The 72,089-nt window shown below is 40.6% G+C and overlaps 1 protein-coding gene and 1 pseudogene across 2 annotated transcripts; both read left to right on the forward strand.

The window, feature by feature from the left end:
* The first annotated feature begins 32,673 nt into the window (after positions 1 to 32,673).
* On the forward strand, positions 32,674 to 33,179 carry LOC128572574 (60S ribosomal protein L23a-like; annotated as a pseudogene).
* Positions 33,180 to 34,328: 1,149 nt separating this feature from the next.
* On the forward strand, positions 34,329 to 59,614 carry LOC128572347 (zinc finger protein 107-like). Of its 2 annotated transcripts, none has more exons than XM_053572200.1 (4): positions 34,329 to 34,475; positions 42,945 to 43,071; positions 43,564 to 43,659; positions 54,685 to 59,614. In XM_053572200.1, the coding sequence occupies exons 1-4, from the start codon at positions 34,473 to 34,475 to the stop codon at positions 58,371 to 58,373; spliced, it is 3,915 nt and encodes a 1,304-aa protein (XP_053428175.1). In that variant the 5' UTR covers positions 34,329 to 34,472; the 3' UTR covers positions 58,374 to 59,614. The 2 variants fall into 2 exon arrangements, with proteins under 2 accessions (XP_053428175.1, XP_053428174.1); XM_053572199.1 differs by lacking the exon at positions 34,329 to 34,475 and adding an exon at positions 40,693 to 40,754.
* Positions 59,615 to 72,089: the final 12,475 nt, after the last annotated feature.

Raw genomic sequence — 72,089 nt, forward strand, 5'->3', positions numbered from 1 at the left:
ATCTTACAACTACAATGACAACTGTGGGTTTGGGTAGTTCAAGGTTGGAATGAAAAATTAAAGTGGAAAATAACCAAAAGGAAATCCAAAACCAGAAACAAATAAAAGATGAACAATATGAAAAATATAGAAGGAATATAGCAGTGCTGAAGGAACTGAAGCAGTCAATTAGGGAACTTAAAGATGCAATAGAAAATATCACCAACAGATTAGACCATGCAAAAGAAAGAATTTCAGAGGTAGAGAACAAAGCTTTTGAGATAACTCAGATAGTTAAAAAGGCAGAAAAGAAGAGAGAAAATGCTGAATGTTCACTGACAGAATTATGGGACTTTATGAAGCGTTCAAACTTATGAGTTATAGGTATCCCAGAAGGGGAAGAAGAATGCCCCAGGGGAATGGAAGCCATACTAGAGAATATTATAAATGAAAATTTCCCAAATATCCCCAAAGATTCTGACACACTCCTTTCAGAAGGATATTGGACCCCAGGTTGCCTCAACTCTAACTGAGCTTCTCTGAGACACATTGTGATGAACCTGTCCAAAGTCAAGACAAAAGAAATGATTCTTTAAGCTGCTAGCAGTAAGTGCCAGTTGACCTACTGGGGCAAATCCATCAGGGTGACTACAGACTTCTCTAATGAAACATTCCAGGCAAGAAGACTATTTGCAGGAGCTAGGCACAAATATTTTATTCCCAAAGACAATCCTGAGATGATGTCAAAGGTTTGGCCCAGAAAATTTTAACTTAAAAAAAGACTGGAAAGTGTGGATGAGTGTAAGCAGCAGAAAGGATGTTCCGGTAGATGTGACCAGTGTTTAACAGATACCCATAGCAAAATTTTCCAATGTAGAAAATGTTTGAAAGTCTTCAGACAATTTTCAAATCTTAATAGACTGATAAGACGATATATACTGTAAGAAAAACTTTTTTTTTATTTAAATTTTTATTTTATTTTATTTTTTTTTTGTGATTTTTTGGCCGGGGCTGGGTTTGAACCTGCCACCTCCGGCATATGGGACCGGCGCCCTACTCCTTGAGCCACAGGCACCGCCCAAGAAAAACTTTTAAATGTGAAAAGTATGGGAAAGCCTGTTACCTATGTTCACACATTCCTGAACATAAGATAATCCATATTGTAGAAAAACAGTACACATGTAAAGAAGGTAGCAAAGTCTTCAAATGTTGCTCAAGACTGTCTCAACATAAGAGACTTCATACTGTAGAGAAACTCTGTAAGTGTGAATATTATGGCAAATGTCTTAGCAACGGATCAAAATATTTCAAGCATAAGAGTATTGACACTGAAGGAAAACCCTACAACTGTAAAGAATGTGATGAACTTATGAACCAGTACTCACATTTTTCTGTACATCAAATAATTCATTCAGGAGAGAAACTTTACAAAAGTCAAGAATGTAGAAAAGCTTTTAAATGTTATTCACACCTTTCTAGCCATAAAAAAAAAAAAATCATTCTGAACAGAAACCCTACAAATGTCAAGGATGTGGCAAAGCATTTAAGCATTACTCAAGGCTTTGTGTGCATCAAATAATTCATTTTGGAGAGAAACCCTACAAATGTCAAGTTCCTTTTACTGGAACTCACATCCTTCTAGCCATAAAAGAATTCATTCTGGAGAGAAACCCAACAAATTTCAAGAATATGGAAAAGCCTTTAATTGTAGTTCAAGCCTTACTGAACATCAAGGAATTCATTCTGGAGAGAAACATCACTAATGTCAAGAATGTGGGAAAGCCTATAACTAGAACCCAACCCTTTCTGTACATAAAAGATTTAATTCTGTCTAGAAAACCTACAAATGTCAAAAATGTGGCCAAGCCATTAACCAGTACTCACACTTTTCTGTACATCAAAGAATTCATTCTGAAGCAAAAGCTGACAAATGTCAACAATGTGCCAAAGCCTTTAATCAGTACATGAACCTCTGGACTTAAAATAATCCATTCTGGAGCAGTGCCTGTGGCTCAGTGAGTAGGGCGCCCACTCCATCCACCAAGGATCGTGGGTTTGAACCCAGCCCCAGTCAGACTGCAACAAAAATACAGCCAGCCTTCCAGTGGACGCCTGTAGCCCCAGCTACTTGGGAGGCTGAGGCAAGAGAATCGCCTAAGCCCAAGAGCTGGGGTTGCTGTGAGCTGTGACATGGCACTCTACCCAGAACAACAAAGTGAGACTGTCTCAAAAAAAAAAAAAAAATTCATTCTGGAGAGAAACCTTATAAATATGAACACTGTGACAGAACATTCAACTCACATCCAAACCTCACAGTACATAAAAGAAATCATACAGAAGAGAAACCCTCCAAATACGAAGAATGTGGAAGAACCTTTACGTGATGTTGATAACTGCTAAGCAAAAAGGAATTCACACTGGAGAGAAATCCTTCAAATGTGAACAGTGTGGCAGTGCCTTTAACTGGAGCTCAAACCATACTACACATAAGAAAATTATATTGAAGGGAAATCTTACAGAAGTGAATAATTTGGCAAAGGTTTTTTTTTTTTTTTTGTAGAGACAGAGTCTCACCCTATGGCCCTCGGTAGAGTGCCATGGCCTCACACAGCTCACAGCAACCTCCAACTCCTGGGCTTAAGCGATTCTCTTGCCTCAGCCTCCCAAGTAGCTGGGACTACAGGCGCCCGCCAGTTCAACGCCCAGCTATTTTTTGGTTGCAGTTTGGCCGGGGCCGGGTTTGAACCTGCCACCCTCGGTATATGGGGCCGGCGCCTCACTGACTGAGCCACAGGCGCCGCCCAATTTGGCAAAGGTTTTAACAGGTCTTGAGCCCTTGAAAAATTATACAATAGAAATATTGGAACAATATGGAGATGTGGGAAAGTCTTATGGAAGACTTTCTGTACACAGTAGAATTTATGTTGAAGGGAAACTCTACAAATATGAAGAGTTTGACAAGTGTTTAACTTGTCCTCAAACCTTTTTATATATGAAAAGTTCATAACAGAGAACACCTACACATGTGAAGAAAGTATCAAATCCTATAACCACTACTCACACATTTCAGTACATAAGAGAATTCATGGAGAAATATTTGTCACACTTTTCTAATCAGAATTTATGTGGATGAAATACTCTATAAATGTCAATCATATCTCAAAGCCTTAAAGTTGTGTTTATCCTGTTAGTTAGGGTAAGGAGAGATGGGGAAGCTGATACTAGGAGTTCCTTTGTCCATAGTATGAGAACCAAATTGACCAGAGGGAGCTTTCTAGAAAGAAAAACTGGCATTTGAAGAAGGCTTCCAAAAACTGAACTAATGGTTGCTCTACAAAAATGAGGCTCAGAAGTAGAAAGGCCACAATGTGGAGACATGGCCAAGACCACAAAATGACATCTTTGGAGAGTGCATACAAGTTAAGTGACAGTAGGTGGAAGTGACCTATTTTAATTGACATAGTACAATTTACACCAGTTCTATCACACTTTACAAAAACAACGATAACTTCTGGAAATTGCCTGACAGGGATAGAAAATCAGAGTACTCTCCATTTTGGAAGTTTGCCCACTCTCCATTAAAAATCATAAATATTTTTATGTCCACACCAGTTAACATAGAATTGGAAAATCAGCATAAAGGGGAAACATCTTACTAAACCCATGGTCTTCTCCACTTGAAAATGTAGATGTGTTCCTTCTCTGGAGCATGTAGTCATTTAATGTTGAAATTTCCATACACATATCTACTTGTTCTGCTCATTTGTTCCACTGTCTTAGTACCAGTAACCATTCTTTTGCACCTGGAACAGAAAAAAACAGGAAACTCATACCTGACATCTGGCCCCATATGTGACCCTATGGTACCAAAATCTGGAAGGTAAATGTACATGTTCAGCAAGATAAACTAATGGTACAGTAGACATTCTGAAGTTCCTCTGCCTGCTGAAGATTATTTATTACACCTACATCTCTCTCAATGCCATCATTTCCAGGTAATGTAGCTCCTTACCTATCCCTGCTTCATCTCCATTTTTCTTCTTCATCTCTACAATCCATTTCTTCATCCAGTTAGCCCTGATATTTAAAAGCTTAAAAAATGTTGCACAAGCAGAATGTTAAATCAAATTTTTAAGGTCTAGCTAACCAGACTGGGGATGAAGAGACAGTGAGAGAAAGCCAGGACAGCCACAGGGCCCAAGAGCAGAAGGAAGCTTTGAAATGGTTACTACTGTTACAGGAAGACCAGGCCCAATGGAAATAAAAAGCACCCAAACACCATTTTCATAAGAGGAAGCACTTTATTTCAGCTGGAGGAGCAAAAGGCATTGAAGAATTCAAAATGGCCTCATTTTCTGATGGGCTTAGTCTTCTCCCTTTTACCCCCAGTCAAAAAGTTCCAGTCCACAGGTACCTTTCTCATTGGTCAGTTTGAATCAAGTGGGAGAAGCTGTTCCAGTCCTCACAGAACTACAGAATTTTACAGAAGGGGAAATTTTCAGGTGCCAGGAACTTAGCTTCTAAGAGCTAAGTCACCATGGGTAGGACCCTGCAGGTGTATACTTGGGGTCTCCTTGAGAAGACCTCTGTTCTCCTAGACCTCACCCTTCCTGGGTATCCTCTCTCATTCCTCCCCTTTGAGACTCCGTATATGTTGTTGTCCTCAGAACTAGAGACTCAGAGATAAGCACTGCACACAGAATGATTATTATGAGTGGGAGACCAAGGTTCACTCAGGCCATTGGCAACTACCCCCATTTATTGGGTGTTTTTATACACAGCACTAGTCAAAAGGAAAAAGAAAGGTATAGAAATAGAAAAAGGAGCATATAATGACGAATTCATAAAGACTGCTAAGAAATCTTTGTTGAGCACATATGCTGCTAGACACATACATAGTTAGTTCTAAATCGAGAACCCTTAGCTGAACACTTTGCTAAAGTCTTAACCACAATAGCTTCCAGCTGTCTTATTCTTGATTGATTAGTTCCCTAAAACTTAAGAAATAATAATTTGCTAAAAGGAGAATAGAGTAGAGCACTTCTTTCCGCAACTCCTGTAGGTGCCCAGCCCCCAGCTGCAACCATGCGAAGCCCTCCAGTAACTTTCCTTTCTGTGAACATTTAACTGATTGTTCTTACTAGCCTGGGCATGTCCACAAAGAAAGAAGTTTTTACATCTTAGGGCAACGTTCCTCGGGGAGCACATGAGGCCATGTCACTTGCTTTGGTTGGGGGGCCAGTACCTCTCTATTTCCCCCTTTTTATTTATTACCTTGTATTGCTGTCATAGCCAAAAAGACAACAGCATTCTTATCACTAGTTCTTTTAACTTGCATCAAATTTTTAATTATCATATAAAGAATAAACATAATCAAACCAAACAAGAACAGAGAGCTGGCAGAAGTTATAAACAAAGTATGAATCTTATCAATAGGATTCAACTGAGCTATTCCTTCTGAGATTCCTTTCAGAATTTCATCTCCATTAAGTTGTTCTAATTTTTACTGAAAAATTGAGTATACTTGGTGTCGTAACTCAATTATATCAGTAGTCAAATTTTCATGATTTAACAAATGTTTTCTAACCTTACTCCATGGAAACAAAGTTTCATTATAAAACAGAGGGGTAACACAATAAGAAGATACATTCCAATCACATTTTAACTTCAATTCTTTCTCTAAACTATATAATTGATCACCTAATAAAATCACTGTTTTTTCTAAATCTGCTAATTCATTATATATCTCAGTATCGATTTGCTTCTGAAAAATCCAAAGTTTCTCAGAATTTTCATGCCAATTAGAAACAAATTTTTCAGTTTTAATAGGGTCAGTCAAAGCTATTCCAGCGGTGGCTGCTGAGGCCATGACAGCTATAAGCCCAAGAATGGCTGCTATCAGAAGGCCAATAAATCTCTTTGTCCTCTTCATTAGTTTCTGGGCAAGGTGGGATAGGATGGAAATGGCAGAGGACTTCTCCCACGGGCGCATCATCTTCACTGGAACCCAAATTCCCATCCTGGCCCGGAGTAAAAAGATTCTATCTTGGGAAAAATCAATTCTCATAGATATATTAAAACAAGTAAATAACCAACACATTCCTGGACAGCTAATTTCACCGGTTTTCTCATTCCAGCTGATCTCTCCAACCAGCCATACAAATGGTAGCTTAACACATGCTTATGTAAAACGTGCTTCCCTCCATTTAAAATGGAACACATGGGGGGGGAGACAAGATGGCGGACTGAAGCCAGCTTTCAACAAAGGCTCCCGTCCAGAAGGAGAGTTAAGGGACAGGAATTTAGTAAGTATCCTGGTGGACTTGAGCCTCACCAAGAGAGAAGGCTGAAGAACGCACATCAACGCCGCTGAGGCAAGTTGTGATCACAAGGACGCAAACAAAAGGTACAAAATCCACCACCAAGCGGACGGGAGTCCCCCTTCCCCATGAGACCGGCTCTAGAGCCCCACAATTGAACAAGCGGGCAGAAATTAAAGGCCCTCCCACTACACTCCATGGGAGAGACCTTGTAAAAACTGGACCTACCTCCCCTACTGGGGTGCCGTGGCGTTCTCCTGCCGGACATAGGGCTGAATAAAACTTTGGGAATCCTTTGCCGGCAACCCTGAATCCCCAGCACTCCCCTCCCACCCACTGAGGTCTGGAGGCCTGTCCCCCAGGACTTCGGATCCTTGGGTGATTTCTCAAGGGGAGTGGACAGTCCCCGAGTTGCGACTGGTCAGCATTGACTCTGAGGCACGCAAGTGAGGAGAGGGCACCGGGCTGAGGGGGAGTCACGCCTCGCGGCACTTCCCTGCGGTGCAGTGCACCAACCCTCCCCGGGCATACGGGGCCCAAGACTGAATAAGACTCTGGCCTCCCCGCTGAGAGCTGAGAACCCCTACTCTCACTCGGGGTCTGAGGGCCTATCCCCCAGGAGTTCGGCTCCTTGGGTGATTTCTCAAGGGGAGTGCACAGTGCCTGAGCTGCGTCAGGTCAGCGCTGACTCTGGGACACGTGAGCGAGGAGAGGGCACTCTGCTGTGGGGAAATCAAGCCTTGGCGGCACTTCCCTGCGGTGCAGTGCAGCAACCCTCCCTGGGCACAAGACTGAATAAGGCTCTGGCCTCCCCGCTGAGAGCTGAGAGCCCCTACTCTCACTCGGGGTCTGAGGGCCTATCCCCCAGGAGTTTGGCTCCTTGGGTGATTTCTCGAGGGGAGTGCACAGTGCCTGAACTGCGTCAGGTCAGCGCTGACTCTGGGACACGTGAGCGAGGAGAGGGCACTCTGCTGTGGGGAAATCAAGCCTTGGCAGCACTTCCCTGCGGTGCAGTGCAGCAACCCTCCCTGGGCACAAGACTAAATAAGACTCTGGCCTCCCCGCTGAGAGTTGAGAGCCCCTACTCTCACTCGGGGTCTGAGGGCCTATCCCCCAGGAGTTCGGCTCCTTGGGTGATTTCTCGAGGGGAGTGCACAGTGCCTGAGCTGCGTCAGGTCAGCGCTGACTCTGGGATACGTGAGCGAGGAGAGGGCACTCTGCTGAGGGGAAATCAAGCCTTGGCGGCACTTCCCTGCGGTGCATTGCAGGAGCCCTCCCCGGACCGTAGTATTGCGTAAAACTGAATGAAACTCTAGCTTCCCCCCCCACTCCCAATCGGGGTCTGGGGGCCCATCCCCCAAGAGTTCTGATTCTTGGGGGATCTCTTAAGGGGTGTGGACCCAGCACAAACTGCGGCCGCTCAGTGCTGACTCTGGGGCGCGGGACAGCGGAGAAAAGGGTCGCCTGAGTGCCCACACCAGAGCAGCAGTTCCCTGGAGGTAGATCAACAGCCGTTTTTTCTTTAACGGCAGAACGCTCACTTCTGGATATTCTGAGGCCACACCCCCTGTCTCCCTGGGCAACCAGAGGAGGTCACCGGTGACACGGCTCACAAACCTGGCAAGCTTCCGGGGCGGGGCCGACCCAGAGCGGTGTTCAGACGCAATTCTCCAGCAGCAAAGACGTTTGAACTCAAAACAGCCCGTCTTCTGTAGGCAACGACAGGAACAGAGACAGAACCTCACAAAGTTCTCTGTTCTGTTCTGTTCTGTTCTGTTAGCAGCATCCATCAGGGACGGGGCTAAGCCTGAGTGAACACCTCCTTCCCATCACCTGCATCAAACACTCAAAGATGTCAGGCCCCATCTCCTCCTGCTAGATAGCGGCAGTCTGTGGGGGCCTGGCAGACTTCCTTGCGATTCAGGCAGGTGCAAACCCCTGGAGTGTCTGTTCACTGCAGGCAACTGGGTTAGCCATCTGCAGAGATACCAGTGACTGGGTCCGACGGAGGGGCAAAGTGGGGAAGGAGACGTCAAACTTCCCAGACTGCTCTGTTTGCTGGGTGGCTCCTCCTGACTCCACGCTGCACTGGGGTGAGCTGTGTCAGAGGAGTCACCAGGCCCCTGTGATCCAGTTCCCAGAGACCTCTTGAACCCTTCCACCCGAGACAAGTGCCGATTGAGACAGTTGATTCGGACCTTTTGAACTGGGCTAATAGACTGAGGACTTTTCAGGCGGGGCCCTGGGTGTGCGATTGTAGGAAGGTTTGATTCTCCTTTTCCAACTGGGGCCAGAGGTGGGCAGGTGGGGTGACTTAATTGCTGATTTTTCCATACAGCTGAGACTTCAAGCCAGAGTAGAAGTTGCAATAGGATTGAACAGAAACCAGCTGAAAACAAGACAGAACCACTTTGCTCCACCACACCAGACAGGGCCCCAGTTTCTCAGGCCACAACACTGTACGGGCCCTCGATAAAACCCCAGGGGAAAAAACAAAGAGAGTAAACCATGGGGCGGAATCAGTGGAAAAACTCTGGTAACATGAATAACCAGAATAGATCAACCCACCCAAAGAAAAGATACGGCAGATGTGATTGAAGATCCCATTCATAAACAACCGGCTGAGATGTCAGAAGTCGAATTCAGAATTTGGTTTGCAGACAAGATTAATAAAATGGAATTAGGAATTCGAGGAGAAATTCAAAAATTGTCTCAAGAATTTAACGAATTTAAAGACAAAACCACCAAAGACTTAGACACACTGAAACAAGAACTTACAGCCCTCAAAGATATGAAAAATACAGTAGAATCCCTCAGTAACAGAATGGAGCAAGCAGAAGAAAGGATTTCTGACATTGAAGATAAAGTCTTCAAACGCTCCCAATCTCTCAAAGAGGAAGAGAAATGGAGAGCAAAAACAGATCACTCACTCAGAGAACTCTCAGATAATACGAAAAAAAACAACATAAGGGTTATAGGAATTTCAGAGAACGATGAAGTGGCTGCCAAGGGCACAGAGGCCCTTCTACATGAAATTATGAAAGAAAATTTTCCAGACATGCCTAGAGAATCTGAAATTCAGATAGCAGACAGCTTCAGAACCCCAGCACGATTCAACCCCAATAAGCCATCTCCCAGACATATCGTAATTAGCTTCACTAAAGTTAACATGAAAGAGAAGATTCTCAAAGCAGCCCGGCGAAAGAAAACTATAACGTACAAAGGTAAGAATATTAGAATAACTGCAGATCTCTCTGCTGAAACTTTTCAAGCAAGAAGAGGCTGGTCATCAACTTTTAATCTCCTAAAGCAAAAAAACTTTCAACCCAGGATCTTGTATCCAGCTAAACTGAGTTTCATCTATGATGGAGAAATTAAGTACTTCAATGACATTCATATGTTGAAAAAATTTGCCATAAGTAAACCAGCTCTTCAGGATGTTCTCAGACCTATCCTCCACAATGACCAACCCAATCCTATACCACAAAAGTAAACTCACTCAGAAACTTCGGATCAAACTCCAACTTCCACACTGGTGAAAGGATTAAAAATGTCCACTGGACCTTTGAAAAACTCGATACCCAAAATTCCACCAGACTTATCAATACTCTCCATCAATGTGAATGGCTTAAACTGTCCTCTAAAGAGGCATAGGTTAGCTGACTGGATACAAAAACTCAAGCCAGATATTTGTTGCATACAAGAGTCACATCTCAACTTAAAAGACAAATACAGACTCAGGGTGAAAGGATGGTCATCCATATTTCAGGCAAATGGTAATCAGAAAAAAGCAGGTGTTGCAATTTTATTTGCAGATACAGTAGGCTTTAAACCATCAAAAGTAAGGAAGGACAAGAATGGTCACTTCATATTTGTAAGGGTAATACTCAATATGACGAGATCTCAATTATTAATATCTATGCACCCAACCAGAATGCACCTCAATTTATAAGAGAAACTCTAACAGACATGAGTAACTTGATTTCCTCCAGCTCCATAATCGTTGGAGATTTCAACACTCCCTTGGCAGTGTTGGATCGATCCTCCAGAAAGAAGCTGAGCAAAGAAATCTTAGATTTAAACCTAACCATCCAATATTTAGATTTAGCAGACATCTACAGAACATTTCATTCCAACAAAACTGAATGCACATACTTCTCATCAGCCCACGGAACTTACTCCAAAATTGATCACATTTTAGGTCACAAGTCTAACCTCAGTAAATTTAAAGGAATAGAAATTATTCCATGCATCTTCTCGGACCATCATGGAATAAAACTTGAATTGAGTAACAACAGGAATCTGCATACCCATACAAAAACATGGAAGTTAAATAACCTTATGCTGAATGATAGCTGGGTCAGAGACGAGATTAAGAAAGAAATCACCAACTTTTTGGAACAAAATGACAATGAAGACACAAACTATCAGAACCTCTGGGACACTGCAAAGGCAGTTCTAAGAGGGAAATTTATAGCACTGCAAGCCTTCCTCAAGAGAACGGAAAGAGAGGAAGTTAACAACTTAATGGGACATCTCACGCAACTGGAAAAGGAAGAACATTCCAACCCCAAACCCAGTAGAAGAAAAGAAATAAACAAAATTAGAGCAGAATTAAATGAAATTGAAAACAAAAGAATAATACAACAGATCAATAAATCAAGAAGCTGGTTTTTTGAAAAGGTCAATAAAATAGATAAACCTCTGGCCAACCTAATCAGGAAAAAAAGAGTAAAATCTCTAATATCATCAATCAGAAACAACAAAGACGAAATAACCACAGACTCATCAGAAATCCAAAAAATCCTTAATGAATATTACAAGGAACTTTATTCTCAGAAATATGAAAATCTGAAGGAAATAGACCGCTACTTGGAAGCACGCCACCTTCCAAGACTTAACCAGAATCAAGTGGAAATGTTGAACAGACCCATATCAAGTTCAGAAATAGCATCAACTATACAAAAGCTCCCTAAAAAGAAAAGCCCGGGACCAGATGGTTTCACGTCAGAATTCTACCAAACCTTTAAAGAGGAATTAGTACCTATATTACTCAACCTGTTCCAAAAGGTAGAAAAAGAAGGAAGACTACCCAACACGTTCTATGAAGCAAACATCACCCTGATCCCCAAACCAGGAAAAGACCCAACAAGAAAAGAAAATTATAGACCAATATCACTAATGAATATAGATGCAAAAATATTCAACAAGATCCTAACAAACAGAATCCAGCAACACATCAAACAAATTATACATCATGACCAAGTTGGTTTTATCCCAGGGTCTCAAGGCTGGTTCAATATACATAAATCTATAAATGTAATTCAGCACATAAACAAATTAAAAAACAAAGACCATATGATTCTCTCAATTGATGCAGAAAAAGCTTTTGATAATATCCAGCATCCCTTCATGATCAGAACACTCAAGAAAATTGGTCTAGAAGGGACTGTTCTTAAACTGATAGAGGCTATCTACAGCAAACCCACAGCCAATATCATATTGAATGGAGTTAAATTGGAATCATTTCCACTCAGATCAGGAACCAGACAAGGCTGCCCATTGTCTCCATTGCTTTTCAACATTGTAATGGAAGTTTTAGCCACCGCAATTAGGGAAGAAAAGGCGATCAAGGGTATCCATATAGGGTCAGAAGAGATCAAACTCTCGCTCTTCGCAGATGATATGATTGTGTATCTGGAAAACACTAGGGACTCTACTACAAAACTCCTAGAAGTGATCAAGGAATACAGTAGCGTCTCAGGTTACAAAATCAACATTCATAAATCGGTAGCCTTTATATACACCAACAACAGTCAAATTGAAAAAGCAGTTAAGGACTCTATCCCATTCACAGTAGTGCCAAAGAAGATGAAATATTTGGGAATTTACCTAACAAAAGACGTGAAAGATCTCTATAAAGAGAACTATGAAACTCTAAGAAAAGAAATAGCTGAAAATGTTAACAAATGGAAAAACATACCATGCTCATGGCTAGGAAGAATCAACATTATCAAAATGTCCATACTACCCAGAGCAATATATAATTTCAACTCACTCCCTATTAAAGCTCCACTGTCATATTTTAAAGATCTTGAAAAAACATTACTTCGTTTTATATGGAATCAGAAAAAACCTCGAATAGCCAAGACATTACTCAGAAATAAAAACAAAACAGGAGGAATCACACTACCAGACCTCAGACTTTACTACAAATCGATAGTGATCAAAACAGCATGGTATTGGCACAAAAACAGAGAAGTAGATATCTGGAATCGAATAGAGAACCAAGAGATGAACCCAGCTACTTACCGCTATTTGATTTTTGACAAGCCAATTAAAAACATTCAGTGGGGAAAATATTCCCTATTTGACAAATGGTGCTGGGTGAACTGGCTGGCAACCTGCTGAAGACTGAAATTGGACCCACACCTTTCACCATTAACTAAGATAGACGCTCATTGGATTAAAGATTTAAACTTAAGACATGAAACTATAAAAATACTAGAGGAGAATGCAGGGAAAACCCTTGAAGAAATTGGTCTGGGTGAGTATTTCATGAGGAGAACCCCCCGGGCAATTGAAGCAGCTTCAAAAATACACTACTGGGACTTGATCAAACTAAAAAGCTTCTGCACAGCTAAGAACACAGTAAGCAGAGCAAGCAGTCAGCCCTCAGAATGGGAGAAGATATTTGCAGGGTACATCTCTGACAAAGGTTTAATAACCAGAATCCACAGAGAACTCAAACGCATCAGCAAGAAAAATACAAGGGATCCTATCACAGGCTGGGCAAGGGATTTGAAGAGAAACTTCTCTGAAGAAGACAGGCGCACGGCCTTCAGACATATGAAAAAGTGCTCATCATCTTTAATCATCAGAGAAATGCAAATCAAAACTACTTTGAGATATCATCTAACTCCAATGAGACTAGCCTATATCACAAAATCTCAAGACCAGAGATGTTGGCGTGGATGAGGAGAAAAGGGAACACTCCTGCACTGCTGGTGGGAATGCAAATTAATACATTCCTTTTGGAAAGATATATGGAGAACACTCAGAGATCTAAAAATAGATCTGCCATTCAATCCTGTAATTCCTCTGCTGGGCATATACCCAGAAGACCAAAAATCACAACACAACAAAGATATTTGTACCAGAATATTTATTGCAGCCCAATTCATAATAGCTAAGTCATGGAAAAAGCCCAAGTGCCCATCGATCCACGAATGGATTAATAAATTGTGGTATATGTATACCATGGAATACTATGCAGCCTTAAAGAAAGATGCAGACTTTACCTCTTTCATGTTTACATGGATGGAGCTGGAACATATTCTTCTTAGTAAAGTATCCCAAGAATGGAAGAAAAAATACCCAATGTACACAGCCCTACTATGAAACTAATTTGGGACTCTCACATGAAAGCTATAACCCAGCTACAACTTAACAATAGGGGGAAGTGGGAAAGGGGGGGGTGGGTAGAGGGAGGGGAATCGGTGGGATCACACCTGTGGTGCATATTAAAGGGGTATTTGCGAAACTTGGTAAATGTAGAATGTAAATGTTTTGGCACAGTAACTGAGATAACGCCGGAAAGGCTATGTTAACCACTGTGATAAAAATGTGTCAAATGGTTTATGAAGTGAGTGTATGATGCCCCATAATCATATCATTGTATACAGTTATGATTTAATAAAAAAATAAAATAAAATAAAAAAAAGCTATTGTAATCAACAAACCCCCTGCCCCTGCCAAAAAAATCAATAAATAAAAAGCTTGAAAGAATAAAGTAAAAAAAAAAATAAATAAATAAAATGGAACACATATTTGGGCATCACCCATTCTACAGTATCTTTATGTGTGTAAGCTCCTTTCTATGCATGTAGCCCGAAGAGAGCCACGCCTATCTTTCATAAATCTGGCTGTGGAGGATATCCAACAATCCCAGGAGGTGGTGAAAATCCACTTTCATGCCACATTAATTCATTTGTGGTGGAATAAAGAATATCTGTAAGGTTTCTTTCATGTACCAAAAAACTCAATTCTAACCCAGATTTTTCAGACACATATTCTAGAGGTCTCCAATCTATTATAGGGCCAAACTTTGTTTGTCTTAAAAGATAAAAGTAATCACCTTGACATTTAGTCCAATATATCCACTCATTAATATCCAGAAAAGTATGGATATTACTTTGAGTTAAATGAGGCAAAAGTTTATGAGTAGTTAAAATAGATTTAGTAAATGTCATAGTAGTCAATAAGTAATAATCAGAAGTTCCATTGCTTAAATTGATCTACTGCTGAGGCCCAAGTTCCACACAATAGGGCTCAAAGCCTATGCAGATAGGAGGTCCAGTAACTTCAGTAGAATAATTGAATATTATAGTATCGTCTCCCTCAGGTTTAAATGGACCTCTATCATCATAAGGGCTGGGGGGCCAGGAACTTTCATTAACATATATGGAGACAGATGGTTCATACCAAGACACTCCCCTTAGTAAAGGAGGGTTTGGCACATAACTCCAATAAGTATAAATCTGGACACTTACCTGTGTGCTTAATAATGCAAGTATGGCAAGAAACAAGGTCCTAGTGTTCAGAGGGTGATTACTCATCCTCACTGTGAACCGTGCCTCTTGGCATAGTTGCGAGACCCCTCTCCATGTTACTTGGGCTGTTGCACTGCGGTTCCGTTGGATTCTCTGATGTTGAGGAACCAGGTGTTGAGGAGGAGCCAAATGATTGTGTTGTTCCTCCAGGGTTAATGATGACATCCTGCCTGTTAGGTTCCTGGTTTGATGCATTTGTGCTTGGGGATGTGAGCAGGGCATCGTTTCTGAGTTTGATGAGTTTGTCTGGTAGCCAGAATTTATTATTTCCTGAGGATAGATAAGCATACCCTCTTCCCCATCAAACAACTACTGCAGGAACCCATTCTCCTTTAACAACATTCTTATAATATATAGGTTGATTTAATGGAGTTGTAACTTCCTTAATCCATTACTGTGAAGCTGGTGTGTTACCTTCTGTATCTGAATTTAAAAAATTTAAAGTAAAAAGAGCTGAATGTTTTCTATTTCTGGGTGTAGTATTATACCCTTTTCCCCTTTTCTGTTTAAAAAGCATTTCTCTTAATGTTCTATTTTATCTCTCAATTATGACTTCTCCTGTACTATTATTAGGTATTCCTTTAATATGCTTAACATTGTACGTTTTAAAAAATTGTTGACACTTTGTGGAACATAAGCTGATCCATTATCAGTTTTAATAGCCTGGGGTGCCCCCATAACAGCAAAAGCTTCTAGTAAATGAGTAATTATGGCATCAGCCTTTTCAGACGTTAGCTGTGGCCCAAGAGAAATGAGAATAAATGTCAACAGAAGGACAAATACATTTATTTTTTACCAAATTCTGCATACTGAGTGATATCCATTTGCCATAATTCATTTGGTTTATTTCCTCTGTGATTTACTCCCATTGGCAAATGTGGGGCTGTTATGACTTGACATATAGCACATGCTCTAATAATATATTTTGCTTCTCTCCGTGTTATGGAATATTTATGTTTAAGTGATGAGGCATTATTATGATGAAGAGCATGCTCCTCCTGTGCTTTTTGTACTGTGCCAATCAAAGTATCAATTGCATTATTTCCCATAGTTAGAGGACCAGGGAGATTGGCATGAGCTCTAATATGGGTAATATAAATTTGGGATGTTCTATTTCTAATTAAATTCTGTAATTTATGAAATAAAGAATATTAAATCAGTTCCATCATCAAAAAGAGTAGTGGTTTCAATATGTTGTATGCTATAATCAGAATAGCAAGAGTCTGTCATTATATTTAACAATGTATTAGGAAAATCTTCTAATAATAAAATGATGGCAAACAATTCACCTTTTTGGACAGACTTATATGGTGATTATAGGACTTTATTAATAGTTCCACAGATATATCCAGCTCTGCCTTCTTTGTTAGCATCAGTAAAACAATTTTGAGCTCCAGTAATAGGAGTGGGGGAAACTACCTTGGGAAGAATCCATGATTTTTTTTTTAGAAATTGGATTCTTTTATCCTGAGGGTAATGAACATCAATTTCCTCTAAGTAATCAGCTAGAGCAATTTTCCAATCCTGAGATAGGATAAACATATTAGAGATTTGTTTATTAGTTAAAGGAACCACAATTTTTTCAGTGTCTTGACCTATAAGTTGTCTAAATCTGTGTTGACCCTTTATAATAATGCTAGCAATTTTTTGAACATAAGACTGTAGTTTTTTAGTGGCCTTATGTGGTAGGGAAACACCATTCAATAAATGCAGTCTGTTGAGCCAATAATCCAGTAGGGGAATGTTCAGATGGAAAAATATATAAAATAAAATTTCTATTTTCCATAATTCTGTCTAATTGGGCACTATATACATGTTGCTCTAACCATTGTAACTCCTTTTCAGCTTCAGGGGTAATAGTCCTAGGGCTGTTAAGGTCAGAGTCTCCCTTTAATAATGAAAATAAATGAGTTAAGGAATACATAGGAATTCCTACGTATTAATCCAATTAATGTCTCCCAGCAATTTTTGGAAATCATTAAGAGTTTTTAAAGAATCTCTTCTAATTTGTATTTTTTTGTGGAATTATCTTTTGAGCTGTCATTTTATATCCTAGATAACTCCATAGGTCTGATTTTTGAATTTTCTCATTGGAAACATGAAGACCATATTCTTCAAATAAAACGCAAGCACACTGAGTAGTAATACAAACTCATTTGGAAGAGCAAGCAAAATGTCATCCATATAATGATAATAAATGCCATCTGGAAATTGTAGTTAATTTTTGTAACGGTTGCTGTACAAACATTTGACACAAGATGGAGCTGTTTAGCATTTCTTGCAGCAAAACCTTCCATTGAAATTTTTTATTGGGGGCACTATTATTTAAACAAGGGACTGTAAAAGCGAACCAGTCAGAATATTTTTGGGTCAATAATATGTTAAAAAAGCAATTCTTTAAATCTATTATAACAATATGAAAATTTCTAGGAATTAAAGAGGGATTAGGAATTCCCAGTAGAAGGGGGCCCATCAGTTGGATAATTGCATTTATTTTTCTCAAATCCATTAACATTCTCCATTCTCTAGATTTTTTCTTTAACATAAACACTGGTGAATTCCACTCACTGACTGAAACCTGAATATGGTTTAGTGTTAATTGTTCATTGACTAATTCATGAAGCACCTCTAATTTTTCTTTTGGAAGGGACCACTGCTCCACCCAGATGGGAACATCTGATGGGAATATCAGATTTCCATATTAAAGGTAAAGCAAGGTGCTCAGCAGTGGCCCCTATGGAAAATTTTCTGGAAGAACTGAATAACCGAGTCCTGTCCTGTCTTTACCTGTCCTGGTTACTTCAGGTTTTTTAACTGAGGAAGGCTGGGATGGATCATATCCCATGTCAAGCATCATATTTTTAGTAGTTGAAGAAATAGTAGGTATAGTGAGCATAGCTCCCCATTGTTTAAGAATATCTCTTCCCCATAAAATTATAGCAATAGGGGCAACATATGGTTGTATTGTTGCTGGTTGGACATCAGGCCCTTGACAGTGTAATATATTAGAACTTTGCTCTATATTGGACATGGTACCAAGACCAACAAAAGTGGCCTGGACACACTGTTTAGGCCATCCCTCAGGCCAGGTAAATGAGGCAATTATAGAGATAGTGGCTCCGGTGTCCACTAAACCTTCAACTTTTGGCCTATCCTGAAAAGTAACCTGGCATTGTGGACGAGAATCATTAAGGAAAGCATGCCAAAAAACATGTGTCCCAGTACTGCCAAAGCCTGCTGTCTTTTGTATGGGAGCAGCTTTTCCTTTATAATACGGCAAAAGTAATAATTGAGTGACTCTTTGTCCAACAGTGAAATGAATGGACTGACTAACAGAGGCCATAATGAAAATTTCACCATTATAATCAGGATCAATAACTCCCAAATGAACAATTAGCCCTTTTATGGTAGAGCTGCTTCTGTCTATAACTAAGCCAACAGAGTCTTTTGGAATGGGACCATACATGTTGCCAAGGTATAAGGTACATCTCGTGGCATTAAAGATAAATTCTCTACTATGGGCAAATCTAAAGCACCACTGTTATGAGTGGCATGAAATAAATCAGAAACCAAAGTTTTGGTTTGAGGCTTACTGGATGGAGAAGATGGAACAAAGCTTTGATCTAATGGTGGAATATTTTGTTCAGGAGTAGTTTTCAATTGCTGGGTGTTGCTTTCTCAGCTGAGATGGGGAAGGTCCGAACCGAGGCTCCCGCATTGTTCTCCTGTGCCCGGGAGTGGCCCACTTGGGAGTTTGTCTTTGATAGACCTGCATTCATTTGTCCAATGTCTTCCTGTTCTACACCTTCTTCAAATTCCTGGTGGTAATGGGGGGTCTGGGTTTTTCTCTTCTTTCCCCTTACAGCAGTCCTTTTTAACATGCCCAATTTTCCCACAGTTATAGCATTTAGGATTATTATTTCTCAAGGCTGCTGCCATATGAGCACCAATCTGATCACCAATTAAGGCTGCTTAGAAGGAACTAGAGCCAACATTCTTACATACTCTCATGAATTTATCTATGGAAGCATTTTCCTCATTCCTAATACTGGCTAAAACTTTCCAACAATGCTCATTGGCATTTTCATAGGCAAGGGTTAAAAGTAACATGTCCTGCATTTCTGGTCCCGGAATTGCCTGCTTGATGGCAGCATGGAGCTTTGCAAGAAACTCACTATAAGGCTCATTGGGACCCTGAATGATCTTGGTAAATAATTTTCCCTCCCCAGGCTCATCTAACGGTGCCCAGGCATGGAGACAAACGTCCCTAATTACAATCAGTGTCTCATCAGTTAAATCCAGCTGTCTGTCATGCCTTCTGTACTCTCTGTTACCAGTCATCTGATCATAAGAAAGATCTGGATTACTGTGATGCCTTGATTTAGCCTCTTTATTCCACCCTGAAAAAAACTGCAAATATTGGGCTGGAGAAGAGCCATTTCAGCCAATCTTTCCCAGTCTCTTGGTGTCAGAACCGATCTCCACAATATGATCTAAGCAGCCCTTGAGCGTATGGTGCATTAGGTCCATATGCTATAACAGCATCTTTCAAGTTTTAAGAAATTTAAGATCTACCTCCACATAATGGACCTGGCTGGCCAGGGCAGGACCAGCTTGAGCAACTGCGCCCGCTTTCCAGGTGGCCGCTCAAGTCACTGGCAAAATGATTCCTACCTCTTAGTCAAAAGAGGAACTGGGACAAGATATATCTGGCTCATGGAGAATGCTTAAATGTCATGGGCTAGAGAAATTAACTCTATGCGCCATTCTGGAAGTCTCCACACTCCAATATGCATAAGGAGGAGCAGATGGAAATTGGTTACAGACAGGATAAAGATGTTTAGATATATCCAGAAATGAGGGTCAAGACTGCAAAGATTTAGGTCCTTCATGAAAAGATTTTGGCCCTTCAGGCACAGGAGTAGGTGGTGGAGAAATAGGAAGTAGCGATGTTAAACCATGTCAGTAGATGGTGCCAGAGGCACAGAAGGTTTATGTTGAGCCCCTTCAATTAACTCATTACATTCTGTAATGAAATCCCTTAAATTAGATATATTTTTAAAATTTATATATATCTAATATATTTATTTATATATAATATAAATAATATATATATATTTATATATAATATAAATAAATATAATATATTTATATATAAATATATAATATAATATATTATATATCTAATATATATTATATATATATTATTAGATATATATAAAAAATATATATGTATATTTTAAAGACTGCTGTGAGGTAGAAAGAGGCAAATCGCCCTCTCCCACTTCTCCCTCAGAAGGGGAAAAGTCATCCCCACTGTTAATTTCGATTTTTTCCTCCTCTATAGATAATTTAGACAAATCACGTCCTGTTGGCTCACCTTCAGGTTTAAGAACACCAGAAACACCAACATCAACTTGTGTTTGTGGTGTTTTGGTATTAACAAAGGTCTGCAAAGCAATTTTGATGAGATTATATGCAATCCAAACTTCTGTACTAACAATATTGCCCTGCTAGTGAAATATTTTCATTTCCTCCCCCATGTCCTCCCATGTGGTAAAATTTAACTGATGGTGAGACTCACGAGAAAACCAATAACAACATTCACGAGCAGTTAAAAAAAGACGGAGAAAAGTTTGATTTTTAACATAAACTCCCATAGAGTCTAACAAAGATTTCAACAGATGAATATACTCTTCCTCTTTAGAACTTGTATTTCTCATTTTCATTATCCCTTTCAAATGTAAATGTCGAAAGTGCTGGGTGTTTACAGCCCAGTGGTAACCTTTTGATTTTGTGCGTTCCCAGTGATTCTTATCTTAAGGTTGGTGAACAGAAGTTCTGGAACAAATCGACCAGGCTCCATCCAGCTGAAGACCCTGCTCACTGCACCAGATGTTGTTCTCCTCAGAACTAGATGCTCGGAGACACAGAGAAGAGCACTGCCCATAGAATGAATAAGAAAGGGAGACCAAGGCTCACTCAGGCTCTTGATGACTACCCACATTTATTGGGTGTTTTTATACACAGCACAGACTTTTATACACAGTCAAAAGAAAAAAAATAGGTATAGAAATAGAAAAAAGGAACATATAATGGTGAAATCATAAAGATTGCTAAAAAATTCTTTGTTCAGTACACATGCTGCTAGACACATACATAGTTAATCTAAATCAAGAACACTTTGCTCAAGGCTTAAGCCTTATGGCACTTAGCTGTCTGTTCTGTTTGATTAGTTCCCTAAAACTTCAGAAAGGATAATTTGCTAAAAGGAGAATAGAACAGAGTACCCTCCGCAGGTGCCCAGCCCCCACTGCAACCATGCGAAGCCCTCCAGTAACTTTCCTTTCTGTGAACATTTAACTAATTGTTCTTACTAGCCCAGGCATGTCCACAAAGAAAGAAGTGTTTCCATCTTAGGGCAATGTTCCTCGGGGAGCACATGAGGCCACATCACTTGCTTTGGTTGAGGGGTGGGGGCTGGTACCCCTCCACAGGTGAAGTGACTAACATCTGTAATCCTAGCTTTCTTGAAGGCCAAGGCAGGTGGACTGCCTGAGCTCAGGAGAATTAGAGACCAGAATGAGCAAGAGTGAGCCCTCTCTGTGAAAAATAGGTGGGTTGGTCATGGACAGTGCCTGTTGTTCAGACTACTTGAAGGCTGAGGGAAGTATCACTTGAGCACAATAGTTTGAAGTTGCAGCGAGTTATAATGCCATAGCACTCTATGGATTTTAACAAAGTGAGACTGTCTCATAAAAAAAAAAAAAAAAGAAAGAAAGAAAATTCCCCCAAAAAGAGGAAATTAAACATGCTCTTGAAAAAAATTCTAGGTCCTAGATCGGCTAATTTTATTTTGTTACAATGGCTATTTTACCCACATTAACGAACAAATTCATCACAACTTTTATCAAGATCAAAATGGTACATTTTCTGCCAATTATTAAAAATTTCTAAACTTTGTTTAGAAAATTTCTAAATTTTGTTATAAATTTTGCTATTTATAACGATCAAAGAAGTGATGGCAGGAGTGGTTTATGCATGTAATCCTACCACTTTGCCAGGGTGGTGTGGGAGGATCGCTTGAAGTCAGGAGTACAACATAGTCCTCAGCAAGAGCAAGACTCCATCTCTATAAAAAATAGAAAAAAATCCAGACCTGGGAGAACACACACCTCTATTCACAGACTGTGGCAGAAGGATTACTTGATCCCATAAGTTTCACAACGCAGTGAGCTATGATGATTGCACTGCACTCTAGTTGGTATGATAGGCAAAACCTCTGCCTCAAAGAAAAAAAAATAAAGACAACATATTTCTGGATTTCAAAATGTTATTACAAAGCTACAAAAATAAAAGCAATGTGGTATTGGCACAGAGACAAACAAGTAGATGATGGAAAACAAGAGGGTGACCACAAATAAATTCTTATGTATATGCTCACAGGATTTTCCATGAGGTGGTCATGAACACACAACGGAAAAAAGAGTTTCTTTAAGAAATGAGGTTGTAAACTGCCTATTTAGATAACAAAATAGATTTGGACTTTTTTCTTGCACTGTATACCTTTTTTTTTTTTTTTTAAGACAGAATATCATTATGTTGCCCTAGTAAAGTGAAGTAGTGTTGCAGCAACCTCAAACTCTTGGGCTTAAGTGATTCTCTTGCCTCAGCTTCTGAAGTAGCTGGGACTACACTTGCACTGTATACAAAATATATTTTAAAAAGATTAAATATATATAACAGAAGAGATATAACTAATAAAATTGTTAGAAGAACAAATAGGAAACTAGATCATGACACTGATCTTGGCACTGTTTTCTCTTTGATATGACATCAAATGCATATGCAATGAAAAACAAAACAATGAGACTACATAATATTCCATCATTGGCAGTTATCAAAGAAAACATTCAATAGAGTAAAAATGCAACCTTAGAAATGGGTGAAAATAATTCTAAATCGATGTATGATAGGAAATAATATTCAGTATACATATATGTAACATATGTATATAAACAACTACTAAAACACAACCATAAAAAGTCAATACTTAGATTTAAAAATTGACAAAGGGGCTTGGAGCCTGTAGCTCAAGTGGCAAAGATGCCAGCCACATACACCAGAATCCAGCCTGGGCCTGCCAAAACAACAATAACGACTATAACCAAAAAATAGCCAGGCATTGTGGTGGGTGTCTGTAGTCTCAGCTACTTGGGAGGCTGAGGCAAGAGAATCACTTAAGCCCAGGAGTTGAAGGTTGCCGTGAGCTGTGATGCCACGGCATTCTACCCAGGGTGAAAGCCAGAGGCTCTGTCTCAAAAAAAAAAAAAAAAAATTGACAAAGGATTGAACTGACAATTTCCAAATAAGATATGTAAATTGCCAACAAGCATTTGATAGTGTCCTCAAATTTACTAATTATTGAAGAAATGCAAAGCAAAATGACAATAAAATAATACGTCATACTCAGAGAATGAACCCTAAAAATGTTTGTCCCTCTGAGAACTCTGAAGTGATTATGTGGGCATCTCGAACTTCTCCCACCCATGATCTGAGTGTGGTCCTACTCATCCAGAGACCTGAAGGGAAATGCTCACTCATGATCATGGAGACAGGCCTGCAGACCTTGGCACTTTTGTGTATATGTTTATATGTCTCCTTGTTTGTATATATACACATATAACACAGTAGAACTTCCATATTTACCACCTCCCTACAATGACTTCCTCAAGTGACCTAAACATAGGCAGGACCTGCACCACTTGTACATATCAGTATACTAGCCCAAGTTCCTTATGCTAACCACCTCTGCATGTTGACAAGTTTCTTACACTCCCTTGAGTGGTCAACTGACAGAGGTTCTTTTTTTTTTTTTTGAGACAGGGTCTCAAAGCTGTTGCCCTGAGTAGAATGCTGTGGCATCACAGCTCATAGATACCTCCAATTCTTAGGCTTAAGTGATTGTCTTGTCTCAGCCTCCCAAGTAGCTGAGACTACAGGCACCTGCCATAATGCCTAGCTTTCTTTTGGTTGCAGTTGTTGTTGCTTAGCAGGCCTGGGTTGGGTTCGAACCTGCCACCCTACATGTGGCCATCACCCTGCCGACTGAGCTACGGGCACTGCCCAACTGACAGAAGTTCTACTGTGTGTGCATCTGTGTGTGCATGTATGAATAATACAGTCCGGATAAGCATATCCTAGGAGATAATTATAAGAGTTACTTACAGCAGGCATGGTGGCTCACACCTGTAATCTTTGCACTTTGGGAGGCCAAGGTGGGGGAATCACTTGACCTCAGGAGTTCTACACCAGCCTGAACAGGACTGAGATACCCTCTCTACTAAAAGCAGAAAAACTAGCCAGACATTGTGGCAGAGGAGCCTTTAATCCCAGCTACTGGGGAGGCTAAAAAGAGAGGATCTCCTGAACCCAAGAGCTTGAGGTTGCTGTGATGTTTGGCACCAATGAAATTGACCTCAAGGTGATTGTAAATTAACCTTGAGAGGTCTGGTGCTTCAAATGATCTTGGAGTTAGGTTGCAGTTTTTGTTGCCAGGGCCGGGTTTGAACCTGTCACTGGTATATGGGGCCGGCGCCCTACTCACTGAGCCACAGGCGCCACCCACACATGGTATTTTTAAATAAAACTTCCTCTTATTAATCTACTGCAGCTGTGAGTTGATCTTTCAGCCAACCAACCAAAAGGGAAAAGGCAGACTTTGCCATGATTCCTACACTAACAATATATATCATCCAGAACCTTATGGGAAGGTAAAAGTACTCGAGCTTTTACAGGAACTGTCCTCAAAGATTATTGGAATTCTCTACTAGGCTCCAATAAGCTAAAACATGCAATTGTAGCTCTAGGTCTTCAGGCTAAGTCTAACTCCCAAAACTAAAGTCCATTTCATTCCATAGTCATAATGTTTATTATAAGTTTATCTTCCCAGGTGTAGGACAGAGACAAGGTCAATTGTTCTATCTATCCAGGGTCATCCACATAAATGATTCTTTCCTCAACCCTTTTCTGTTCAGACATTTACCTTATCCTAAGCAAAATGTAAATTTCTTAAGCTTCACAAGAATGTAACCATTTTGCTTCAGTATTCCTGGCTCTAATTCTTTTTCTTTTCTTTTCTTTTCTTTTCTTTTCTTTTCTTTTCTTTTCTTTTCTTTTTATTTTGAGACTGAGCCTCAGGCTGTTACTCTGGGTAGAGTATTGTGGCCTCACAACTCACAGCAACCTCCAAACCCTGGGCTTAAGCAATTGATTCTCTTGCCTCAGCCTCCCAAGTAGCTGGGACTAAAGGTGCCTACCACAGTGCGTGGCTATTTTTTTGGTCGTCGTTGTCATTGTTGTTTGGCAGGCCCGGGCTGGATTCGAACCCACCAGCTCTGGTGTATGTGGTTGGTGCCTTAGCCGCTTGAACTACAGGCACCAAGCCCGGGCTCTAATTATTTATCCCTCTGTATGCCTTGTCATGTTTAAGTACCCAAGTTCCCAAATTCCCTTTAAGAACAATCAAAGATGTATCTGTGCTTTGTTTTTTTGCAGGAATGACTACAACCTTTGTCTTGATATATGTTTATTAATTTTTATCTTTGCCTTCCTCAATTCTTTGGTGTGCCAGTGGTAGAGATAACAGCTCAGGCTATGACACGCATGCTCTGGCTTATTTCTGTTCCATGCATTAAAATGAGGTTATCACTGGGTGGGTGAGAAGCTTGGGTGATGAAGGGCCAGGTTGCTGTTACTGGGGCCAGGGATAAGCCAGGTGTCTTCTGGGCCCAGGTGTGGGGTCTTGCTGGGACACTCTGAAAGTACACATGCTGTGGGCTGGAATCCAGAGGATGGAGCCTTTCCTAGGAGGGCTATGAGCGCATCACTCTCTAGGGCGCATGTGCATAAAAGAGTGGGTCTCTCAGGCTATCCCCATAGCTCAGTGGATAGGGCACCGGCCACATATACTGAAGGTAGCAGGTTCGAACCCAGCCCAGGCCAGCTAAAATAACAATGACAACTGCAACAACAACAACAAAAATAGCCCAGCGCTGTGCCAGGCACCTGTATTACTAGGTAGTTGGGAGGCTGAGGCAAGAGAATTGCTTAAGCCCAGAGTTAGAGGTTGCTGTGAGCTGAGTTGCCACAACTCTACCGAGGGCAACAAAATGAGACTCTGTCTCTAAAAAAAAAAAAAAGTTTCTGCTTGTGTTTACCCTGGGGACCTAAAAACAGATAATAGGAAATTTTGTGTGGGGTCTTATTATAGTGTTATAAAACAATTTCCATCTGACTGCTGGCTCAATTTTCCTACAGAAGTATTGAAGACCCTGCCTAGATTTTAAGATGCAGAATTAAGCATTCTATCCATTGACACATGTATGTACATCGTATGTGAAGAAAATATTGAGTGTTAAAAGTTGTCTACATAGATGTTATAATTTTCAAATGCTTGGAAGTGACTAATATTAAATTATATTGGATATGCACGTATGTATAAAATGGAGGGAAAAGTAAAAACAAAATGAAATGTCCTTACCCATCTAGGAACTGACAGAGATGATTAGATCAAATGATATTGCTTTGACTTCATTAGAACCAGTGCTACCAGGTGGCACCTGTGGCTCAGTGAGTAGGGTGTCAGGTTCCAACCTGGCCCTGGCCAAACTGCAACAACAACAAAAAAATAGCCAGGCATTGTGGTGGGTGCCTATAGTCCCAGCTACTCATGAGGCTGAGACAAGAGAATCACCTAAGCCCAAGAGCTGGAGGTTGCTGTGACACGACAAGGGTGACAAAGTGAAACTGTGTCTAAAAGAAAAAAACAATCAAACAAAAAGAACCAGTGCTACCCAAAATGACTGCTGATTCTAGAGGCAGCAAAAAGTCCAGCTGGAGAGAGAACTTCCCCTCTACCTCAATTCAGCCATCCTGGGAGTTACACTGTTCTGCAGAATTTATTCAGCATCCACAATCTCAGCAGATAAATTCAGCTGGATCATTATCATCCTCCTTGCACCTTTTGATTCCTTTTTTGTTTACATTTAAAATGGGCTGTGGGATGGCGCCTGTGGCTCACAGGAGTAGGGCATTCACTCCATATGCCGGAGGTGGCGGGTTCAAACCCAACCCCAGCCAAAAACTGCAAGAAAACAATGGGCTGTGGATAAAAGTATTCATCATGAGTTTCCAGTCAACTAATGAGCCACTTGTCTATGTCTTGCCAAAGAATACTAATAATGACAAAATCAAATTTAAAAGACAATATGTTATGGCTTGGTGCCCATAGCTCAGTGAGTAGCACGCCAGTGACATATACAGTGGCTGGCGAGTTCATACAAGCCCTGGGCCTGCTAAACAGCAATGACAACTGCGCCCCAAGAATAGTCAGGTTGTAGTCCCAGCCAGTGGGGAGGCCGATGCAAGAGAATTGCTCAAGCCCAAGAGTTTGAGGTTACTGTGAGCTGTGACACCACAGCACCCTACCCAGGGCGACATAGTGAGACTCTGTCTAAATAAATAAATAAAATAAGATAACATAAAATAAAATGAAATAAAATAAGTTAGGGCGCGAGTAGTGGCTCACGCCTGTAATCCTATCATTCTTAGAGGCAAAGCAGGTTGCTTGCCTGAGCTCAAGATTTTGAGACCAGCCTGCACCAGAGCAAAACCCCGGCTTTAAAATAAATAGCTGGCTGGGTGCTTGTTGGTAAGTGGTTAGATCACTGACTCCGTTCACTGGGTCACTGTGGGGACCACGTTTCAGAAGGCACCATCTGGCAGTGGGCAGTGGTGAGTCCTTGAGTCCCGGGAAGCAGGCCCTACCACAACCTGCCGGACTGCCTCTTTCTGTGTAGATCATGAATTCTAAACTATCCCTGGAGTATAAAAGAAACTACTGAAGTTAAAAAGCCATTCCGTGCCATGGAACTTCCACTCCGTTGCCGTATCTAACTTATTATTCATCTCAGTTGTGTCTCACTCACTCCTGTGTTTCCCTTGCACCTTCTTCCTTTGCTGATAAAATGTCCTCATAGTCAGGGCTTAGTTGGAAAACACAGTTCCTGAAAGAGCCCTTCCTTACATCTGGGGCTACATGTCTCTCTATAGTTTCCCTCTCTGATAGATGCTCCGTTCCACCCTGTAGTTGTTCAGCTATTGTGCCAGATTATAAATTCTTTGGTGGTGGAATGTGTCATTTTTTGCTACTATTGTGTCTTCATTACCTAGGACAGCACTTGTCACTTAAGTTTTCCATAAATATTTGTAATGAGTGAATGATCACTGAACATTAAATAAGCGGTTGAAACACTGTGATGCCAGAAATACTATGTTGCAATAACACAAGGAAAATATTACCATGAAACAAAAAAGAAAGAAAAAACAAGAAAATATTACCATGAGTGAAAAGTGAGAAATTTGCCCCAATCCCCATCTCTTTTTGTCATTATATAAAATGAAGTGAAGTCTTTGACGGAACCATTATAGCTTCAACACACATGAGGACATGTAAAAATGACAGCCTCTATGTGGTTCATACCTGTTACAGAAAACTTTACAAAAATATATTTAAACAGGCGGCACATGTAGTACAGTGATTACGGTGCCGACCACATGCACCGAGGGTGGCGGGTTCAAACCCAACCCGGGCCAGCTAAACATCAAAGACAACTGCAACAAAAAATAGCCAGGCATTGTGGTGGGTGCCTATGGTCCCAGCTACTTGGGAGGCTGAGGCAGGAGAATCGCTTAAACCCAAAGAAGTTTGAGGTTGCTGTGAGCTGTGGCACTACAGCACTCTACCAAGGTTGACAGCTTCAGGCTCTGTCTCAAAAAAAAAAAAAATATATATATATATTATATATATTTAAACAAAGTTAAATCCTTAGAAGGAAATAATTATGTGAATTGTTTTGCATTTTAAAACTAAGTTGAGGTATGCATGCTTTTCTCAAAGTATAACTAGCTTCTGGTTTCTTCCTTTTTCTGTCTTTTTTAACATGTTTCTGTTATCCAATTATAATACGCTATGTCAGGTAGAATTTTAACTATGCCTCAAACATAGTTTCCTTCTGCCATATTACATGTTGTCTGCATTGCTGTTCTTTCTGGTCATACAGGAAGCAAGGCATCAGTGCTGTAAGTCTTACTTCATTCGTTCCAAAATATTCTTTAAATACACATATCTTCTATCTTGGAGGGAACAGAACTTCTTAGAAAATGAGTAATGGGGCTCGGGGCCCATAGCACAGTGGTAATGGTGCCAGCCACATATACTGAAGGTGGCGGTTTGAACCTGGTCTGGGCCAGCTAAACACCTGCAACAAAAAAGTAGTTGGGTGTTATGGTGGGTGCCTGTAGTCCTAGCTACTTGGGAGGCTGAGGCAGGAGAATCACTTAAGCCACAGAGTTTGAGGTTACTGTGAGCCGTAACACCACAGCACTCTACCAAGGGCAACATAGTGAGACTCTGTCTCAGAAAAAAAAAAAAAAGAAAAAGATGAAGAAAATGAATAATAACCTCCTTCTTTGGGTATCTCATTTACAATATGCTCCTGATCTGTGTGGGCCTGCCAAACAACACTGACAACAAAAACAACAACAACAAATAGCTGGGTGTTGTGGTGGGTACCTGTAGTCCCAGCTACTTGGGAGCCTGAGGCAAGAGAATCACTTAAGTCCAGGAGTTTGAGGCTGCTGTAAGCTATTATGCCATGGCAGTCTGCCGAGTATGACAAAGTGACATTCTGTCTCAATAAATAAATAAATAAATTAATTAATTAAATAATCATTGTCTATGAACTTTTATCAGCAATAAATATCTTCAATTTTATCACTTTAAATTTGTAAGCTTAATTTTTTTATGTAATGCGTTAGGTAGATCATATAATTTCTATGTTTGTAGAACTCTAGAATTTTAATCACAATAATTAATGAAAATATGTTTTTATTTCATATGAAGAAATTATTTAGGCTGGGCACAGTGGCTCATGCCCATAATCCTACCACTCTGGGAGGCTGAGGCTGGTAGATTGCCTGAGCCTAGAAGTTCAAGACCAGCCTAAAGAAGAGTGAGACACTGTCTCTACTAAAAATAGAAATACTTGCCATGAGTAGTGGTGCACACTTAAGAGTTACAGTTACTAAGGAGGCTGAGGTAGGTGGGTAGCTTGAGGCCAAGAGTTTGAGGTTGCTGTGAGCTATGACAGCACAGTGCTTTGCCAACTGTGACAGAGTAAGTCTCTTTCTTAAAAAGAAATAGAAATTATTTATTTTTGTTAGGTCTGATAACATCGTTTTCCGTAAGAATTTTTAAAATCATTAGATATAGTGAATATCTACAACTAAACAATGTTACCTGTTATACTTACTTTAAAATGTGAGTAGGGTGAGTGAAGTTGGGTTAGTTTTTTTTTTTGTAGAGACAGAGTCTCACCTTATGGCCCTCTGTATAGTGCCGTTGCCTCACACAGCTCACAGCAACCTCCAACTCCTGGGCTTAAGCGATTCTCTTGTCTCAGTCTCCAAAGTAGCTGGGACTACAGGCACCCGCCACAACGCCCGGCTATTTTTTGGTTGCAGTTTGGCTGTGGCCGGGTTTGAACCCACCACCCTCGGTATATGGGGCCCGCGCCTTACGGACTGAGCCACAGGCGCCGCCCATGAAGCTGGTTTTTTTAACTAATGGCAAGATGATGAAAATTGTGGAAACATGGGTAGCACTCATAGCTCAGTGATTAGGGTGCCAGATACATACACCGAGGAAGGTGGGTTTGAACCTGACCTGGGCCAGCTAAAACAATAATCCAACTGCAACAAAAAAAAATAGCTAGGTGTTGTGGCGGGCACCTATAGTCCTAGCTATGTGGGAGGCTGAGGTAAGAGAATCGCTTAAGCCCAAGAGTTTGAGGTTGCTGTGAGCTGTGATGCCACAGCACTCTACTGAGAGCGACATACTCAGAGAGACTCTGTCTCAAAAAAAAAAATTGTGGAAGCATCTTGATTGGTATTAGTTGTGATGGGTTTTATTATATAATTATTTCCACATGTGTGCATGTCTATCCTAATGCTCAAGTAAAGAAAATATGTGTTTTGTTAAAAAAGTGTAACATAGTGCTCATCATCTCTTTTACCAATAATTTTTTTTCCAGAACATTGTCATAGTAAATTTTGAGGTTTGTCAATAGATCAGGGTGTGACAATTGCAGGTGAATGAGTAGGAGACAATTTAGCATTAGAATTGAGAAGAGAATACTCTAAATGTCTTCCAAGGGTGGACAGGGAAGTTATTAAAAATATTTGTGCAAGATTGTCTATGTGGGTGGTACTGAGAAATATCATTCTTACCATGGTGACCCATTATATTTTCCTAAGAATCTGTGAGTTAAGCCAAATGCCTATAGCTCAAGCTGCTGAGGGGCATGCCACATACATCAGAGCTGGCAGGTTCGAATCTAGTCTGTGCCTGCCAAACAATAACTACAACCAAAAAATAGCCGGGCATTGTGGTGGGTGCCTGTAGGTCCAGCTACTTGTGAGAGTGAGGCAACAGAATTGCTTAAGCCCAGGAGTTGGAGGTAACTGTGAGCTGTGATGCCACAACACTCTACTGAGGGCAACAACTTCAGGCTCTGTCTCAAAAAAAAACAAAAAACAAACAAACAAACAAACAAGACACACTGAGTTAGAACAGTGTGTCTTCTAGAAATTAAAGTAGAAGGACTCCTGTGATGGGTCAGTCCCATACCAAGGTGCTGAGTCCTGCTCAGGCACAGGGCCAGCCCCGCCTTTCCTGTCACTTCTCCTGGCTCCCCATCCCTGTTTAGCCAGCTCAGCCCCCAAGCGTCTGCTGCTTGGTGCCACCCACAGGAAGAGAAGAATCTGTTGATGTGCCCATCAGTAGTCAATTTTGGGACTCAAAGCCTCGAAGGTTGGATTAATTAGTGAAGGTGACTAATTCCCAGAGGTGTGGATGCACTTATCAGACTTCAGGTACCTCTCAGAAACCTAGATCTCACCCCAACCTACCCTCTAGTCACAGTGATCACAAGTCTTATGTGTATAACCCATGCTTTGTAGTGTATTTGCAGAGTTATGTAATCAAATTACTGAGATTCCTTCTTGGAGTGTCACTAACATTAGTTCAGTGTATGATTTCTGGAAGACAGATAGGTATCCATCAAGCAGTGTATGAAGTGTGTGTCTACTGGTAGACACTTTTTGCACTGAGGCCCCTTCTTTGAGACAATATTTCTCCCACCTTTGGCCTTGAGGAGAGATGATAGTGAGTAGAATGTTCCCTTATTTTTGACAACAAAATGTATGGTCCTACCAGTCATGTCTCTGAGATTAGTAGAATCAGAGCCCTTAGAGCTTCACTGCAATGTGGCAGCAAATGACCACATGGTGTTCTGAATTTAACTGCGCTCTACACTTAGCACATAGAATGAATTTTAAAGTTATGTAACAAAACTAATTCATTAATTTTTTCAGTGATCAATTATGAGAACAAAACTATTTTTGGATATATTCAGTTAAGTAAACAACGGCAATCAATTTAACCTATTTCTTTATCTTTTCTTTTATATGGCTACTAGAAAATTGGAAAAGACACACATGTCTCTCATTTTATTTCTTCTGGACAGGGTCCTTTAGAGGACTGCCTCCCCTTTCAAAGGTCAGACTTCCTCATCATCAGACTAGAGTTCAGAAAAATTAAACAGAATCTCGACCTTTAAAATAATTTTGCTTTTCACAAGATGGTGAAGGCGAAGAAGGAAGCTCCTGCCCCTCCCAAAGCCAAAGCCAAAACAAAGGAATTGAAGGCCAAAAAGCAGTGCTGAAAGGCAACCACAGATACACAAAAAAGAATATTTGTACATTACCCACATTTTGGTGGCTGAAGATACTGTGGCTCCTCCGGAAGCAGCGCAAATATCCTAGGAAGAGCTCCCCCAGGAGAAACAAGCTTGACCACTGTGCCATCATCAAGTTCTCCCTCACCACTAAGTTCACTATGAAGAAGAGAGAAGAAAACACCACACTTGTGTTCACTGTGGATGTCAAAGGCAACAAACACCAGGTCAAACAGGCTGTGAAGAAGCTCTGTGACATTGCTGTGGTCCAGGTCAATACCCTGACCAGGCCTGATGGAGAGAAGAAGGCATATGTGCCACTGGCTCCTGATTATGATGCTTTGGATGCTGCCCACCAAATTGGGATCATCTATATAGGGTGCAGCTGGATAGTTCTAAACACAGGGTAGACTTAAAGTTCATGTGCAATTTATATAATTAACTATTTTAAATTAAAAATAAAATAGTAATTACATTTAAATTTAAATAGTAAAGTTTTAAGTTTAAATAGGAAAATATTTTAAATTGCACACAAACTTTATGTGCACTGTGTATATAACTTTCACCATAAAAAATACACATATAATTGTTTATATGTTGTTTCCATGAGTGGAAACCCTGTATTTACTGTGTGTATATATAAACACGTACGTATATGTATATAATTAAAATTGATAAATGTATATAATTTATGTTAACGACTCAATACAAATATTCCTCAGGCAGAGCTGTAACCCAGAGATAGCACAAAGCTCTGTGTAAAAAGAGCTACATTGTTCTTTAGCTAAAGCCCACGTTGTAGCTGAGCCCTTCACCCGGGAGGTGCATGGTGTACCCCTAAATTGTGCCTGTGAGTTAAGAGGTCATATGCCACCTCCTGCATGAAGCCTCCTTCAATACTGTCCCCATGACCGGAGACTAGAGGTAATTTCATCCTGCTCTGAACCGTCATGGCCTTTGCTTTTGTGACTCCCAGCGTCCTTAATGTATTAGGTTACTAAGTGACTTATGTGCATGTTTTTAGCTAGACATCAATGTATATTGAAAACGCCTTCAAAGCAAACTCTAACTCCTATTGAAATAAGTGTCCAAGCCTAGCACAGAGTAAACACTAATTAAGTAGTTTTTCATTCCTTTAGTCGAAATTTGTTAAACAGCTACTCTGTGACAAGTAGGGTGTCCCTGGAATGTCGAAATGAATAAAGTCATTGTGCGTGTCCTCAATTAAAAAAAAAAGGCGGGGGGGGTTGGGTGTCACCTGTGGCTCAAGGAGTAGGGCGCCGGCCCCATATACCGCAGGTGGTGAGTTCAAATTCAGACCCGGCCAAAAACTGAAAAAAAAAAAAAAAAAAAGGCGGGGGGGCTGTAGTGAAGAAACTGTTAGCGTTCTTGCCTCTTTCAGTCTCTTGTTGGACGCCATTCCTGTCACTCAAGGTTAGAGAGGTGGGGCCTGAGAACCTGTCCAATCAGGGATGCTCCATAATGAACTGTCCAATCAGATGCACAGCCAGAAAGAAGAAGGCGTCTTCGCGAAGCCGTGGCGGCATTGGTCTCTTCGACTGGGCTCTGATCTGAGCTACCCTCTTCAGCTTTTGCGTGTCCTGGAGAATCCAGGTGTCTCTAGAGCTTCCTCTGTCACCCTGTGACCTGCAGGTGCCGGGAGATTTGTAGAGACGACACCGGGACATCCCAGAAGCTGGGAAATGGTGAGTACAGGAGACTGGGTGTACTGAGAGGGGGAGGGGCGTGGTTGGGGGGCAGAAGTGATTGTAGCCGGACCGGCAATTTCACTTCAGTTTTACCGTCTTCAGAGTGAAGTTTGCCACTGGCACGCTTGGCCCTCAGGCCCTGTGAGCAAAAGGTGGAGTGGGGCAGGCAGCGGGGACTCTGTTGCTGCGGCCCCTTCCCAGATGGGTTAATTAGACCATGGCCCAGAGCTCTCTTTGAGCAGCTGTGTGCCTGGAGCGCCGGGTGTTCCTTCCACGTGGTGACAGTGGAAGGGACCTCAGGAAGAATCTCAGCTGGGTGTGTGGGGCTTGTTCCTGGGAGGAGCTGTAGTCTGTGGGTTCCCCAATCCCTCCATTCTGTTAAAAATAAATTTAGGGCCGGGCAGGGTGGGTCAAGCTGTTGCCAAACCAAAAGTGGATCGGTTGCCTGTAATCCTAGTTAAACACAGAGACAGGAAGTTGATTCGTGAAGAGCAGCGAGAGTAATTTTTTTTTCTTTTTTGGGGGAGGGGGACACAGTCTCACTTTATCGCCCTTGGTAGAGCTCCGTGGCGTCTCAGCTCACAACCTCCAACTCCTGGGCTTAGGCAATTCTCTTGTCTCAACCTCCAGACTAGCTGCGACTACAGGTGCCCACCACAAGGCCCGGATGTTTTTTTGTTGCAGTTGGGCCCGGTCAGGGTTTGAACCCGCCACCCTCGGTATATGGGGCCGGCGCCCTACTCACTAAGGCACAGGCGCCGCCCGAGAGTAATTTTTTTTTTAATGTTTTGTCTATGTAACACAGTTTAAGAATTTGTATAGGGGATAATTTCCAAAGTATACTTATGTGATTAACAGCATGTAGGCAAGTTAAAAATATGTACCAATAAAAAACTAATCAAAGAAAATCATCATCCAAAAAATCATTAAACATGCTATGAACTTGTTCTATAGTGCCTCATTACTTCCTCGGGTTTTTTTTTTTTTCTTTATTCCCTATTTCTGGTTTGGCCTGTTTGACTTACTGATCCTATGTTTTCAAGTGCATTCTCAGTTCACAAATAGCTAAGAAAGGTTGTGGGGGTGTCCATGTCTACCACTTTCTCTACTTTTTTTTTTTTATTATTTATTTATTTTTTTGTAGAGACAGAGTCTCACTTTATCGCCCTCGGTAGATTGCCGTGGCGTTTTATTTATTTATTTTATTTTATATCTATTTTGCACTTTTTGGCCTGGGCCGGTTTTGAACCCGCCAACTCCGTATATGGGGCCGGCGCCCTACTCCTTTGAGCCACAGGCGCTGCCCTCTATTTTTATTTATTTTATTTGCATGTCTATGAAATTGATATCAAATGGAAATAATTTCTCGCTATCCAGTGCGAGGAGGAGATAACCTGAGTGGAAATGGTGGGAAATTAGAAAGACACGCAAGAAATATACTAGTGAAATATATAAAACACACAAGAGGGTAGAGATAGGATGGGGTCAGAAGGTCTGTCTGCAGCCAGCACGGAACTGTGGAAGCAGCTTTTATAAAGTATCTTTAACAAGGTAAATATTAACATCTGGGGTAAGGATTAACGTTAAAGAGGAAAAGGTGTAATAAGGAAAATATGTAGGGGCTATGCGACTTCTGGCAGTTGAAAAGAATGTTAATCTAGGAGGAGAAGTGCCTGGGGGGTTAGGTGGGGGGTTGTTCCCTAAAGGCTTCCCCTGGGTGTGATGGGCTTTGCCACCTCACAGCCCCAGGGCCCCTCACAGCCCCTTCCCACAATAATTGTTACGGTTAACATGGGTTAAATTCACATGCGTGCTGTGCTTTTTTGTTTTATGAAATTTGTGAAACAGTGGGTACATATGAATGGTATGCAATGTATTTTGTAACATAGTAAAAAGCTTGCAAAGTATAACATAAGATTAACTATAAAGGTTTGGATTTAGGTAATGTTAGGTTATTATGAGAATACTTTACACAGGAAGTGTTGGACATTGTGAAAAATGTTATTTGTTGTATTTTTTTGGACTATATCTTGTATACATTTTAACTTATTTTTTGAGACAGAGCCTCAGGATGTTGTCCTGGGTAGAGTGTTGTGGCATCAGACTCCAACTCTTGGGCTTAAGCAATTCACTTACCTCAGTCTCTAAAGTAGCTGGGGACTACAGGCACCTGCCACAGTGCCAGGCTTTTTTTTTTTTTGATTGTCGTTGTCATTGTTGTTTGCTAGGCCCAAAATTTGAACCTACCTTTTCTGCTGCATGTGGCTGGTACCTTAGCTGCTTGAGCTATAGGTGCTGAGCGTTTTCTTTTTTGTTTTATTTTAAATTAATTAATTTTTTTTTTTTTTTTTTTTTTTGCAGTTTTTGGCCGGGGCTGGGTTTGAATCCACCACTTCCAGTATATGGGGCTGGTGCCCCACTCCTTTGAGCCACAGGTGCCACCCCCAGTCCTATTTTTTTGTTTTTGATACAGAGTGATACTATGTCACTCTTGTTAGGGTGCTGTGGTGTCACAGTTCACAACAACCTCAAACTCTTGGGCTTAAGCGATTCTTTTGCCTCAGCCTCCTGAAGAGCCGTGACTACAGGCAACTGCCACAATGCCCAGCTATTTTTTGTTGCAGTTGACATTGTTGTGTAGCTGGCTGGGGCTGGGTTCGAACCCACCACCCTCGGTTTCTGTGTCTGGCACTGTGTTACAGGCGCCGAGCACATTTCAACTTATTTTTAATGAGTTGGTAAGTGTTAGATAAATTGAAGCAGTATATATTTTGATGCTATGGCACTCTACCAAGGGCGACAGGGTGAGACTCTGTCTCTAAAAAAATAAATAAATAAATAAGGTCTTAAAGGACTCAGCCTCTGGGCTTGACCTCTGCTTTTGCATAAAGATTTGGTCCTAAGATTTTTAGTTTCTTTTACAAGCCAATGGCTCAACCAATACTTGAACAAACTTTACACTGCCCTCTCTCATGAGTCCTTGATAGCGCCTATCTTCTGATTATTTTCATTCCATAAACCTTCTTTCATGCTGTCTCTGTGGTGGCTGTCAGTGTCTCGTGAAACTATGTCCAGGAGTTCAAGGAAGTGGCCCTAGACCTGTGTGATGTAAGAGCAGATAAAAATTAGAAATACCAGACGAATACCCCAATTTGAATGTAAAGATTTTAATTTACAAAATGTTGTATGTGTTTTTTTCTGCCTCTTTGAAATATAAGTACATTATTTTACCAGATAAATAATCTTCTTACTGCCTTTTCAAATTCAGGTCAAATTCAGGGCCCAGGACTCATTGCTTTGAAATATAAACAGTCCAGGAGATAGTGACCCTTGTCAGAGTTCCTGTTGTGGTGCAGGACTTCCCGTTAGTGTGCCCTGGCTCCTTGTTTCAAACAAATGAAATAAAAAAAAATGAGATCCCATTTCTAGTAAAAATAGAAAAACTGAGGCAAGAGGATCGCTTGAGCCCCAGTTGCAAATCTTCCATCATGTAGACAAGAGAAGATTTTTCTGTCTTTTGAATATAGTCCAGTACAAACACAAATGGCCTTTCCAAGTATAAGGTGAATTTAGGGTGAACTATATATAACCAATGGTGCTGTCAAGTCTTGTAAGTGAGGACTAATTATGGTGACTTCGTTGATCTTTACAATCTCTGAGATAAATATCACACTTTGTTTTAATTGTGTAATGTGGCAGTTCTTTTTCTGTCTACCATTTAAAAGGCTATTTTGGAATTGGAAATAATTCTCTTTGTAATTATAAAGTATTTTTACATACCATCCAGAGTTACCAGATATGATACAAAACACAGAAGAGTCCCATGGAGTGTTACTCTAGGGGGCGCTTTTCATCTCAGCCTACCTGTCACAGCTCACAATTGTACAGCAAAGTGCATGTGTCCCAAATAATGAAGCCACAATGGTCCGTCTGCCTATTTTCAATATCTATTCTTGAGCAGTTGTAGTACACAGTGTTACAAAAAGTGCCCTTACAGTCACAATACATAGGGAAATGCAAAATTATAGCTCTGTGTTATATCTTTATTTACAAAATAGTTGTTAAAAAATGTCACAAAATAGGCTGGACGTGGTGGCTCACGCCTGTAATCTTAGCACTCCAGGAGGCGGAGGTAGGTGGATTGATTGAGCTCATGAGTTTAAGACCAGCCTGAACAAAACATGAGATCCCATTTCTAGTAAAAATAGAAAAACTGAGGCAAGAGGATCGCTTGAGCCCCAGTTGCAAATTGCTGTGAGCTATGATGCCACCACACTCTATCCAGGGCAACAGCTTGAGTCTCTGTCTCAAAAATTTCACAAAACATTTATAAAGTATTCTGTATGGCTTGGCCACCTCTATTGTAAAATTGAAATTATTAGACTTGCAACTGATCCAGAGAGTATGAGGCTACAAACTCAAGCTGGATCACATATGTGCATGGAGTACACTTAAGGAATTTCCACTTCCCCGTTTCTCATTTTCCCTACTTCCCATGTATGCACACAGGGCCTGAGCTGCATCCACATGTGACCAAGGCTCAAATTTGCAGTTTGCAATTTTCAGTTCAGGTTTTTATTCAGTATTTCTTCCTTCTGTCAGCTCTAGAAACTTTAAAGGGTCAGCATAGAATGCTATGTTTCTTTCTTTTTTTTTTTTTTTTTAATTTGGCCGGGGCTGGGTTTGAACCCGCCACCTCCGGCATGTGGGACCGGCGCCCTACCCGCTGAGCCACAGGCGCCGCCCAGAATGCTATGTTTCAAGATTGTGGTGGCTGGTCTTCCCTGGAAAAAGAGGATTTATGTTATTACAAAAGTGCTGGGCAAAAATAAATAAGTAAATGCTGCTGGCCAGTGAGGTGGCTTGCACCTGTAATGCTCACACTGTGGGAGGCCGAAGGCTGTGGATTGCTTGAGGTCAGGAATTCAAGACCAACCTCAGCAAGAGCCAGACCCTGTCTCTGGCCTCTGTAGTCCCAACTACTCAGGAGGCTGAGAGAAGAAGATCGTTTGAGCTCAGGAGTTGGAGGTTGCTATGGTGGCCAAGGCACTCTGCAGAGGGTGACACAGTGAGACTCTCTCAAAAAAATTAAAGTGTTGAGCAGAAGTGACTCTATGTTGTGTTTACTTTCCCAGGTGAGTGTTACTGTAATCTAGGAGAAGTAACACCAGCAATATGTGAAATTGTGAAAGAAACCACTTCATACACCCACTTAAAACCAGCAAAATCTGAGGCAAACACAAGGTTTACAAATCATTTGAAACCAAACTCAACATACAGGAGTTGTTGGAGGAAAATGCAGTTTATTCAGGAGCAACACGGGGAGATGGCTGAATAATGTTGGAAAGACCACCTCATGTTCCTCAGCTGACCAAAAGGTGGTGAAAGGGGAAAGGAGCTTGGTAAACTATGTGCAGGAGCTTTCTATGTGTAGGTCTTCCTGGCTTGTTATAAAGGTTTCTTGCCATCTGGCAGTCTGCTGGACGACTATAGAACTGGAGGTTAAGTGCTCAGCATTTTCCTTCACCAGTAGTTCTGCCATCTTGATTCTTTGGTTAATTGCTAAACACCCATTCCTGAAATTCTTAAACAAGTACATACATAGCCATTGTAAAAAAAAAAAAAAATGTGACTATTTGCTTCAGGATAGAGTAATTGCTGCTCTTGCAGGATCTCATACTTAGAGGGGCCCAGGATACGGAATACCTTGTGTGGGTAATAAAGCCTGGGAGGCAATACTTACCTGAGTGGTTCTCAGCCCAGGCTTCCAGGTAGGATTCCATGGCCAGTTTGAAGAAATGCATCATCTGTGATTCCACCTTCCCACAGATTCTATTAGTCTGGGTTGTGTCATCCACATGGTTTTAATTATTACCCCCATGTAATGCTAAGGTTAGGCTAGTGTCAAGCATGAGAGTTTAAAATGTGTTGAGCCTTTTCTTTGAACAGAGGTCACAGGGCATACCCTGCTTGTGCTTCATGGGGACAGGACTGCACCACCAACATTCCATTGCCATAGCTGAAATTGCTAGCAGGGGTGAGCACCTGAGGGCAAGAAATATGAAAGTCACACTTTGGTCTTTATGTGAAAGCTCCTTGTTCCTGACTGTCTCCTGTAGTAAAGAATAGGAAAGGGTATATATATATGTATGTATATATATATATTTCTTTTGCTTCAAGGTTTCTCTGCCTGTGGATGTGGTGGGAGCAGGTGAAGGGCTTGTGCTGATGCCTTCAAAGCCATGTTATCAAGATGCAGGTGGAACATATATCTGGGTAATCTCACCTGAGAAGGAAATCAAGGGCAGGAAAGGAAAGAGAAAGAACGGGTTGCTTCTCAGCTAAATGTGTCCTAACACAGGGCTGTGACTGTCTTTTCTCCTGTAATATCTCACGTTTCAAAGTGGGAAATCTTTTCTACTTGTGATGTTCTTGCCTAATGAGCTTGTTTCAAATACTCTTTTGCCCTTTTCTTGTAATAGTGAAAAGCCTCTGAGAAATCCTCCTCCTTCCCTCCGTATACAGCAGTGTCTGCTCTCCATTCTCTCCATCCAAATTCCCATGTGCCCTGGAGAATTTTCATCACAAATTTATAAAAGTTTATAAAAGTTATGTCCCATAATTCTGCAAATGTTCCCTTGTGCCTATTTTAAATGGAAATAAGTGTATCCCTGTATTACCCGGTGTGGATGATGTTGGGTCATTGGACATTAGCAAAGCAGGGGACTACATACTGCTCAGTTTCAGTCCAGAAGCCCCCTCGGTGCTGTGTAAAATAAGGTGACACATGCAGTTTACAGAAGATGGCATGAACAGCCTAAAGTAACTCAAGGTTCTCAAAATCAGAATTATTAGAAAAGCCTTTCTTTCTCGGATGCTAAAGAAGAGTTTTTAAAGATAGCATTAGAGATTAGAAGATCCGGCAGATCTTCAGCGTGTTTTTTTTTTTTTTTTTTTTGACAGTCTCAAGGCGTCACCCTTGTTGTCACAGCTCAGAGTAACCACCAACTCTTGGGCTTAAGCGATTCTCTTGCCTCATCCTCCCAAGTAGTTGGGACTGCAGGCGCCTCCCACAATGCCTGGCTAATTTTTGGTTGTAGTTGTCATTGTTGTTTAGCAGATCCAGGCTGGATTTGAACCCACCAGCTCCGGTGTGTGTGGCTGGCACTCTCGCTGCTGAGCTACAGGCGGCAAGCCTATACTTTCAACTTTGAAAAACTTTTTTTAAAGTTGTTTTTACTTTGCTAAGACATTTCCATTCCACATTTACCAAGCCTCACATATACCCTTGTAAGATGCACCACAGGTGTGATCCTTTCAATGCCCCTCCCTCTACCCACAGAAAATGGCAGGAGGGCTATGTCAACTAATGTGATGAAAATATGTCAAATGGTCTATGAACCAAGTGTATGGTGCCCCATGATCATATTGAATCATATTAAATCAGCTATGATTTAATAATAAATAAATAAATAAATAAAAATAATGTGTTTCAAACACATTCTTCATACAGGTGAACACACAAAAAAAAATAAAGTGGTTTTTATCACAATATGATTAAGTATGTTGGGGAGAGTATCAAATCACATACACCTTCTGAGATTCTCTTTTTATACCTTGTTTGGAAAATAAAGGCTCTAATGGTTGTTTACTGGATCAACATTCAACTGGGATAAATCCAGTCTTGCGTTTGATAAAATATTATCATGGGACAGAAATATTGGCATCCCTGTTGAGCTTGCTGGAAATTCAGAAATAAAGCTTCACCTAATATCTTCTGAATAAAAAACTGCATTTGAGGCTTGGCGCCCATAGCACAGTCACATGTACCAAGACTGGATGATCCATGCCCGGCCCAGGCCAGCTAAACAACAGTGACAACTACAAGAAGAAAATAGCTGGGCCTTGTGGTGGGTGCCTGGAGTCCCAGCTACTTGGGAAGCTGAGGCAAGGGAATTGCTGAAGCCCGAAAGGTAGAGGTTACTGTGAGCTGTGACACCATTGCACTCTACCGAGGGTGACATAGTAAAACTATTTCTCAAAAAACCCCACAGAAAACTGCATTTGACAAGATCTCCAGTTCGTGCTTGCACACGTTAAAATCTTAGGGCTTCCATTTACCTCACCATGATATTTTCAGGTAAGAAATACACACAGCTTATAGTGAATGATGTGAGTAGGCGCAAGAATCCACGTGCCTGTAGTGGTGGCCTTATTTTTGCATTGTAAAGCCAAAAGCACAGCATCTACACTTGGGGTTGTGGATATTATCCCATCTTTCCTCAGTGTTAGAGAGCACATGAGTGACTATTTCTCTGCTATACTTATCACCTAATACCATTCAGTCATGTAAGTCAAAAGAAGTTCTCACCCACGCATTTATGTAAAAATGAAATTAAATCTTCCATGGCATCATGATACATATTGTTTTTTTTAGATTTCTTGTTTTTTTTTTTTTTTTTTCAGGAACTGTTGACATTCAGAGATGTGTCTATAGAATTCTCTATGGATGAGTGGGACTGCCTGGACCCTGCTCAGCAGAATTTGTATCGGGATGTCATGTTAGAGACCTACAGACACCTGGTCTTCCTTGGTGAGGATAACTTACATACACATTTCTTAACTGTATACTAAGCATTTCAGATTGTTTCTCTGTAGGTGGGTTTGGGGAGATTCTTCTTTGACTGCATTAGTTTCAGATTGTTGATTCTAAGGAAACCATAAGTTCTTGGTATAGAAAAGAAAATATTTCAGATGTTATTTTAGCATTAATCTTAGCCTTTCTTGAGCTGATAAATATCCTTCCCTACATTGATGGTAATTTCAAAAATGTAGAGAATTGTTTAGAATTGTTGCCCATACCTTTAAGTCTAGTTTCTAGCCCCAAATTTTATTTCCATAGTACTGGGTAGTGGAGCATTCTAAATGCTTTTAAAATATTGTAAAGTTTCTGTCAGAAACCTATTTTTAGATTATTCTCTTAGGATCTCTAAAATGTTGTGTTCTCTACTCTAGGATGGTTCTAGATTGTTACCTGGTGAAGCCCAGTAAATGTCATGTTATCTTTTTTTTTCTAATGAAACAGGGTTTGCTGTCTCTAAGCCGGATCTCATCACCTGTCTGGAGCAAAGGAAAGAACCCTGGAAGGTGAAGACTCACCAGACAGTGGTCAAACACCCAGGTAGGTTGGAGTGAATGAAGCAGATAACCCTGGTCAGAGGTCCAAAGTTGAAGGAGGAAACCACACAATGCAATGTGATTAGGGAAGCTCAGCTTAATTGGAAATGAGTTCTGGGAAGCCTGGGTTTCTTTCCCTTGTTACATAAAGGCAATTTTGTTCTTTTTTTTCATGTTTCTTAAGTTTATTTTCTCATTGAGACAAAGGCTCACTGTGTTGCCATCAGACCAGCGTGCCATGGCATCAGCGTAGCACAGAGCAATCTTAACCATCTTGGTTCAAGTGATTTTTCAGTCTCAGCCTCTCAAGTATCTGGCAGTACAGGTTTCTGCACAAGGCTTGGCTAATGTTTTTACAGTTTTTTGGTAGAATCATAGTCTTTGTCTTGCTCAGGCTTGTCTCAAACTCACAAACTCAAGCAATCCTCTTACCTTGGCCTCTCAGGTGCTAGGCTTCCACATGTGAGCCACCATGCCTGGCCCTATTTTTGTTTTTAATTTTTTTAAATTTGTTAGAAACAGAGTCTCACTTTGTCAGCCTGGGTGGAGTTCCATGGTGTCATAACTCACAGCAACCTCAAACTTTTTGGCTCAAGGGATCCTCTTTCTTCAGCCTCCCAAGTAGCTGTGACTACAGGTACCTACTACAATGACTGGCTAGACTGGCTAGTTTTTCTTTTTTTTTTTTTTTTGTAGAGACAGAGTCTAACTTTATGGCCCTCGGTAGAGTGCCGTGGCCTCACACAGCTCACAGCAACCTCCAACTCCTGGGGCTTAAGCGATTCTCTTGCCTCAGCCTCCCCAGTAGCTGGGACTACAGGCGCCCGCCACAACGCCCGGCTATTCTTTGGTTGCAGTTTGGCCGGGGCCGGGTTTTAACCCGCCACCCTCGGTATATGGGGCTGGTGCCTTACCGACTGAGCCACAGGGGCCGCCCTAGTTTTTCTTTTTAAGAGAGGTAGTCTTGCTGTTGCTTGGTCTGGACCCCCACTGGTTAAGCTCAAGCAGTCCACCTGCCTTGCCCTTCCGAGTGCTAGGATTATAGGTAACTCGCCTTTTCTTTTTAGTTTTTAGGAGGAGTTTAGTTTTCAGTGATGTTCTTTCTAGTTTATAGTGAAAAGAAAGAACTTTCTACGGCTTATCCAGGACTGCAAAATCTGCCTGCTGTTTAGTTGATTTTCAGAACATAAAAATATTAGTGTATTTTTGAGGATCTCTGAAACATTTTTAAAAAATTTCTTTAGGCTCAGTGCCTATACCTGAAGTGGCTAAGGAGGTAGCCACAGACACCAGAGCTGGCACGTTGGAATCCAGTCCAGTCCTGCCAAACAACAATGGCAACTACAACCAACAAATAGCTGGATGGTGTGGTGGCGCCTGTGGCTGAAAGGAGTAGGGCGCCGACCCCATTTGCTGGAGTTGGCGGGTTCAAACCTAGCCCCAGCCAAAAACTGCAAAAAATAAATAAATAAATAAATAAATAAATAAATAGCTAGGCGTTTTGGTGGACACATGTAGTCCCAGCTACTTGGAAGGCTAAGGCAAGAGAATCACTTAAGCCCAGGAGTTGGAGGTTGCTATGAGCTGTGATGCCATGACACTCTACCCAGGACAACAGCTTGAGTCTCTGTCACACACACACACAAAAATTTTTTTTCCTTTAAGCAGGCATGGTGGCTCTCTTCTATAGTCCTAGCACTCTTGGAGGATGTAGTGAGATGATCTTTTGAGTTTAGGAGTATAAGACAAGCTTGAACAAGAGTGATATCCTTTCACTACTAAAAATAAAAAAAAATAGCTAGGCTATTTGGCGGTTGCCTGTAGTCCCAGCTACTTGGGGGACTGAGGCAGAAGGTTGACTTCAACCTAGGAGCTTGAGGTTGTTGTGAGTTAGGCTGATGCTATGGCATTTTAATCTGGGCAACAGAATTAAATTGTGCCTCAAAACAATTTCTTTTTTTCTTTAGCATAGTGGTTGTCAACCTTCCTATTGTGACGATTTATTTTCATTGTTGAAAACGGGTCTCGACCCACAGGTTGAGAACCTCTGCCTTAGCATCCTGTTTAAAATGTGAGAGTGAGCAGTTAACACTAGTATTTGGGTCAGGCATCTCAAGACACTTCAAATAAATGGCATACGTCTTCTACTTTGTAGTTTTTGATTCAATGAATGTTTCAAATAAGATTGTGGAGAAAGTATAGTCAGTAAATTTTATTAGAGCACTTAAGAATTTCCCCCAAATATAAAGAAAAAGCTCATGTAATTTAACTTCAACACTTTCTTTTTGTTTTTTTTTTTTTTTGTAGAGACAGAGTCTCACTGTACCGCCCTCGGGTAGAGTGCCGTGGCGTCACACGGCTCACAGCAACCTCTTAACTCTTGGGCTTACACGATTCTCTTGCCTCAGCCTCCCGAGCAGCTGAGACTACAGGCGCCCGCCACAACGCCCGGCTATTTTTTGGTTGCAGTTTGGCCGGGGCTGGGTTTGAACCCGCCACCCTCGGCATATGGGGCTGGCACCCTACTCACTGAGCCACAGGCGCCGCCCACTTCAACACTTTCTTTACATGAACTATTATAAATAATTTGTGTATGCTCTAATTTCTCAACTTTATTTTATTTTATTTTATTGAGACAGAGTGTCAAGCTGTTGCCCTCGGTAGAGTGCGGTGGCATTATAGCTCACAGCAACCATGATCTCTTGTTCTTAAGGGATTTTCTTGGTTTAGCCCCCCAATTAGCTGGGACTACAGGCACCCACCACATCACCGGGCTATTTTTTGTTTGTAGTTGTCGTTGTTTGGCAGGCTGGGGCCAGATTGGAACCTGACAGCTCTGGTTTATGTTTCTGGTGCCCTATCCACTGTGCTACATACAGGCGCTCAGCCCCATTTCTCAACTTTTTTTTTTTTTTAAACAGAGCCTCAAGCTGTTGCCCTGGGTAGAGTACCATGGCATCATAGCTCATAGCAACCTCCAACTCCTAGGCTTACGTGATTCTCTTGTCTCAACCTCCCAAGTAGCTAGCACTAAAGGTCCCTGGCATAACACCCAGCTATTTTTTGGTTGTAGTTGTCATTGTTGTTTGGCAGGCCAAGGCTGGATTCGAACCTGCCACCTCTGGTATTTGTGGCTGGTGCCTTAGCTGCTTGAGCTACAGGTGCTGAGCCTCAATTTCTCAACTTTAATATAGTTAAAAGTATCTACTCCATACATTTCTTATGTATACTATGTCATTGGGGAGTTACAGTATTCCCGAGCATATATTAAATTCTCTCTTGTTACAAAATTACTCATAAACTTTTCTCAGAAACTCCTAAAGTTTCTCAGTCTATCACCCTGGGTTGAGTTCAGAGGCGTTGTAGATCACAGCAACAACAAAGTCTTGGGTACAATTGATCCTCTCTTTTCAGCCTCCCCAGTAGGCGGGACTAGAGGCATCTGCCAGAGTGCCTGGGTAGTTTTTCTATTTTTAGTAGAGAAGGGGTCTTGATCTTTCTCAGGCTGGTCTTGAATGCCTCAGCTCAGGTGATCCACCTGCCTTGGCCTCCTAAAGTGATTAAGATTACAGATATGGGCCACCATACCTGTCATAAATAACCCTTATTTTATAACTATCTCTTGCTTAGGTTATGCTTATCAGGATTGTATTATGCACACACACACACATGCAGAAACACAATAGACCTTTGTAAGTTGACCACTCAAGGGATTGGAAAAATCGTGTCAACACACTTTGGTGGTTAGCATGAGGAACTTGGCCTAGTGTACTGATACGTACTTGTGGTGCATGCCCAGTCTGTGTACATTAGGTGAACTTGGGAAGGTGTTCAATGTAGGGAGGTGGTCTATATATATATATATATATACTATATACAGACAAAATATGGTGTCTGTATATATGTACATATACACACAAATAGATATATAAACATATATTCACACACAAAAAGAAGTGCCAAGGTCTTCAGGCCTGTCTCCTTTGTCATGAGTAAGTATCTCCCTTCAGGTCTCTGAATGGTTATGACCAGCCCAAGATCATGGCTTGGAGAAGTTGGAGATGCCCCCATAATCTCTTCAGCATTCTCAGTGGGGCTTGGTGCTTGTAGCACAGTGGTTATGGCACTGGGCACATACACCAAGGCTGGTGGGTTCACAACCACCCCAGGCCAGCTAAACAAGCATTAATAATAGCCAGGCATTGTGGCGGGTGCCTGTTGTCCCAGCTACTTCGCAGGCTGAGGCAACAGAATCACTGAAGCCCAAGAGGTGGAGGTTGCTGTGAGCTATGACAACATAGTACTCTACCTAGCACAACATAGTGAGACTCTGTCCCCCGACCAAATAAAAAGAAACAAAATTCTCAGTGGAGAATTTTATTTTAGTGTTCATTCTGAGTAGGATGTATGATATTTTGTTGTGATTTCGCTTTAGATTTCTTCAGTATTTACTAATTTTGAACACCCTTTCTAATGCTTGTTGGCTATTTCTATATCTTCTCTGAGAAATGTCAATTCAATCCTTTGTCACTTTTTCATTTCTTTTTTTTTAAGAGACAGAGTGTCACTTTCTCACCCTAGGTATAGTGCTGTGGCATCACAGCTCACAGCAACCTCCAGCTCTTAGGCTTAGGTGATTCTCTTGCTTCAGCCTCCCGAGTAGCTGGGACTACAGGCACCTGCCACAATGCCTGGCTATTTTGTTGTTGTTGTTTTTGTTGCAGTGTAGCTGGGGCCAGATTCGAAACCACCACCCTCAGTATATGGGGCTGGCGTCCTACTCACTGAGACACAGGCACTGCCCTTTCATTTTTTTTTTTCTTTTTATTGAGACAGAGTCTCACTGTTGCCCTTGGTAGAGTGCTGTGTCACCATAGTTCACAGCAACCTCAAACTCCTGGGATAAAGCGACTATTTTGCTTCAGCCTCCCAAGAACCTGGGAGTACAGTTTCCCACGACAATATCCAACTATTTTTTAGTGAGGAGGTCTCACACTTGCTTAGGCTCTTCACAAACTCTACTGGCCTCAAGCAATCCTCCAGCCTCATCCTTTAAGAGTGCTAGGATTATCATGGAAGAAGCCCAAGTGCCCATCGACCCACGAATGGACTAGCAAATTGTGGTAGATGTATACCATGGAATATTATGCAGCCTTAAAGAATGATGGAGACTTTACCTCTTTCATGTTTACATGGATGGAGCTGGAACATATTCTTCTTAGCAAAGTATCTCAGGAATGGAAGAAAAAGTATCCAGTGTACTCAGCCCTACTATGAAGCTAATTTATAGCTTTCACATGAAGGCTATAACCCAACTATAGCACAAGACTATGGAGAAAGGGCCAAGGAAGGGGACGGGAGGGGGGAGGTTAGGGTAGAGGAAGGGTAATGGGTGGGGCCACACCTATGGTGCATTTTAGAATGGGTACAGGCAAAACTTCCTAAATGCAGAATACAAATGTCTACATACAATAACTAAGAACATGCCGTGAAGGCTAGTTGAACAGTTTGATGAGAATATTTCAGTTGTATATAAAACCAGCAGATTGTACCCTTTGATTGCACTAACATACACAACTATGATTTAACAATAAAAAAAAAAAAAAAAATAGAATGCTAGGATTACAGCCCTGAGTCACCATGCCCAGCCTTATTTTACTACTTTTGACTAGAGAGTTCTGTCATGTTTGTTAGGTCTAAGTAATACAGTATGTTCAAGTTGTCTGTTATTAATCTTTTTTCTAATCTTTCAATTGATTATTAAAAATGGTGTCTTATGTAGGGGTATATGGCACACCTCCTGGGTGAAGGACACAACTATAAGTGGCACTTTGGCTAACAAATGCAAACATTGTAACCTAATTGTTTAATTTTTTTTGAGACAGAGTCTCAAACTATTGACCTGGGTAGAGTGAGGTCGTGTCTTAGCTCACAGCAACCTCCCAACTCTTGGGCTCAAGTGATTCTTTTGCCACAGTTATTCTGTTTGTTTCTTTGTGTTTTTTTTTTTTAGACACAGCCTCGAGCTATCACACTGGATAGGGTGCTGTGGCATCACAACTCATAGCAATCTCTAACTCCTGGGCTCAAGTGCTTCTCCTGCCTCCACCTCCCCGGTAGCTGGGACTACAGGCACCTGCCACAACCCCCGGCTATTCTTTGGTTGCAGCCATCTTGTTGTTTGGTAGGCCCAGGCTAGATTCGAACACACCAACTCAGGTGTATGGGGCTGGTGCCTTAGCCAATTGAGCCACAGGCGCTGAGCCCAGTTATTCTGTTTTTATAGAGATGAGGGTGTCTTTCAGCTCAGGCTTGTCTGGAACACATGAGCTCAAGCTATCCTCCCTCCCAGAGTAGTATGATTATAGGTGTGAGCCACTGTGCCCGGCGTGTGATCTAATTGTTTGTACCCTTATATTAATCTGAAATTTTAAAAAAGAGTGAAAAACAGACCTAGGGTCTAAAATTTAAAATGACCACATGGCTGTTTCTTCCTTTGCTTTTCCCAGGATTTATTTCTTATGTTTGGGATCAATGATGTTATACATACTTGTTTATATTATACAAGATATATAATACACCTAAATAAGGTTTGTGAGTAAATGTAGTAGATAGTAAGGATTCTTTGTAAAGGGACCTTTTCTATTACTACTACATTTTTCTCTTGTCTGTTTAGGCCACAAGTGTATATTGTCCGATATAATTATAGCTACTTCATTCACTTTGAGTTACTATTTGCTTGGCATTCATATTTTTTGTCTTTTTACTTTTAGCCTATTTGAGTCCATAAAGCTACAAGGAGCTTTCTCTAGATCTAATTTTGTAGAAACTCATTTATTGTAAGTCTATTCAGCCATATCATCTTTTTAGATTATTGAGTTAATTACATTCAATATAAATGAGTTAAGTTCCTTTTACTTTATTTCTTCTAGATATTTTCTCCTCATTTCTTCTCTTGCTGCCTTCATTTCTGTTTTATTGATTTTTGTAATTACCCTGATTGCTTTCTTAGTTTACTTCACACGAATTCTATAGATATTTTCTTTCTGAACACCTTGAAGAATGAAAATTATAAAAAGTTCTTAAGGATATAACAATATTAATATTATTCAGACTCACATCAAGCTAACTTCAATAGAATGCAAAAAAATATAACCCTTTATATTCCTTATTTTGTTATTCTGTGGGTTTTTTGTTTTTTTTTTTGTCAGAGTCTCAGTCTGTGTGCCTGAGTAGAGTGCTGTGGTGTTGTCATAGCTCACAGCAACCTCAAACTCTTGGATTGAAGATATCGTCTTGCTTCAGTCTCTCCAATAGCTGGAAGTACAGCCACCTGCCATAATGCCTGGCTAGTTTGTTTTGTTTTGTTTTGTTTTTTGAGACAGAATCTCACTTTTCTCACCCTCATTAGAGTGTCTGGTGTCGTAACTCACAGCAACCTACAACTCTTGGGCTGAAGTGATTCTCTTGCCTCAAGTCCCTAGTAGCTGGGACTACAGGTGCTAGCCACAGTGCCCGGCTATTTTAGAAATGAGGTCTCTGTCTGGCTTAGGCTGGTGTGGAACCTGGGAGCTCAGAAAATCACCTGCCTTGACATCCCAACTGCTAGAATTACGGATGTGAGCCACGTCGCCCAGCCTTTCTTTCAACTTAGTGATGTCACCAATTTTATCTTGTTACATTGAACACCTATACCATTACCAGAAGTTTCATGTTAAGATTCTGTTTTTATCTTTAAATTTTAAAGCATGATTAAAAGAGCTTTCTAGTCTCGGTGCCCAGCTCAGTGGCTAGGGCATCAGGCACATACACTGGAGCTGGTAGGTTTGAATCCATTCCCAACCTGCCAAACAACAACAACTACAACCAAAACATAGCCTGCTGTTGTGGCAGGCACCTGTAGTCCCAGCTTCTTGGGAAGCTAAGGCAGGAGAATCACTTAAGCCCAAGAGTTTGAGGTTACTATGAGCTGTTATGCCATGGCACTCTACCCAGGGCGACAGCTGTAGACTTTGTCTCAAAAAAACAAAAAATAGGGTGGCACCTATTTTTTGGTGGCTCAGTGGGTAGGGTGCTGGCCCCATAAACCGAGGGTGGTGGGTACAAACCCGGCCCTGGCCAAACTGTAATGAAAAAATATCTGGGCATTGTGGCAGGTGCCTCAATTCTCTCTGAGGTAAAGAGAATCGCCTAAGCCCAGGACTTGGAGGTTGCTGTGAACTATGTGACGCCACAGCTCTCTACCGAGGGCAATAATGTGAGACTCTGTCTCTACAAAAAAATAAAAAATAAATAAATAAAAATAAAAGTGCTTTCCGCTCTGCCATTATACGAATACCACATTTTACATAAATGTACTTAGTTTTTGTTTCTTTTTTTCAGATTTACTTATTTTTACCTAATGTAGCATTGTTCTCAAGCACAATATCATTTTCAATGAAACGGGCTTCCTTTGATATTTCCTCCTTGGCAGATTTTAGCATTCATTTATCTTTTTTTTTTTTATTTTTTTATTAAATCATAACTGTATACAATGATATGATTATGGGGCATCATACACTCACTTCATAAACCATTTGACACATTTTTATCACAGTGGTTAACATAGCCTTTCCGGCGTTATCTCAGTTACTGTGCCAAAACATTTACATTCTACATTTACCAAATTTCGCAAATACCCCTGTAATATGCACCACAGGTGTGATCCCACCGATTCCCCTCCCTCTACCCACCCTCCCATTTCCCACTTCCCCCTATTGTTAAGTTGTAGCTGGGTTATAGCTTTCATGTGAGAGTCCCAAATTAGTTTCATAGTAGGGCTGTGTACATTGGGTACTTTTTCTTCCATTCTTGGGATACTTTACTAAGAAGAATATGTTCCAGCTCCATCCATGTAAACATGAAAGAGGTAAAGTCTCCATCTTTCTTTAAGGCTGCATAGTAGCATTCATTTATCTTGATAAATGTTTGTTTTCTTCTTTATCTTGAAGGGATGTTTTGCTGGATACAGTGTATATGTTCTGAAATTTTTGTTCTTTCAGCACTTTGACTATATCATCCAACTCTTTTTTGATAGGGTAGGTATGTGTTGAAAAATCCAATAGTGATCTCAGAAGAGTGTGCTTAGAGATGACACATCTGTTTCCTTTCATGGCTTTCAGGATACTCTTGTGTGGCTTTCAAATCTTTGATCTTCATGTGTCTTTTTATGGGTCTCTTTGTGTTTCTCCTAGCTGAAATCTGGTGAGCTTGATATTCTGTATTTTTTCTCCTACCTTTGGAAATTTCTCAGTTTTTTTCACTGTGTTCTTCAAGTTAGGAATTTCTATCTTTTTAAATTTCATCTTTTTTGTTGATATCTCCATTTTTATGAGTTGACTTATTTGTTTGTATCATTCCCATTTCACCCATTTAACATCATGGAGATAAAACTCTTAGGTAATGTAGACATCTCTATTTTTTATGGTTGATTCTACATTATTTATCTTGTTTCTTCGTTTCTTTGTTTCTATGTCTCCCTTTTATTTTTTACATGTTCTAAACTTAAATTGACTTCTGAGGATCACAAAAGGCCCCTTTCTTTTCTTTTCTTTTTTTTTTTTTTTGACAGAGTCTCACTTCGTTACCCTTGGTAGGGTTCTATGGCATCAGAGCTCACAGCAAATCAAACTCTTGGGCTTAAGGGATTCTCCCACCCCAGCCTCAAAGGTAGCAGGGACTACAGGTGCCCACCACAATGCCGGGCTACTATTTGTTGTAGTTGTCATTGTTGTTAAGCTGGCCCAGGCTGGGTTCAAACCAGCCAGCCTCGGTGTCTGTGGCTGGCACTGTAACCCCTGTGCTATGGGTACAAAACCACATAAGGCAGCTTTCACAAAACCCATCATGTGGCTTTACCTTACAAGACTCTGACACAAATTATACTAAAGGCTTGAGGCAGTTCAGTATACATTCTGAAATTGTTTTGCCTGTGGAGTTGTGTGGCTATTTTCTAGCTGAAGCATTTTCTCCACACTTCTTCCTAAGACCTTGTCATCACTTGGTAGACCTGAATCTGTCTGTTGTCTTGGAATCTCTCTGGTGCTGTAACAATATTTTACCTTTGGTTTCGGCTCCCCCAGTCAGTTTTATAAAAACTGCACCATTCATGGGTGGTGCCTGTGTCTCAAATGAGTAGGGCGCTGGTCCCATATGCCAGAAGTGGCGGGTTCAAACCTCTGCCAAAAACTGCAAAAAAAAAAAAAAAGAAAGAAAAAAGAAAGAAACAAAAAACTACACCATTCCCTTCAGCCCTCTCCCTCTTAGGAGACATAACCTATCTTTAGAAAAGTCCTCAAAAGCCAGTAGAGTTAATGCAGGTCTCTATTTTTCTTTTGAGGAAAAAGTTACTTTTATATGGACAATACTGTTTTCAGATGGAGGAATGTCTATGGTCTATAAGTAGAACGAACTTTTCTTCCTATATTTTGCACCTTTTGTCATTATCATTTTTTTCTTATTTGATTTTATATTGTTATATATTTTTGAGACAGAGTGTCTTTCACCACAGATAGAGTGATGTGGTATTATAGTTAACAGCAACTTCAACCTCCTGGGCTCAAGATACTCTCTCCTCAGGTTCCTGAGTTGCTGGGACTACACCTGTCTGCCACTCGCCCCACTAATTTTTTCTATTTGTGGTATAAACAGGGTTTCACTCTGGCTCAGACTGCGCTCAAATGCCTGTGTTGAATCCACCCTCTCACTCTTTCAGAGTGCAAGGTTTACAGACATGAACCACTGCACCTGACATGTATATGCCACTTCACATTGTGCTCACCTGGTGGGCTGAAAATTCTCACTTCATTTATATAATCCCTAAAATGCAGTATATATTTCTTCCTTACATGTATCTCAAAAGTTACTGTGTTGTCCTATGTCATCTTGCTACTGTGCTGGGCATAATTTTACAGACAGAATTTGTAATGTATATTTATTCAATTGTGATGAAACGCAATGACATAATTTTGTATTTTTAAATTTCTTTCAGTTATATCTAATCATTCTACCCAGAGCAACTCACAAGTGCTGGGTATGAATATTCTATTACCAGAGATAATCCAAAGAAGATATGAAAATGATAGCCCTGAGAATTTCAACTCAATAAAAGACTGGGATAGGGCGTGTGAGTATAAGCAGCAGAAAGTATGTTCCAATGGACTAGATGGAAGTGTAACAGCTATGCATGGTAAAACCTACGAATGCAGTAAACGTTTCAAACTTGTCAGAAAATTATCAGATGTAAATAGACATAAGATGATACATACTGGGGAGGTAACGTTGAAATGTAAAAAATATGGGAAAGCCTTAAAACTATGCTCAAACCTTGGTAAACATAACATAACCCATTTTATGGAAAAGCAGTACAAATGTAAAGAATGTGGCAAAGTCTTTAAATCTTGCTCAAGACTGTCTAAGCACAGGGAACTTCATAATGCAGAGAAAATCTCCCATTGTGAGAATGATAAGTGTCTTAGCCAAAGCTCAAAATATTCTAACCATGAGACAATTTATAACCTAGTGAAACCCTATAAATGTGAAGAATTTGGCAAATCCTTTAACACTTCCTCATGTTTCTCTGTACATAAAAGAATACATTCTGTGAAGAAATCCTATAAATGTCAGGAATGTGGAAAAGCCTTTAATCATTGCTCACAACTTTTTATACATAAAATAATTCATTCTGGAAAGAAACCTTTCAAATGTGAAGAATGTGGGAAATTATTTAACAGTTCCTCACATCTGTCTATACATAAAAGAATTCATTCTGGAGAGAAACCCTACAAATGTGAAGAATGTGACAAAGCCTTTAGCGATTCCTCAATCCTTTCTGCACATAAAAGAATTCATTCTGGAGAAAAACCCTACAAATGTGAAGAATGTGGAAAAGCCTTTAACCAGCACTCACACCTATCTGCACATCAAAGAATTCATTCTGGGGAGAAACCCTACAAATGTGACGGTTGTGGAAAAGCCTTTAAGAATTCCTCAACACTTTCTACACATAAAAGAATTCATTCTGGAGAGAAACCTTACAAATGTGAAGAATGTGGCAAAAGCTTTAACCAGTACTCACACCTTTCTGCACATCAAAGAATTCATTCTGGGGAGATACCCTACAAATGTGAAGGGTGTAGAAAAGCCTTTAACAATTCCTCAACCCTTTCTACACATAAAAGAATTTATTCTGGACAGAAACCCTACAAATGTGAAGAATGTGGAAAAGCCTTTAACCAACACTCACATCTATCTGCACATCAAAGAATTCATTCTGGGGAGAAACCCTACAAATGTGAAGAATGTGGAAAAGCCTTTAACGATTCCTCAAACCTTACTAGACATAAGAGAATTCATTCTGGAGAGAAACCCTGCAAATGTGAAGAATGTGGAAAAACCTTTAACCAGTACTCACACCTTTCTGCACATAAAAGAATTCATTCTGGAGAGAAACCCTACAAATGTAAAGAATGTGGAAAAGCCTTTAACGATTCCTCAAACCTTTCTAGACATAAGAGAATTCATTCTGGAGAGAAACCATGCAAATGTGAAGAATGTGGCAAAACCTTTAACCAGTACTCACAACTTTCTGGACATAAAAGAATTCATTCTCGAAAGAAACCCTACAAATGTGAAGAATGTGGGAAAGCCTTTAACAATTCCTCAACCCTCTCTGCACATAAAAGAATTCATTCTGGAGAGAAACCCTACACATGTGAAAAATGTGGCAAAGCCTTTAACTGTTACTCAGCATTATCTAAACATAAGAGAATTCATTCTGGAGAGAAACCCTACAAATGTGAAGAATGTGGCAAAACCTTTAACCAATACTCAAACCTTTCTAGACATAAAACAATTCATTCTGGAGAGAAACCCTATAAATGTGAAGAATGTGGAAAAGCCTTTAACAATTCCTCAACACTTTCTACACATAAAAGAAATCATTCTGGAGAGAAACCCTACAAATGTGAAGAATGTGGCAAAGCCTTCAACTGGTACTCAGCCTTATCTAAACATAAGAGAATTCATTCTGGAGAGAAACCCTACAAATGTGAAGAATGTGGAAAAGCCTTTAACAATTCCTCACACCTTTCTAGACATAAGAGAATTCATTCTGGAGAGAAACCCTACAAATGTGAAGAATGTGACAAAGCCTTTAGGGATTCCTCAACCCATTCTACACATAAAAGAATTCATTCTGGAGAAAAACCCGACAAATGTGAAGAATGTGGAAAAGCCTTCAACTGGTACTCAGCCTTATCTAAACATAAGAGAATTCATTCTGGGGAGATACCCTACAAATGTGAAGGTTGTGGAAAAGCATTTAACAATTCCGCAACCCTTTCTGCACATAAAAGAATTCATTCTGGAGAGAAACCCTACAAATGTGAAGAATGTGGAAAAGCCTTTAAGGATTCCTCAACGCTTTCCGCACATAAAAGAATTCATTCTGGTGAGAAACCCTACAGATGTGAAGAATGCGGCAAAGCCTTTAACTGGTACTCAGCCTTATCTAAACATAAGAGAATTCATTCTGGAGAGAAACCCTACAAATGTGAAGAATTTGGCAAAACCTTTAACCAGTACTCACACCTTTCTGCACATAAAGAATTCATTCTGGAGAGAAACCCTGCAAATGTGAAGAATGTGGAAAAGCCTTTAATGATTCCTCAACCCTTTCTGCGCATAAAAGAATTCATTCTGGAGAGAAACTCTACACATGTGAAAAATGTGGCAAAGCCTTTAACTGTTACTCAGCCTTATCTAAACATAAGAGAATTCATTCTGGAGAGAAAGCCTACAGATGTGAAGAATGTGGCAAAACCTTTAACCAGTACTCAAACCTTTCTAGACATAAAAGACTTCATTCTGGAGAGAAACTTTACAAATGGGAATACTGTGGCAAAGCCTTTAACCAGTTCTCACACCTTTCTGCACATAAAAGAATTCATTCTGGGGAGAAACCCTACAAATGTGAAGAATGTGACAAAGCCTTTAATGATTCCTCAACCTTTTCAGCACATAAAAGAATTCATTCTGGAGAGAAACTTTACAAATGTGAAGAATGTGGCAAAGCCTTTAACAAGTACTCACACCTTTCTATACATAAAAGAATTCATTCTGGGGAGAAACCATACAAATGTGAAGAATGTGGCAAAGCCTTTAACCAGTACTTATCCCTTTCTGTACATAAAAGAATTCATTCTGGAGAGAATCCTTGTAAATGTGATGAATGTGGAAAAGCCTTTAACAAGTACTCACACCTTTCTATACATAAAAGAATTCATTCTGGGGAATTCATTCTACAAATGTGAAGAATGTGGAAAAGCCTTTAACCAGTACTTGTCCCTTTATGTACATAAAAGAATTCATTCTGGAGAGAATTCCTGTAAATGTGATGAATGTGGAAAAGCCTTTAAGCAGTATTCACACCTTTCTATACATAAAAGAATTCATTATGGAGAGAAACCCTACAAATGTGAAGAATGTGGAAATGCCTTTAATTGTTACTCAACCTTTTCTAGATATAAGAGAATTCATTCTGGAGAGAAACAGTACAAATTTGAAGAATGTGGTAAATCCTTTAACCAGTACTCACACCTTTCCACACATAAAATAATTCTTTCTGGGGAGAAACTATACAAATGTGAAGAATCTGGAAAAGACTTTAATGATTTCTGACACCTTTCTAGACATAAGAGAATTCATTCTGGAGATAAACCCTCCAAAGGTGAAGAGCGACAAAGCCTTTAACCAATATTCACACGTTTCTGCACATAAAAGAATTCATTCTGGGAAGAAACACTACAAATGTGAAGAATGTGGCAAAGCCTGTATCTGGTCCTCAACCCTTTCTGTAAATAAAAGAATTCATTCTGGAGAGAAACCCTACAAATTGAATAACGTGGAAAAGCCTTCAACTATTCCTCAACCCTTTCTGTACATAAAAGAATTCATTCTGGCTAGAAATCCTATATCCTATGAATGGCAACAATGTTACAAATTCTTTAACGAGTACTAACACCTTTCTATACATAAAACAAATTCATTCTGGAGAGAAACATTACAAACATGAATAGTGTGGCTTTAAGCCAGAAATCACAGTTTTCTGTACACAGTAGAATTCATCCTGACCAGAAAGGCTATAAATGTGAAGAAGGTGACAAGGGTTTAACTTCTGCTCAAAGCTTTCTGTATGCAGTTTATGACAGGGAAAACTACAACTGTGAAGACAGTGTCGAATCTTATCAACAGGATACACACATTCCAGTACAGAACAGATTCGTACAGATATTCTACAATTGTGAAAAATATGACAATGTCTTTAAATATTTCTCATACTTTTGTAATCGTAATTCATATGAAAGAAATTCTCTACAAATGTCAGTGATGTCTTAAAGTTGTGTTTATCCTGCTTGGTAGGGCTAGAGAGAGACAGGGGAAGATCATTCTAAGGCATCCCTTGTCCATAATGAGAAAAAATAAAGTTACCAGAGTGGGCTGTCAAGAAAGAAAAGCATTTCAGGAAGGCTTTCTAAAACTGAACTGATGTTTCCTTTACAAAAATGACTCTCGAGGTAGACAGGCACCAGTGTGGTGATATGGCCAAGGCCAGAAAAGTGGGTCTTCGCAGCATGCATACAAGTAAGGTGACAGTAGCCTCAAGGGACCCATTTTCATAAACACAGTAAAATTTCCCTTGTATCACAGTTTACAGACATAAACTGCTTTATAGGGATAGAAATGGGAGGACTCTCCATTTGGAAATTCCCCCCCCCTTCCAGTAAAAATAGTAAATGTATTACCCCAACCACCACTTAACATAGATTTGGAAAATTATCTTGAAAATTATTTGGAAATCTCACTAACCCAGGGTGTTCTCCACTTGATAAGGTAGATGTCTCCCTTCTCTGGAGTGTACTGTGCTTTAATAAAATTTGACCTTTTACTCACTTGTACCTACTTGTTCTGCTCATTTGTTCCACTGTCTTGGTACCAGTAACTATGCTTAGTCACCTGGAACCAAAAACCAGGGAACATGCACTTGACATCTGTTCCCCATATGTGACATTTTAGTGCCAAAATGGAAAGTGTACATTTTCAGCAAGATAAGGAACATTAGACTTTGTGAATTCACGCTGCCTGATGCACATTACTCATTACACTGACAGCTCTCACTCTCTTTGCTTTCCAGGTAATGTAGCTCCTTACCTACCCCTGCTTTATTTCCTTCTTCTATTTTTTTCATCTCCACAATGCACATCATCCCCCAGTTCATCCTGATATTCAAAAGCATACAAAGGGACCTCTGGCTTCACAAGCGGAACATTAAAGCAGATTTTTAATGTCTTGATAAGGAGAATTGGGATGAAGAGACAGCAAGAGAAAGCCAGGCCAGCATCATTCCCCAAGAGCAGAAGGAAGCTTTTGAAATGCTTGCTACCACTAGGGAAGAAGGTTGTCAGGGAGGGAGTTACTCTAGGGTCAGGCAAGAAGCCACCAGAGCCCTTCTCCCACCATTACTATGGGTTCCTGGAGTCAGGAATGGCTCAGGAAGCAGCCTGTTCTGGGACCGTCCCCTCACTACTAGAGAGATGCCCTGGAAGTGACATTTCCCTCTCATTGAGATGGGGGATCAAACTTGCCTTACAGACCTTATGAATTTTCTTAACCAGCTCTGACTCTCTGGAACTTTTTCACTTTGGTGGACACACTCCATCTTTAGAACAAGGTCCACTTTCAGATGCCGGAAAGGCTGGTTGTTGGGTAGCTGTCTCTCTGTGTCACAGTAAACAAACACGTTTATAAGAGTACAGCCACCCCTCTGCTCTTGCGGAATATTTGGGGCCTCTGTTTCCCTCTCTTATATCTTTCTTAAAAATAAAAAGTAAAATGCAAACCTACAGGCTGCCCTAAAGTCCCTCTGCTTCCTGGTTGATGATGCCTTGTTTATTTTTTTTAGTCCTTTCCAGCTGACCTAACCCCATTGTTTGATGAAGTATGAACTTTAAGCTAGAGGCCTAAATCCTGTAAAACCATCTTCCCAGGCCTTTACATACAAAAGACTTAACTGGGATCACATTTCCATTCAAAATAGGAAAAAAACTTAAAGCAAGACGGAACCAGTAAGTAGGAGACAGATGTGAAGAAACTCATGAATATGAAGAACCATGGGTGGCACTAAAAGGAAAGAGAATGATTTTGTGTATGACAAAACCTAATAACAATATTTCTCCTAAAATAAGTGATGATTTAAGAAGAAAATATGCTTTTTTTTTCTTGTTGAGACTTAGTCTCAAGATGTCGCCCTGAGTAGAGTGCCGTGTTGTCACTGCTCACAGCAATGTCAAACTCTTGGCCTTAAGCAATCCTCTTGCCTCAGCGTCCCAAGTAGCTAGAACTAAGGCGCCCACCACAACACCCAGATATTTTTTTGGTTATAGTTGTCATTGTTTGGAGTGCTGGGATTGGATTTGAACCCGCCAGCTCTGGTGTATATGGCTGGCATCTTCGACATTTGAGCTACAGGTGCCAATCCAAGAAGAAAATTTTCTTACAAACATAGGGCTTCACCATGTCAAAAATGGTCTATGTAAGGACTAACATTTGAAAAGGTAAGTTTATGAAAAATTTTGTATGTGAACAGGTTGGCCTAACTGAAAAGGGAATCTCCAGGTAAGTGTTAGTTTTGTTTTGAGAATTTGTTTAAAACCTCATCAGATTGCTGTGTATTTGCTGAAAGTGACAAACATCAACTATTCAGAATCAGTCTACCACAGTAGTGTTAAATCTGCTGCTCTGTATTTTCTTCTGCCTTCCTGAAGCCGTATTTCCTTAGTTATGAATTTTCAGATCACTACTCAAGGTTATGAGTTACTCCTTTGAAAATGAAGCAAAGAGGGTGGCGCCTATGGCTCAAGGGGTAGGGCGCCAGTCCCATATGCCGGAGGTGGCGGGTTCAAACACAGCCCCGGCCAAAAACAAACAAAAAACAAACAAACAAAAAAAAGAAAATGAAGCAAAGAAAAACAGGAGTGAACTTTATCTTTTAAAACGCTAGACTCTTTTTCTCACTGCCTGACATTTTCACTCCTTCCTCTGTGTCTTTAATTCACTCCGCACACCTCTTGGCTTCTTGTTGCTAAGATAAGATGACAGACTATGTATGTGTGACTGCTGCCACCCTTGAACAACACATTTTTTCTTTGACAAGAAATGGCCAAACTGGAACGTTTCTGGTTGTGGTACAAACTGAGGACTACCTGCTCTCCTTGCTGCCCTTTTCGAGTTGTGACTTTCTCAAATAAGGTGTTTCAAATGGATTTTTTCCCCTGCTGCATCAGTGGTGTCTCTTATAAACCTGTGGCCTTGATCTGCTCTTGGCTTAAAGCTCTAGTTTGCCACCCCTCAAGTGGAGGCAAATGATCCATGTTAACCCTCCTCACAGACTCCCTGAAAAGATCCAGGAAGACACCCCAGATTCCTCTCAGGCTGAATCAATGGGCAGCTCTTTCACTGTGGTCAGTAGTAGAACTCCAGGCAGACAGGGAGGTCATGTGACCAAGAGGACTTGGTGAGGCAAAGGCTAAAAAGAGGTACCCAGGCAGAGGTAAGTCTGAAACTTGGGAATTGAGGGTAGAAAGTGGGTGCGTGCTTGTTTAGAGATGCCACCTGCCACTGGAATCTGAGCGTGGGACTCTGAGTGAGAAAATGGAGATCTCAGCCCACTCTGGCAATGTGAGATGGGCACAACATTGTCCACAGGTAATACTTGGTCCATGACAATGATGCCTTCATGGGCAGCCAACTATTTGGTACAATGGCTCTAGGGACGCCCAGTGCAAAAAGTAGTCTACCCTCTCTTTACCTATGGACAGCTGTGGGCCAAGGCTTTCTAATAAATTCTGAGGCTACATATTCATTGCTTAATACTTCACTCTCCCGTCTGACTAAACAAGCTGGTTCCATAGCAGGAGTGACAGGACAGCTGAAACAAATTCTTTCTTCAACCTCTCACATGCTAGATTGGAGAAAAAGAGTTGACTCATCAGTTCCTTTCAATGCATGATTTCCTTGTCTATTGCTGGGGAGATAATTATTGTCTAAATTAAAAACTCAGGATTACTGATTCTCTAGGAAACAATAACCTTCCCATGAAGGTACTTTCTGAATACACCTGGCAGGTGTTTACTGTAGTCTCTGCAGGATGAGGAGAAATGGCCAAAAGAAATCAACATCCAGGTAAATTTCCCTATCTGGGAAAAGCTTTCCCCTCGGAAACAGCACTACCCCAGTAGAGATTCACTTAATACCAAAAATGTTCGCACCCTCTGAAACAGAAATTAGTAGACCATGCCTCTTTGATTGACAAATTTATGACATATGGCTTTCACAAGTTTGTGGTGTGGAATAGCATGTTACAAATACAGATCAAAGTGAATCTGTTACCCAAATAGCAAATGGTAACAACACTTTTTAATCTTTTTATTTTTGCTTAAATTTAATGTCTTTAATTTATAATGTGCCTTTTATACATTGTTTTGAAATTATTTTGTGAATTATTTTATTATACCTACGTCAGCCATACAGTACCTCAAAGAGAGACACAACATCTTAATTACTATGTATTTCCAAACTAAGCTGACCAAAAAAGCTTCCATTTGCCCAGCCTATGGGGCCAAAAATTATTTTTTGTCCCCAGTGCTTTCTTGGAAAATAAAAAATATAAAAATACATAATTCCCAAACATTAATTAACAAGTTCAGAAAATACCATTTAATTTTCTACTCATAGAGTAAAACACAGAAACTTTTTTTTTTTGCTATTGCTAGAATAGAGAAACTGTACAATTAAATAATACCTGGCTAAGGCACAGCTCCAGCCCCAGCCAGAATATGCAGTGGATGAACCGTCCCCAAATGGGCGCCGCCATGTTGGCGAGGGTGTGTGTTTGAAATGTGATTTTCTTAATGTTTATTTTTTTTTGTAATTATAAAGAAATTTATTTGAGAACTGAGAATTATGTTTGTGAACTTGCCACTGTGGGCTTACAGCAGCAACCCTGTACAAACCACTCAGCAAGGTTCCATAATCTTGGTGTATCAGTGTCTCACAGTTGTGTTCTCATTGACTTGTGTTTTGTATCTTGCTGCATTTAGTTTTTTTTTTTCTTATTACTGTGTGTTTTTCTGTGTTCTTGGGAGAATGTCTTGGGAGTTTGACTCAGAGCAATGAACAAACTTTTGGAAATTTCTTCTTCTTTTTTATTGTGTGAGATACTGTCTTACTATATTGCCCTCTATAGAGTGTTGTGGCCTCACTTCTCACAGCAACCTCAATCTCTTGGGGTACTCTAGCTATTCACTTGCTTCAGCCTCCCAAGTAGCTGGGACTACTGCACACATCAATGCCTGGCTATTTTTCAAGACAGGGTCTTGCTGTTGCTCAGGCTGGTCTCAAACCTGGGAACTCAGGCAATTCACATGCCTCAGCCTCCCAGAGTCCTGGGATTACAGGCATGAGCCGGACAATTTTTTTTTTTTTTTTTTGTGATGGAGGCTCAAGCTTTCACCCTGGGTACAGTGCCTGGTAACACAGCTCATAGCAACCTCAAACTCTTGGGCTCAAGCAATTCTGTTGCTTCAGCTTCCCAAGAAGCTGGGACTATAGGTGCCAGTCACAATGCCCTGCTATTTTCTGTTGTTTTTGCAGTTGTCATTGTTTTAGTTGGCCAGGGCCAGGTTCGAACTTGCTAGCCTTGGTGTACGTGACTGGGGCCCTACCCACTGAGCTGGTGGCACCACCTGAGCAGGAAATACATATATATATATATATATTTTAAAGATATTTTGCTGACATTGTGAATGTCAAGGGAATACAACAGCAGCTATGATGGACATTCAGAGAAAAGTAAAGACTTACAAAATTGCATTACAGTGTAGATTAGGCACCGGCTTCAGTACATAGCTTTCCAAGTTGGGTACTTTAAATGTGACCATAGTGATATTCAGGAATGAGTTATGTAACCGAGTCCTGATACAATAAAAATATCAGTTATACGGATGTACATGAGGAGAAAATCTTTACTTTCCTCCAGTGATTCATAGAAGAAACTATTAACAGTGTTTATTCTTCTGGATACTTCCTATGAGTTTATAAATACACACTTTTCAAAGAATAAATTATATCATTCTCCATTGTTCTTTTCTTTACTGTTTTCCTAGCTATGGTTAATTGACATGTATTTATATCAGTTTGAGATCAGTTCTGAGGCTTGTCTCATAAATTCTCAGGACTAGTGTCTATTGTAGGTCAACAATTCTCACTGTTAAAATTCAGGTTGCAAAACAACTGTAACATGTAAACTAAAAATTTTAGCGCATATGTAGGTACTTATCATTGAAGACATATTCTGGCTTTAAACTGATTTCTAGTTTATCATCATTAAATTATTTTCATTTGGTGGAATAGTAAAATGATATCTTACAACTACAATGAGAACTGTGGGTTTGGGAAGCTCAAGGTTGGGATGAAAAATTAAACACAAATCTGACCTGTTATTCACACATGCAGTTAAAATGAATTTTATTGGATAAAATGGAAAATTATCTAAAATTGAAAATACTCAAAACCATGAATGTTTTCTTATGCTCTATAATATGGAAATTTAGTACATTTATATGATAAAATATTGCATGATCCCAGTGTAAAATGCCAATGAAATTCAGCAAAAGTGGCCAGGCAGGCCAGTAGCTCTCACTTGTAATCCCAGTTTTTTGGGAGGCTATGGCAGAAGGATTTCTTGAGCTCAGAAATTCCAGACCACCCAGAGCAAGAGTGAAACCAGGTCTCCATTAAATATATAAAAACTAGCCTCGGCGCCCATGGCACTGTGGTTACGGCATCAGCCACATGCACCTAGGCTGGCAGGTTCGAGCCCCAATGGGGCAGCTAAACGTTTGCAACTACAACAAGAAAATAGCTAGGTACTGTGGTGGACGCTTGTAGTTTCAGGTACTTGGGAGGCTGAGGCAGGAGAATCGCTGAAGCCCAAGAGAGTTGGAGGTGGGTGTGAGTTGTGATGGCACGGCACTCTACTGGGGATGACATAGTGAGACTCTGTCTCAAAAAAATTTCCCAAGGGTGGTGCTGCACACCTGTAATCTCAGCTCTTCAGGAGGCTGAGGAAAGAGGATTGCTCTATGTCAACTATTTGAGGTTGAGCTGTGATGCCATAGCAGTCTAGCCAACGTGACAGAATGAGAGTCTATCTAAAAACAAAAATGAAACAAATGTCACACATAGGTCAATATGTATATTGAATTTAACATCGTACAATGAAATAAGATCCATCAAAATAAACAGAAGTTGAAAATTAGGCAAATAATATTAACTAAGTAGAGGATTTTCTTTTCTTTTTGTTAGTGACCAATATTAAAAGTATACAGGAGTATTGGGGCCTATTGCTCAGTGGCTAGTGCAGCAGCCACCTATACCAGAGCTGGTGGTTTTGAACCCAGCCCAGGCCTGCCAAAGAACAATGACAACTACAACCCAAAAGTAGCTGTGCATTGTGGCAGCCAACTGTTGTCCCAGCTAAATGGGAGACTGAGGCAAGGGAATCGCTTGAGCCCAAAAGTTTAAGGTTGCTGTCAGCTGTGATGCCATAGCACCTTAACGAGGATGACAAACTGAGTCTGTCTCAAAAAAGTATAGAGGGAGCTGTCTTTTGATTAATATTTTCTTGATATCAGAGAGATATGATGAGAAGAGGTGAGAAGGAAGGGTGGGTGGTAGAGAGGAAGGGGAAGGAGAGAATGAATGAGATGTTCCATTGCTAGTTTTAAAGATGGAAGAAGAGGGCCTCAAGCCAAGGAATGAAGGCCTCCTCTGGAAGCTAGTAAAGGTAAGGAAATGAATTTTTCTACAGGTTATAACATGTTAATTTGGCAGCCAAGTAACAGCTTCCTTGTAACTGGGCATATGAGTCTGGGGAGAGAAGACTCTAGGCATCTGTGCCTAGCAGGATCTGCCCAGAAATATCCATTTGGGGACACAGGGAGTCAGCATGAGACTTCTGGATCCTATGAGGAGGACAAAAGCTTTGGAGAACGGGCAAGTGTTTGCGTATGTTCATTTGGTCTAATCCCACCAGCACCTGTAAGTACAGTGGCAATGAGATTGCAAACTGGAAAGGCCTACCTGTGAGCTGTTTTGTTTTTGTTTTGGACTTGGCACTCAGTTGAATGACCTTGGGAGAACTTGGGTGAGAGTGCAGAGGACTTCAAGTGTTGTCTAGGGCCCAAGACTGAGCCTCTAAGCTGGACAGAGCTAATAGTGCTCGGCTATGGGCTGCATGGTACCATTGTGGGAGAACTGCCCTGGCAAGCTCTGCCTTCAGGGTAGCAGACCAAGGATCAGGTGGGAGTGAGTAATCTAGTGACTGAGCAGCCTACAGGTGGGGACTGAGACACCTTACAGCCTTAGCCATCAGGAGCATAGATTTGACCGGTTTTGGCACACTGGGTAAGTGGATAGCCTCTTCAGGAGTGATCCCAGTGACAAGTGCTTTTCTGGGAAAGCTTCTGCTTAGCAAGGTTAGCAGTTTAAAGTGACTTGAAAGAGGGCAAAGGAGAGATATGGGCTCTCCACCCTGCGGTGTTTGAGAAATCAGCAGAGGCCTCCAGTCTTCATCTTGCACAGCTGTATCAGCACTGTGATTAACATCTCATAACCCAGAAGATCACCTGTTGCCCAGACAATATGCAGCAAGATATATATACTGCTTTGTTTGGGGGTTGTTTTTTGCTTTTTTTTTTTAAACTTCAACATTTTCCCTATAGATTTATCTATTCTTTTTTTCTCTTTCTTTTCTTTCTTCGTTTTTCTAGTTTAAATACAATGTCCCTTTGTTGCTTTTTTCAACAATTAGAATTTCATTTTTGCTAGTGTTTCTGCATCTACTATTTGGTTTTTCCCCCAATTTTATCCCTTAAAGTTTTCTGTTTGCTTATTTTGTTCTGATTTATAGAATTTTTGCTTTTCCTTTCTACTTAGTGGAAGTAGGGTACTGCCCTAGCAAAAATTGGGGGTTTTTAAGGTTGGGTCAGACAACCCTACTGTACACCTTTATTGCTCCTGACTCCCTCTTTCTGTGCCTCCCTTCTTTTTGTCAATATTTCCTTATACGCGCTTACTCTTTCTCTTTTTTCTTTCTTTTTCCCTTCTAGCTCTTCAATCTTTTTATCCTTCTGATCCTGTTACAAAAGGATTCATCAAAACCCTAATCCAGAGGCATGGCAACTTAAAGATCAAGAGGAAGTGAAAGGAAAATTATGGCAAGGAAACAGATGAAAGAAATCACTCATATGGAAAAATCAGCGCAAGACTGGCATCATGAAAAACCAGTCCAGAGCAAGCCCCCAACCCCCACACCAAGGGACTGTGAGGTAGCCACTGCAGAGGATTCCACCTATAAAGAAATGTTAGAAATGACAGAAAGCAAATTTAGAACACAGATGATGAAAACAATTACAGAAATGATGGAAACAATGAAGGAAACTGCTGATAAAGTGGAAAATAACCAAAGGAAATCCAAAAACAGAATCAAATAAGAGATGAACGATATGAAGAATATAGCAGAGCTGAAGGAACTGAAGCAGTCAATTAGGAACTTAAAGATTCAATAGAAAGTATCAACAACAGATTGCACCATGTGGAAGAAAGAATTTTGGAGGTACAGGACAAAGCTTTTGAGATAACTCAGATAGTTAAAGAGGCAGAAAATAAGCAAGAGAAAGCAGAACATTCACTGACAGAATCATGGGACTTTATGAAGCATTCAAACACATGAGTTATAGGTATCCCAGAAGGAGAAGAAGAATGCCCTAGGGGAATGGAAGCCATACCAGAGAATATTATAAATGAAAATTTCCCAAATATCACCAAAGATTCTGACACACTCCTTTCAGAGGGATATCAGACCCCAAGTTGCCTCAACTCTAACTGAGCTTCTCCAAGACACATTGTGATGTACCTGTCCAAAGTCAAGAGAAAAGAAAAGCTTTCTCTTGTTCAAGCTGCCAGGAGTAAGCTCCAATTGACCTACAGGGGCACATCCATTAGGATGACTGCAGACTTCTCTAATGAAACTTTCCAAGCAAGAAGACAATGGTCATCTACCATTAATATACTTAAACAGAACAACTTCCAACCCAGAATTCTATATCCTGTTAAGCTAAGCTTTCAAATTGACAGAGAAATCAAATCATTTACTGATATACAAAAATTGAGTAAACTTGCGAATGTACAGAGGTGATCAGCATAAGGAACTAGGCCTGCTGTACCAATACACACATGTAGTGCATGTCTGGTCTATGAAAATTACGTCAACTTGAGGAGGTGGTCAGTGTAGGGAGATGGCCAACTATGGAGGATCTACTGTGTGCATATATGTCTAAATTCACACAAATAGTTATATAAACAAATACACACAGCTTGACACTGTGGCTCATGCCTGTAATCCTAGCTCTCTGGGAGGCCGATGCAGGTGGATTGCCAGAGATCACAGGTTCTGAGATCAGCCTGAGCAAGAACAAGACTCCATCTCAAAAACAAACAAACAAATAAACAAAAAAAACAACTGGGCATTCTGGTGGGCACCTGTAGTTCCAGCTACTCGGGAGGCTAAGACAAGAGAATCGCTTGAGCCTAGGAGTTTGAGGTTGGCTGTGAGCTGTGACGCCAAGGCATTATATTGAGGGTGACAAGTGAAACTCTGTCTCAAAAGGAAAAAAAAAAAAAAGATAATTAAATATTCTTAAAAAAACAAAAACAATAAAATACACACACAGTGCCAGGATCTGCAGGCCTGTCTGCAGGGTCACGAGTGTGCATCTCCCTCCAGGTCTCTGGATGGGTTGGAGAGGCCCACATGGTCACTTTAGAATTCTCAATGAGACAAAGTTGAGCAGGTCATTCTCCAGTCAGTAACCAAGACCAGGAGTCCTCTAGTATGCCAAATAAAGGAGGGTCTGCCTTCTCTAAATGACCTTCCTTAAGGGCATTAGGAGAATTTCACAACCTCCTGCCTGGATCCTAAGGCTCTCATAAAATTACTTAATGAGATGGTATCTCACTGGTGTCAAACTGCTGGGCTAAAGTGATCCTCTTACCTCAGCCTCTAAGTAGGTGAGATGGCAGCTGTGAGTCACTGTGCTGGGAGTCATTAAAGCATTTTTCCCCATAGATGGCTCCCCAATTTTTGGTACCATGGGACGAACACATGAACATGGGACTTCTATTATGCCATCCTGTAGATTTTACTGTCTCTGTATATTTTTTCCACATTCCATTTTTCTGAAATTTTAAATCTAAATATTCAGAACTTTTGGAAGAAGTAATTTAGAGAACAAGTAGGCATTCCATATTTATTAATGGCTCACTTGAGGCTCGGCATCTGTTACACAGTCGTTATGGCGCCAGCCATATACACTGAGGCTGGTGGGTTCAAATCCAGCCTGGCCCAGCTAAAGTAGCTAGGACTACAGATGCCTGCCAAAATACCTAGCTATTTTTTGTTACAGTTGCCACAGTGACAACTGTAACAAAAAATAGCTAGGTATTTTGGCAGGCACCTGTAGTCCTAGCTACTTGGAGGCTGAGGCAGGAGAATCATTTAAGCCCGGGAGTTTGAGGTTGCTGTGAGCTATGCTGCCACAGCACACTACTTAGGGCAACAGAGTGAGACTGTCTCAAAATAAATAATAAATAAATAAATAGGTCACTTAAAAGTTCTAGTTTACTTCAGGAAAAAAGAAATCAGCCAATTTTTCATCACTTTCCTCAACCTATATCTAAATTATATTTTAATTTTTCAAAAATGTTTATTTTACATATTATGACTTACACACAATTTACAAAGTTCATATTTTTTAAAATTTTATTTTATCATTAAATCATAGCTGTGTACATTAATGCAATCATGGGGCACCATACACTGGTTTTATAGACCATATGACTTATTTTCATCACACTGGTTAGCATAGCCTTCCTGGCATTTTCTTAGTTATTGTGTTAAGATATTTATATTCTACATCTACTAAGTTTCACATGTACCATTGTAAGATGCACCAACAAAATTCATATTTTTATTTTACTTATAAATTTTTTTCTTTCCTAAGACAGAGTCTCACTTTATCACCCTTGGCAGAGTACCATGTCGTCACAGCTCACAGCAACCTCCAGCTCTTGGGTTTATGCGAGTCTCTTCCCTCAGGCTTCCGAGTAGCTGGCAGTACAGGTGCCCTCCACAATGCCCAGCTATTTTTTTTTGTTGCAGTTTGACCCAGGCGGGGTTTGAACCCACCACCCTCAGTATATGGGGCTGGCGCCCTACACACTGAGACACAAGCTCTGCCAAATCTGTCTGTGGCTTATACGAATATTTCTTTTCCTGAGTGATTTAGTGGTTGTTTTGTGCTGTCTAAACTAACACTCAGGAAATAGCCTTAATCTTGACCTGTGTTTATTGATGAATCTACATTCCCTTTTTGAGAGGAAAAAAGCTTTTTTAGTATTCAGGTAATATTTGGGAAACTTTGTAACTATTTTAGTTATCCCATTTCAATTTTAAGTTTGGCAAAACCACAATATGCCACCTTCAATCTAAGTGTGTTTCTGTAGTATTAAGTGTATTTACATTGTTATGCACAAGACCTCTATAATCCTTACATCTTGGAAAAGTAATACTCAGTGCTTTTTCCAGAACCTCTGCTCATTTTACCCTCTTCAGTCTTTGTCAGCCTTTGTTCTCTTTCTGTTTCTGTGAGTTTCACTACTTAAGATCCATCATATTAAGTGTAACCGTGTACTGTCACATTGTTCTGGCTTATTTCAGTTAACACGATAGTCTTAAGGTTTGTCCTTATCCTTAGATGTGGGAAGATTTTCTGTTTTAATGCTGGATAATACTGCATTGTCTGTACAAGCCACATATTTTGATCTGTGTTGCTTATACCTCTTGGCTTTTTTTTTTTTCCAGATAGAATCTCACTTTGTCGATCCGGGTAGAGTGTCCTGTAAAGAATAGCTCCAAGAATCTCAAACTCCTGGACTCAAGCAATCCCCTTACCTCAGCCTCCTAAGTAACTGGGACTACAGGCCCACAACACGCAGCTACTTTTTCTACTTTTAGTAGAGACATGGTCTTGCTCTTAATCAGGCTTGTGGCAAACTCCTGAGCTCCAGCTATCTACCCACCTCAGCCTCCCAGAGTGCTAGGATTGCAGTGTGAGCCAGTACACCTGGCGATGTCTTCTATTTTATGAATAATGGTGCAATGACTGTGAGTGAGAACATGGATCTTCCCTGTTCTACGGTGTATATTTTGCATATATA

This window comes from Nycticebus coucang, chromosome 20 (genome assembly GCF_027406575.1).
Source record: "Nycticebus coucang isolate mNycCou1 chromosome 20, mNycCou1.pri, whole genome shotgun sequence".
NCBI classification, from domain to species: Eukaryota; Metazoa; Chordata; class Mammalia; order Primates; family Lorisidae; genus Nycticebus; species Nycticebus coucang.

Coding starts and splice junctions, on each gene's coding strand:
- LOC128572347 (XM_053572199.1), top strand. CDS start 40,707: ATGCCTTCAAAGCCATGTTATCAAGATGCAGGTGGAACATATATCTGG. Junction 40,755..42,944: donor CAGGTGGAACATATATCTGG/GTAATCTCACCT, acceptor TTTTTTTTTCAG/GAACTGTTGACATTCAGAGA. Junction 43,072..43,563: donor CAGACACCTGGTCTTCCTTG/GTGAGGATAACT, acceptor CTAATGAAACAG/GGTTTGCTGTCTCTAAGCCG.